Genomic DNA, 69677 nt, shown 5'->3' with positions numbered 1-69677 from the left:
TGAAAGTGAGAGGACGTTTATTTTTCTGCTGAGTATATACACTCACCTAAAGGATTATTAGGAACACCTGTTCAATTTCTCATTAATGCAATTATCTAACCAACCAATCACATGGCAGTTGCTTCAATGCATTTAGGGGTGTGGTCCTGGTCAAGACAATCTCCTGAACTTCAAACTGAATGTCTGAATGGGAAAGAAAGGTGATTTAAGCAATTTTGAGCGTGGCATGGTTGTTGGTGCCAGACGGGCCGGTCTGAGTATTTCAAAATCTGCTCAGTTACTGGGATTTTCACGCACAACCATTTCTAGGGTTTACAAAGAATGGTGTGAAAAGGGAAAAACATCCAGTATGCGGCAGTCCTGTGGGCGAAAATGACTTGTTGATGCTAGAGGTCAGAGGAGAATGGGCCGACTGATTCAAGCTGATAGAAGAGCAACTTTGACTGAAATAACCACTCATTACAACCGAGGTATGCAGCAAAGCATTTGTGAAGCCACAACACGTACAACCTTGAGGCGGATGGGCTACAACAGCAGAAGACCCCATCGGGTACCACTCATCTCCACTACAAATAGGAAAAAGAGGCTACAATTTGCACAAGCTCACCAAAATTGGACAGTTGAAGACTGGAAAAATGTTGCCTGGTCTGATGAGTCTCGATTTCTGTTGAGACATTCAGATGGTAGAGTCAGAATTTGGCGTAAACAGAATGAGAACATGGATCCATCATGCCTTGTTACCACTGTGCAGGCTGGTGGTGGTGGTGTAATGGTGTGGGGGATGTTTTCTTGGCACACTTTAGGCCCCTTAGTGCCAACTGGGCATCGTTTAAATGCCACGGCCTACCTGAGCATTGTTTCTGACCATGTCCATCCCTTTATGACCACCATGTACCCATCCTCTGATGGCTACTTCCAGCAGGATAATGCACCATGTCACAAAGGTCGAATCATTTCAAATTGGTTTGTTGAACATGACAATGAGTTCACTGTACTAAACTGGCCCCCACAGTCACCAGATCTCAACCCAATAGAGCATCTTTGGGATGTGGTGGAACGGGAGCTTCGTGCCCTGGATGTGCATCCCACAAATCTCCATCAACTGCAAGATGCTATCCTATCAATATGGGCCAATATTTCTAAAGAATGCTTTCAGCACCTTGTTGAATCAATGCCACGTAGAATTAAGGCGAAAGGGGGTCAAACACAGTATTAGTATGGTGTTCCTAATAATCCTTTAGGTGAGTGTATACTAAGAGTAGACAGACTACAAGATAAGATTGTTTCACATGCCAGTGTCACTTTTAGCTAATATTTTCGCAGTAGAAATTGGTAGTGCTCGGACACCTAACTTTGGAACCCTCACACTTTGATAAAAGAGAGTTTATTATTGAGTACAACATGGAAACATTTATGTGGAATTATGTGTGATTCAATATTTCACACAAATAAACATCACTTTGAAAACAAACCCTCCACATACCTCACTTTTCCCTTTTTGACTGTCTCCTTTCCATTACTCTCTTCCTTTAGCTTCAATTCCTCCTTCACTTGTCCACGGTGCAATCTGAGCAGTCCAGCCCAGCGGCTCATCTTCTCTTAAACACTTTCCCAATGTTACCAGCCTTTTATCTGTGTCTCATAACAGGGTTTGTATCTGATCTCCTGTTACTGTGTTTGGTGTCCTAATATGCTTCTTCTTATACTGGGCTATGGTGAACTCAACAGCAGTTTCCATGGTAGTGATCTTTCTCACCTGGCAGGCAGGTGTACCCTGGTGGCTTACAGTGCTTGGCAGCCAATCATTGGTGACATAATGAACTCCTCAGGGTTTCATTAAACCAGAAGCATGTTCCTTTGGGGCATAGATTAATGGTGCCTCGGTTGAATGAAGGTGGATTGAGTCTAAAAGGAAATGGACTACATTACTCTCTAGCTATGGTCTACGTTAAAACAACAACAGCAACAACAACAATAAAAGGAGATGAGAATAACACCCAAAGGGGGATGGGTAATTGAGCATTGCATTGGAATTCATGAACAATTTTACAGTAAAGCTGCTGATAGTCTGCTGTGCGCTGTCACTCATGTAACCTCTCCCTCTGCCTGCTTTAACTATGACAACACACAGACATCTTGTATCTTTCACAGGAACCAATAGGTGCACAAGCTACCTCGCATCCACACCCAAGAGGTGTGGGATACTGGGTAGCCAGGGGCGTTTCTGGCCAATCTGGCACCCTAGGTGAGATCTCTAAAAATCTCCTCCCCCCCAAAGACAAATACCAGCGGGGAAATAACACTTTTTAATTTTACTAATATAAACACATAAGAAATACAACTGCAACTTTTTTTTAAAAGGAGAGTCAAAATATTGTGTGCAGCTATAAAATAAAAAATAAATAAAGACAACATAAAAACACAAAATGTACTAATGTGCAATCAAATATTTAACAACAGGTGCATAAGGTAGGTAAACTGCCTGAGCACATGCTATGTATTTACTGCTACTCTAGTTCAGGTTTAGCTAGTTAGCTACATTTCAAATAGCTAAAACTAGAGACAGACAGCTTTTAAAAATGTCCATAAAAAACATACCACTATACTTATGTATTTTTTGTTCCTCATCTTTCCTCTTCTTTCTATATTGTGCCCCCGATGGCTTCGATCTTTTCATGAGAACATCGGTCAGAACGGCAGTCAGAAAATTTTCAGTGTATAAACTGTCAACTGTCGCGCACACTAGACTCACCCACCGTCCACACCTGGCCCCGCCCTCCCTCACCATCATCTCTCCAGTCAGCAACATCATTTCACTGATAAAAAATAATTAAATCTTGACTTAATGTGTTATTCGATTTTTTTTTCAGTGTTTCTTCTATGTTATATTGAGAAAATATATACTCCTAAAACTGTTTCCCGGCACTCATGGACCCGACGTCCATGAATTTAAAGCGCGACTTATAAATATCTGTTGGCTAGCTAACCAGACGCTAATCACTAGCTGGAATGCTAAAAACATAGCTGGATAGCTGAATGGCGCAGCAGCTTTGACAATGATTTGTTTTATATAGGTTTTTTTATTTTTTTTATGATGAATTCCACTGTCAACAGCCCCCCCCCCGTGAAGTTTTTTAGGGAAAACATTCTTTTTATAATAATTAAAAATACATATATATTGTTTTTTTTTGTTTATTTGTGTTTATTTGTGGTGCACAAGGAGTTGAGGCCTCAACCTGAGCACTATTGAAACAATCATTAACACTATACCAGGAGCAGGTGATACAATGCCAAGCTCAAATGGGAACTAAACAAGAATATAGAAGGGAGCGGTTAATCGAAGTGACATCTGAGGTCAACAGTCTACCAGGATGGCTGACAGGTAAAGTTAGAGAATGCCAAGGTGAGTAACTCACTACTCAACCCAAGAAGACATAATAACATAGGCCAAGAGCAGGTGCCAAGCAGGAGGACCCCCCTATTGCAGGGACAGTACCATGCAGTAGTGGCGCAGGGGCACAGGCCACCACGTGTAGCCCGTTTATCATATGAATGTGGCCCAATTAGAACTTTCATTTCACTTGTATTTTGTATTTTAGAATGAAAAAAATGCAGCCAAGGATAAGTGTATGACAATGACTCTCTCTCTCTACATGCGTCCCTTTTTGCCACCAAAACAGCCGTTTAGCCCATCGAGGCATGGACTCCACTAGACCTCTGAAGGTGTGCTGTGGTATCTGGCACCAAGACGTTAGCAGCAGATCCTTTAAGTCCTGTAAGTTGCGAGGTGGGGCCTCCATGGATCGTACTTATTTGTCCAACACATCCCACAGATGCTCGATTGGATTGAGATCTGGGGAATTTGGAGGCCAAGTTAAAACCTTGAACCCGTGATTCATCAGACCAGGCCACCTTCTTCCATTGCTCCGTGGTCCAGTTCTGATGCTCATGTGCCCATTGTAGGTGCTTTCGGCAGTGGACAGGGGTCAGCATGGGCACCCTGACTGGTCTATGGCTACGCAGCCCCATACGCAACAAACTGCGATGCACTGTGTGTTCTGACACCTTTCTATCAGAAGCAGCATTGACTTTTTCAGCAATTTGAGCTACAGTAGATCGTCTGTTGGATCGGACCACACGGACCAGCCTTCGCTCCCCACGTGCATCAATGAGCCTTGGCCGCCCATGACCCCGTCGCTGGTTCACCGCTTTTCCTTCCTTGGACCACTTTGGATAGGTACTGACCATTGCAGAATGGGAACACCCCAAAAGAGCTACAGTTTTGGAGATGCTCTGACCCAGTCATCTAGCCATCACAATTTGGCCCTTGTCAAAGTCGCTCAGATCCTTACGCTTGCCCATTTTTCCTGCTTCTAACACATCAACTTTGAGGACAAAGGACAAACCTGAATAATTGAGTGGAGCAACATAACGAATGCAGATGCCTCCAAACAGGTGTACTGCATGATACAATTAAGCAATTAACATCCTATCATGCTCTGTTGCATGTATACAAATGCTGAGCAGGCCCAGTTGACCTCGATTTTTGATCAAGATGGCAAGAGGAAAGGATCTAAATGACTTTGAAAGAGGGGTCATTATTGGGGCACGAATGTCAGGAGCTTCAGTCACAAAGACTGCTTAACTGGCTAGTGTTCTTGACAACTGGGCGAGTGCATGTGTGCATGACCCCTACAGTGAAGGGGTCCAGAGGCTCTGTTAAGATGTGGGGGACATTTTTCTGGCATAGTTTCAGTCATTACAAAGTTATTCTGAGTGATCAATCATCATCCCAGCTTGCCCTGTTAATCCTCTCCACCTGTTTCCTGTTCCTCCCGCTCATTACACACCATATATATACTCCTTTCCCCTCACTAAATGTGAAGTGTTGCCTTGCCTTTCTTGCAGCATTACTGAGCATTAGTATTGTTATCTAATTGTTATATGTCTACCCGTGTCTTAACCTTTGCCTTCTATCTGTTTCTCGTCTCCGGATTATCCCCATTATCGTTGCCATTAGCCAAAATTGCTAATGTTCAAAGTGCAGTTATAATATAGAAGAGAGCAGCATTATCTTCTGAAAATGTTAATAGACTAGTGTGTCTGATCAGTGAGAAGAATAGGTGACCTGCAGTACCATGGTTTAAGTTCCTATATTGAGCCTATGCTTTTAAAAGTCTATAATACAGTGCAGATTTTCTGTGAATTTCTTTACATTTCAGTTTAGATAAATTAATCTGGTGATTTAACTGCATTTAGAAGGGACATTTTTCAGGACAGTACATTTAAAATGAAGAAAAAAACAAACATATTTGAGCTATTAGAGAATATAATTCAGTGATTCAACATTGGTAGCCAGTTCAATGCAAACATTACTTTATGACAATCCCCTGTATGGCCATAATCCATTTTGTCTCCACATCAGAGTTCATTACTCCCTCTACTGACATGCTCAGCTAAATTTACATTTTAATGTAACAGAGGCACCTGGACCAAAAGCAGGGCACAGATTCCATCCTGGAGGGCCTTGAATGACCTAATTAAATGTATTTTGTAAGTCGCCCTGGATAAGGGCGTCTGCCAAGAAATTAAAAAATAATAAAACATTACTGGCCTTACTGGAACAATGAAACAACATTTGCAGTATGTATCCAATTTTTCATATTGTGTACTTGTAAAGATGTTTCCATATCAACACCTTTGCATATCTTCTGTGGAGGCACATTACCAAACTAGCCAATGAGTCCACTTTTTAATTTAGAAACAAACACATAGACATCCAGACGTGCTGAAATTTGTTGGTACCGCTCCACAAAAAACTTGCACAATTTCCTTTGAAATAACTCATAGAAGGCCACTTCAGATCAGTCTGATGTTTTGTTCTTATCCATTCTTGGGTGCTTTTATCTGTGTGTTTTGGGTCATTATCCTGTTGGAGGACCCATGACCTGCGACTGTGACAGAGCTTTCTGACTCTGGGCAGTACGTTTCACTCCAGAATGCCTTGATGGTCTTAAGATTTCATTGTGACCTACACAGATTCAAAGCACCCTGTGCCAGGCGCAGCAAAGCAGCATAACAGGGCCTTCTCCATGTTTCACTATAGGTATGGTGTTCTTTGCTTTGAAAGCTTCATTTTTTCATCTGCGAACATAGAGCTGATGTGACTTGCCAAAAGCTCCAGTTTTGACTCAACTGTCCAAAGGACATTCTCCCAGAAGGATTGTGGCTCGTCAATATGCATTTTAGCAAATTCCAGTATGGCTTTTTTATATTTTTCTTTCAATAGTGGATCTTCTTCCATGGAGGCCACTTTCACTCAAAAAGCAATGGATTGTGTGGTCAGAAACTGATGTACCTTCACCTTGGAGTTCAGCTTGCCTCTCTTTGGCAGTTATCCTTGGCTCTTTTTCTGCCAATCACACTATCCTTCTGTTCAATCTGAGGTCGATTTTCCTCTTGCGGCCGCACCCAGGGAGATTGGCTACAGTTCCATGGACTTTGAACTTCTTAACATTTGCAACTGTTGTCACAGGAATATCAAGCTGCTTGGAGATGGTCTTGTAGCCTTTACCTTTACCATGCTTGTCTATTATTTTCTTTCTGATCTCCTCAGACAACTCTCTCCTTTGCTTTCTCTGGTCCGTGTTCAGTGAGGTGCACACAATGATACCAAATGGCACTGTGACTACTTTCCTCCATTTAAATACGCTGAATGACTGATTACAAGATTGGAGACATGTGTGATACTAATTGAAGAAACTAATTAGTTTGGAATATCAGTATAATCCAATTATTTATTATCTTTTCTAAGGGGTACCAGAAATGTGTCCAGGCCATTTTAGAATATCTTTGTAGAATGAGCAATAATTAATCTCTTTTCACAGCTTATTTGCTTTATTCTATGACATACCAAAAGCATAAGCTTTTAATTTCATCACTTTTCAGGAGGAATGAAGCATTATTTCAATGAGCTGTAAGAGTACCAACAAATTTGAGCATGTCTGTATATATACATCTTCCACCAGGGGGATCCTTTCTACTGTCTAAATATACACACAGTCTGTAAAGTTGCATCAGGTTAATTAATAGGAGAAAGTACAAACTACAGACATGTTTGGATTTGGAATGCACTTATGTTTTTAAGTACCCTCTGCAATATTAAAATGTGTGATGTATAATGTGTTAGTTGATATCCTATGATAATTGTGGCATGGGGGTCCAATTTGTGTTATGGCTTTGATTTGCTATGGTACACATCATTTTGGAGGGTAATTTTGGTGAATTGTGCAGTGGTCAACCAGCTGGGGATCCTGCTGCTATAGCGCCACTCAGATGACATGTTTCCCAAAGCAAACTTTTGTTGCTTACACGGTGTTTGGCTTCATTTCTTGTTGGGCGATGTTGGATTCGACCAGCTGCCCACATTCTCCACCACCTTAGGAGTGTCGTAGTCAATGTCCATTCTGGGTTTGTTTTCCAAGGGGGGTTGTTAGTGAATGGTAGGTTGTGTGACATGTTATCAATAAGTCTCTTTCTCTTCTCTCCCTTCATTCAATTTGCTTTCTGTTTTCCCTGCAGGTACTTTGCATCGAATGTTGGTTGCGGTGTGCTTTTATGTGGGTGCATATTGCAGGATTAGTGTGTATAATTTCACCAGCTTGACAGGTGCGTGACGTGTCGTTTTTTCACCGACACACTTTGTGGAAAAAGATGAATGGGAGAACCGTGCAGCCCTAAATTATCTCCCCTCGTGTACCACTCCTCACAAGCTGTCATAATACGTATAGGGAGGAAAATACGGAATAATCTAGGGGGTTGGAAAGCATGAAAATGATTAATTTAAAAAGGTCCAGATTTCAGTATAAAATCAGGCTTTTAAAATCAGGAACATTGCTTTTGATTACACTTCAGATGTTCGTCTACCTGATTATCTCCTAGTCTCTGGAAGGGATGGTTTTTGAACAGATGATTTATTGGTAAAAAGTTTTTCTCATGTTAAATACTAAATTGGGGCCCTTCTATAATACATCAGCATGGTGTTTACAACGCATACATCTTGTAAATCGTGATAAAAATCTAAACTGAGGAGATTTATCTGCTTTCCTGTCATGCATGAAATGTTATTTTTTATTTCTTTGGGTTGCAGTTGTTAAACGTATGCATGCAGATATGTACTGTACTGTAGATGGATTTACGTATACACATATTTGTCTTTATCCAATATTTCCATGTTATATGTTATGCTTTATATTTCACAATATTCATATTAGCAGGAGCACCATTGCAAAGAGATAAGAACATAAGAACATAAGAAAGTTTACAAACGAGAGGAGACCATTCGACCCATCATGCTCATTTGGTGTCCATTAATAACTAAGTGATCCAAGGATCCTATCCAGTCTATTTTTAAGATAATAGAGATAAACACCAAGCACAAAACTAAGCAGACACCATCCCATGTGGGGCCTAATGCAAAAAGGCTTGCAGAACACTGCTTTGAAATACCACAGGTACGGATGTGATGTGGAAAAACTACAGTTCCAATTTGTTGGAGATTCCTTATCTTACGGCCGGTTTAAATCAATTCTGGTCTGAGTCCTCTAATGCAGATGGTTCAGGCACTGTCAATGTGTGAGACACGCTTATTGGAAAGTGGAGGGAATTGCACAGCTGCTACTGAATATTATTTGAACTTTATCTGTGTGTCTATGCAAATGTTATCAAAGTAAGGTAGCAAGCCTGAAATATCATGCACCTGGTGCTGGCTTCTATTCAAGAGCCTGCAGATCAAAAAACCTGAAATGGGTCACACTGCTATTTAATGGTACTATGTAATGTTGCCCTGGCAGAATTATACCATATTTATTTAGACATGGGCTCATTAGAAAGTAAAGATGCTCTGAGTTGGATCAGAGTTATTGTTCGTTTATGACAATATGACAGTGGTGGAACCAGCTGCCTGCGATCATCAAAATTGCACAATCTTTCATCGCCTGCTGGTGCCTCCACAAAGATTTAGATTTCACTTGTAGAGCTGCAGATCCTCTCCAATGCCTCTGAATGCCTGTGTATATGCACTGCCACCTACGCCTATACAGATTGATGTTTTCCCTGCATTGGTGGTCATTGATTTATTTTTCATTTTGTTTTTTCTATGTACTTTATTCATTGTAATCCAATATTACTCTCTGGATCCTCTTTCTTGTATATGCTCTTACATAAGCATTTATGTTATAGTATAGTGAAGTAAATAGAGTACTTACAGTAATAGAAGCATTTTGCAGTAGTATTTATAGTAATAGAGTTGTTGATTATATTGAACTCTTGTAAACCTTGTAAGTCAATTAAGATGAATGTGTCTGTAAAATAAATAAACAAGCAGACAAATAAAATAAAATAATCATACTTATAATAATGACACATGGGGATGTGACTGTCACAGATGCTTGTGTTTTGGAAACAGACATCAGTTGTACAAACTGGTCAGTTACAGGCTGGACAGTGACTATTTCCCACAGATCTTGTGCTGGTGCCACCAACATTTTTCTAGAATGTTCTGTGGTTACTCTAATTTAATTTAAATCGAATGACTGAAATATGTTGTAGTTAAGACACAATTGGCTGCCTTCTTGCATGTGCTTTTGTGCTGCATCTTATTGAAACCATTTTCATATTAAATTATCATTTGCTTTTTCCATTAAAGTCAACTTTCTTCTAGAAATATTACTTTAAATGTGGTGATGAATCTCTGCATCATGAGCTTTGTAAATGGCCAGAACACCACAGGGAAGGACTGTTTATAAAGCTGTTTTAGTATTCATTACACTTCAGTTTTATTAGTCTTTTGTATTAATAATATTGAAGTAGGTCTCAAACAGACCTACCAATTGACCTATGAGACCATAGTCAAGTATCTTACCAGTTTTATACATATGAGAAACCAGCCTATCACAGAGCAGCATTTCCAAAAATGGTTATATAGGTACCTCTTATCTTGTGTAGAAATGTCATCTCATTCATAGAATTATCTGTATTTTTTAAATGATTCTGTTACCATGACATTTCATGATGCTGGTGGTTTAGGTTTCACAGGATGTGCATTTGTTTTTAATAGTTTCATTGCGTTTAACTAGCATGAATACACAACACAGGTCAGCTAATGTAGGTCCATTACAGCGAATGCAGGAGCAAAATAGTTTTTACATGGAGAGGAAAGGGGTTGATTATTAAACTTAAACAAAAATACATGTTTTGTCACTGTAAAGACGTGTGTATCTAATCCTTATGTCTGTGGTGTATTATACATGAACAGGTCATATGAAAGATGTTTCTTATTGTATAAGATATGTCATTTCACACAGTTGTTACAGCTCAACTGCACTTTGCAGTTCTCTAGCCCAAATGGCATGGGATAAGATCTCTTATACAATAAGAGATGCCCCTTCACAGAACCTATTAACTCATAAACTATTGAAGAAAGGTATATTATCTGTTCATAAAGAGGTATACATTTCTGCATGTTTAGTGGAGATGTCCCGCAATCCTTATGTACTCCGAGATGCCAAGGTCACACACTTTTGTCCACTTAATAAAACTGAATATTTTGGCTCCTGTAGTATTTCAACAAAGTCCTTAACACAGTCTGTAGAACCTGGGACCTCAACTGAGGTGCTATGGAGAAAGAATGAGGGGAGCGTTGTGAGAGAAAGCAGCCAGATGGATTTCACTTAAATTGGTTTATTATTGTTACGAATATTAATTAAAATACAAAATTAAAATAGTTTAAATATGTAAATTCACATAGACACAGAAATAAACAGTCAAACAGTGAGTAGTGTAGGCGAGAGGATGCAGAGAGGATTTAATTATTTATTTTCTTCCATTTGTCGCCACTCACTTCCCACTCCCTTGGCTCTATGCATCCTCTCACCTGCACTGTTCCGGAGGTGGACGCCCCATCACTGTCGTCACGGGGTATACGTAGTCTAAATTTACATTACTAAATTAAACTGCTTTGCACTGCTTGTGGACTGGCGAGGGAGAACAAAATAAATAGGTGCAAAGTGAAAAGTAAGTATAAATAAAATAATCACAAGTGGGCTAGACCATAACAGGTCCCCTAAATCTCTAAATCCTAGTACGAGTAGCAGTTTATTAAATCAACTAATAAATGAATAAAGTCACCCCAATTTGATATAGCAAATGGAATTCAGACACAAAGACCGGAGGATATTAAACTGGAAATTAGATGTAAGAAGAAGAAGCTAGAATCTGAAGCGGAACAGAGACAAATGTGTGAGCTTCTGGAAGCTGGGGCACTAGGTGCCTTCAAAACAGGTTGGACAAGATATCCCAAATAATCTTAGGGTTTGCAGCCAAACACTGATGGTTTTCAGATGTCTTCCGCTTATTTGTATCCCCCACTTGTTCTTACAAAAGAAGTGTGAAATAAGAAATGCTTGACTGACCTATTAGAAAATGTATTGCTTGGCTTGACTTAATGCAGTTTAGTCAAACTTCAATTCACAAGTGGTTCTGCAATAGCCCTGTTTGCTTTGCTTTTCTCTCACTAGAAACACGTTAACTAATGTGAAAAACAGTGTGAAATCCCATTTTTTCTAAATTTATTTCACAGGCTAATAAAAACATAGGCCTATTTGTATTATAATTCTCGTATGACAAGAACAATATATCAAAAACTAGCAATAGACGTATACTACACAGATCAAGGAGGGAGAACTAAGAGGCACATTATAAATAGAAAGAGGAATATAAGAAGAAATTCAATTAGCATGACTCAAATAAACAGATGATTCACATGAATATGTTTATGTCTTTAGATTAAATCAGCAAGTCCCATACAACGCGTTATTGTAGCCTTTGAAGACTTGTTTTAATTTTATTCATGTATAACACAAGAAACGTTTTTCTCTCTCTGGCACAAGCTCAACGAGTTTAACGACGTCCATTGACGGATACAGAGCTGCGTCATGCATTATTCATGACCGCTCCCTGTTACACCCAATAAGCAGGCTCTGTGAGATGACGTCTCATGAATAATGCCCGATTCGGGAAGAGGTTGTCAATTGTAAACAGAATGGTTCCGTTTTTGTAGCGCAGCTTACTGCAGTTCTGCACAGATCTGCTGAATTTCACCAATCCGATTGGTGGAGCAGCGCAGATCCGCGCAAAACTGAGCTACTCGAACGCAACCAATTATATTACAAGTAACGCGCAGATCTGTGCAGAAGTTCGGAAAGCTGCGCTACCAGAAAGCGACCGATTTCTTTAGCGCACATTTTCATGTATATCGCATAGCGCAGAGTTCCGCAGTTCGGTGCAGATCTGCGCTGCTCCACCAATGGAATCTTTGGAATTCTGAAGATCTGCGCAGAACTGCGGAAATCTGCGCTACAAGAACGCGACCTTTGCTCTTTGATAACGTGCTTCTTTGAGGACGAGGAGTGAAGTGAAGGGGAAGGAGAAGGAGAAGGGGGCGGGGGAGACGTGCTGCGTGGAGCAGTGGTTCCCGGAGGACGTCATAACGCCCTGCGTGAGGGTGTGAGTGAGGAATTCGAGTAAGATGGCTGCGAAAAGAGAGTGATCTTGAATCAGAAACGTTAGTCGAGCAATCAAGAAAATCAGAGGGACGGGCAGCAATAACCGTTGCCCTGGTCAGTGGTTTTGGATCGGGTATTTATGGCCCTAGAGACCGGGACAGTCGGGGACACGTGACAGAGGATTGCTTTACGATACACACTGCCCACGAAAATCACAGTTGTAGAAAATAAATAGAAAATATTGCCAATGCACCAGGTGAGTACACAACCCACACTGTCATTTTCAGAGATGCATGTGTGCATGCTGTGTTTAAACGACCCTCAATACAACGGTACGACGGGGTGCACAGGAATGCACATTGTAGTGACGGACGAGTAATTGTAGATGACACGGGTTTGGAACAAGAATAGTGTTACAAAATTCACTAAGGTCAACGATGAATAAATCATTTAATTAATTATTAACCGCCATGGTGAATAGTGTAATGTAATCCATTTCAATACGGTAATTGTAATGACTTCCCTCTCGATGTATTGCTGGGAGAAAAGGCTGGTTTCTGAGAATGCAGTGTATTCCAGCTGTTTCTCGGTGCCTGTGAAATGAGAAAAGGTTGAACGACAGGCTTATTATTAATATTATTATTATGATTATGATTATGTTACGAACAATATTGTGTATTCTATCACAATATCACGACAATCCTTCTAATTATTATCGTACTTAATATATCAACCGGCTGTGTATATTGCATGGTCGGTGTTGTCAGATTTCCGAAAATTTCAGAAATCTGTGATTCCGTGTTATCTGTTAGACGCGCTTGCAACCTACCTGCCTATCCCTTGTACAGACTAGGCATAGTATCCTTGTATAACGTTACAACACTGCACTAATGCAAAACATGTATGGCGTGTGTATTTGGTAACATGAGAGCGTATAGTTCTATGGAAGGGTGTTTTTTGTCTTCAATTTCTTTACTGAATTTTGTGTAATCTGAACGTTTCAAGAAAGTGTACGGACTAATAACAAACAAACAAACAAAAAAAGAGTTTTTAAACGCCAAGGACATGACCTGACATGGATTAAAAAGATTTTGACTATTGGACAATTAAAGAATAAACACTAATAGTAATATAAATGCAATGGGCTATTGGCTTTTGAAAGAAAATGCAGTGGTTAAATGTGTTTTTTGTGAATATTTTAAGTAGACTTTGAAAGGGATCTTCGATTCTGAGAATGAGAAGGTAAACAACACAGTTGCCATCAACCCCTTGGTTACATTTCCTTGAAAATGAGCATTATCTGTTTATAGCTGTGGACCTTGTCTAGCACTAGTCTTGCACTACTCTACCTAAAATAACATGGGGTAGTCCAAGACTAGTCTACATGTCACCTGCTCTGTGAAAGTAGCCCATAGGTGTCTTTCATAACAGGTAGAGCAGACATTGGGCTCTAATGAATGTAAGACTAACTTTAAGTGTTCTGGTCTTATTACCTAGGTTTAGATGTGAATATAGATATGACCAGCATTTATCGTCATGGAATCCTTCAATTTCCATGAAATTGGTAAATGTTTTAGCTCAGCTATCTTCAAAGGTTAAAGATTATTTTGTGCATGATCATGTGTGTGCATGATTTCAAATTCTGAAGGTGTTTTGGATGGTTTTCAAATGCCAGTTGCCTTCGGCCATCAAAACCCTAGATGACAGCATCAATGATGTAAATCAGCTCGCTCTAAGAGCAAGCAAGTAAGAAGTGCCTATTGTTATCCTATGAAAATGACAACTTGAGGCTTCAAAATGGTGTGGGAGACACAAGAACATAGAATTGTAAGCCTTCTAAGATGGCTGATCTGATATAGGTCAAGTAACTTTGGAAAAATGCCCAATAAGATCCTTAATGGCTTTTCTGTGGACAGGACATTCTATCTCCGCTTCCTGCACAATACCAGAGCACTGATTCACAATTCTGATTCAGGAAGAAAAGGGCCTCTTACTTAACTTTCAAAGATAAGCAGCAAACCTGTTTGTTCCATTCAGGTTTCCTATCCAGATCCTAAGCACCATTATGAGCCTTCTTTACAGGGGCATCTCAGATCTGATAAGGTTAGGCTTCAAAGTGGCACAGCATTAGCCTAGCTGCTTCAAATGGTGCAAATTGTCCCATATGGCAGGGTTCACAAATTACTTTATGGTTGCCTTTGGTAGATTTTTCTGTCATAGGCATGAGATACAGCAGGTGGGCATAAACAAAATCCATTGGTCTGAAGTGGCAATGAAATTACAGTTAATACATTCAGCTCAGCTATGTACATTACATGTGGTCAATTTGACTCCAAACTGATATGTCAACACAAAGTATACATTAGGCTGCTTGTCTGAAAAGAGCCCCCTACTCCCTGTTTTTTTTTTTTTTGTATAATCATTCCATCAAAACCTCATCATGCAGGCTAGCTTTGTGCATCACGGCCTGCTTCAGTGGACATACTGTAATTGGATTAAGTGGATGGCATCTGCAAGGAAAGCTGTACCATTGAGGCCTGTATTAAAACATTCTTGAACTCATGTATTTCAAAAATGTTACAACTGTTAGGCGAGGCTAAATATTGAAGCATTTGCAAGGTCACCATATGGCTCTCTAGTCACAGGAACACATTCACAGGGTCCAACACTTCTTATTACTGTATTCATGACTGTAAATGATAAATAACGAAATGCATATAATTAAATATATTTACTTATTATTGCTGTTTCACTATAGGGCATTTACCCCACAACCCTCCATTAAGCAATGGTGTAATGCTTGATTTAAATGTTAGGCTAATGCCTTTCTATTTAAAGCCTGTTTAAAATCCCATCCAGTCTCAAAGTGTGTTGTTGATTATGGAGTCATATGGTCACCCTAAGTATTTGCTACCAAAATAAGTTGTATCTCACGTTGTGGAAAGATAAGTTGTGTTCCTGCTGCACCCGATCACAAAGACATTGTCCTTTGAACCACAGAGGAGATATTTCCTATAAGGAAGCATTGCTCGTGATTTATTGTGTTTGTTGCCCAAGTGGCAGGGAAGTTAACATAATTTAATCATACTACATGCGTGAAAATGGCTGAATCTCTATGAAATTTCCACACCCACTGCGTTAACAATTGTATAATGGTGCTGTCAGTAGCAATGACGGTGCAAATCGTGCACACTAACTTCTCCAAGAACAAAGAGGCTACCTTGGTTTTCTTTCAAAGGTCTTATTTTGTGTTAACTATTAACCCATTGCAGGCTAGAATTACTTTCTTCAAAGCTGTTGCAAATGTAATGTACATGCAACATAAATTTCACTAGTTACTTTGTTCATCTTCATGTTTGATATTTGCTGGTAGGTCACAGTTTTGTTTTGGTCTTAGCTATAGCTGTGTTAGAGATAATGTGAAACTTGTGTCCTGGGAATGGGTAAGATTTGGGTGACTCTGACTGGGGGGGATTAACACTTCAAACTGAAGGGACAGGTGCATGCACTTTGGATTGATGAATCAGCATTTTGACATAAATGGAAAACAGAAAGTATATTCTTCATACACACTCACATGTCAAGTTTCATTTGTTGGTGCCAATAAACCACACTATGTAGCCTATATTTTTTCAATTATAGGTCATTTTGAATTGAATGCAACATTGGATAAATCTGATAACAAATCCACAGGCAAATCTAAACTTTTCTCCCATGAAGCTCATCTCCTAGGTTACCCAGCCTGTATTATGGTTTGCAGAGTTCTATTTGCAGTTTAAATATTAGAATCAAACCATTTAATATCTTGTTTCCTACTGTTTGTGAATTGAATTTCTGTATTTAATGTCTGATTGGTAGATTTTTCTTCTGTTCCTGTTCACTTCGTTGAAGGAATAGTAAACCCTCATCATTTAATGGCTAATGGAAAAGTTTCAGTTTAAAGTGTGATGTGCACTGTATTCTTTCTTTCTTTCTTTCTTTCATTTTTTAATTTGAAGCATGCATCCCTAAACCTGAATATTGACTATCACAATTTCTAATCTCCTTTGTGTGGAGATGTTCTCTACAAAATGGTGACCACAGTTTTTAGATCATATCTGTTTTTACAGCACAGCAGAACCCAGTATTGACAGATACTGATGTCTGATGATCTCGCAACATTGTACAGTCAATATTCAGATATTTTTCGGATTGGTTCAAATTGAAAAGGTTGTACCTTCCTTTTAAATACTACAAATTACAACAAGAAATAATAATTTGTTCTTTCTGTCAAAGAACGTAGATTTAAAATAAGCATTTGTACAGTACTATCATACATTTTACATGGAAAATCACTTTACAAATAGCGTTATGGATTACCATGCATGAAGGAATACTGTTACTTAAGTGCAGGTTGTTGCTTTAAACAAAATGTGTTTTGCGGCCCACAATAACAAATAAAAAAGCAAGGAAGACATTTAAAACCCCATCTGTATTTTTTAAAGCCGCTTTCCCCTTTATGGCTGAGTCAGGTTTACAAAGGTAATCGAATTGCCTCTTAGCAATGCACACTATATGTATTTATCAATCATGTCATAGTTTATGGGATTGTTGTCTGTGGTAATGAGCTGAGTGTCTCATTTGCTGTCAACATGAAATGGCACAGGTTAATGACCCATGAGATCTGGAGGAGTAATGGCTTAATGACAGAGATGAACACATCCCGAACTCTTACATCACATTTGTTCTGATCCTGCACCTGACAAGACCTTTAGCAGCACAGAGTGATGGGAAATGCCTTGAATATTATGTAAGACAGTAGTAGTCGAAAAGCATTCGCACTCCTGATTTGACGCAGTGCTAGTCCGTGATTCATTCAGGGTTTGATTCAATCATAACCTTGACCTACGCCATAATAGCAAACTATGTGGTACTGGAAAGTGGTTCTTTTTATGAGCCAAAGAAAGAAGCATCTGACAAAAGAATTTAGCTGCCACTGAGTTCAGGTTTGTCATGGGATGTCATTTATGAGCAAGATAAGAGATCTGATCTGTGATTGGCTGGTTTCTCATACATGTTTTATCTAAAGCAAATAACATTTTTAAATAAACATCTAGGCTACTACATTTACACAACAATACAATGTATTTCTTACCTACCCGTTGCAGTGAAATGACATTAGGGCAGAAGAGAAGAAAATAATGGTCTACAGTGAGCATGACAGAATGCTAGTAATATAATTCTTATATTAGGATAATTAATATAATAAAGACTTACCACCACTATTTCTCTTGGACAGTCTAATTGTAATGGTAAAGGCAGTACAATGTTGTTTATTGTTAGTGTGTGCCATGTTTGCACACTACTTCTGGGCTTGATTGACAGGTGTGCTAATGTAGTTGTCCTTTCTTCTCTGGCACTTCCTTAATGCAAAGGCTGTCCAGTCATTTGTCTTCCCTTCATTAGTCTGTTGACCACATGGCCTTTTAAAGTGTTTTTATACTGCCTTGAGATGAACAGGTGGGGGTTGTTTGCTTTCCCTACTATTGCATTTTCTCTATTGGAAGTCCCCACAGTTTCAATGAGCAATTAGGAGACTCTGAGCTCACTTAAAGGGGAAATAACATGTTTTAAAGGTCCCTGAATGAATAGAATGGAAATCACGCATATTTTACACACACACACACACACACACACACACACACACACACACACACACACACACACACACACTCCTATGAGTACATATAAACCAATCAGTGATGGGGACTATTTTAGTTCCCCTTTATTGTGAATATGTATTACTACTGCGTATACATGGCAGCTTAAGGAAGCTTCTGTTTAGATTGGACAACACTAAAGTGCATTAATGTATTAATGATAAATGTAAGAATGTGAATATGATTAAAAGCCTTAATTGAGCTCTTTATTGGCAAAGCTATGGCACCTCCAAAGATCATTCCAAAATACAACCTAGGCCTCAACCTTTTTTAGTTGGCACAGGCCAGAAAAGTACTAAATCTCAAAATAGGTGTTAGCTGTGGTATGCTGAAATAGTTCAGATTGTGGTGGAAAATGTGTGAATGAAACGATGTGTAAGAAATAAATAAATAAGATCAGATTTGCTATCTTTCCCAGAGCTCAACAAGCTCTTGAGTTATGTAGCTATAGGATGTAGTTCAGTATGCTTCTGAGCCGTTACTCCTGTTGTACTGGCATGACAAGGCGTTGCAACTAACCTGACCGTTTTGAGACAGGCAAATTTATTTTGCATTTGTTTTTCCTAAATATGACTAATACTGTGCCTGCTCAAATAGTAACAAACTAATTGTTAAAATAGAGGTGTGAGTTTCATGATTTTCAATGTTTACAGTTTAGAAAAACTGTTATTAAAAAATTGGAAATGAACTGAAAATTGCATCAAGTTTTATTCTGGGTACGTGTTTTAAGTAACACAGTGGCATTACTTTCAGTTTCAATCGCTCATTAGGAAGTTCTCTAGTAACAAAGAAAGGCCATAAATAGCTTTCTGAGTGAAATATCTCCTAACTTAACAAAGTTGTATAACATGAAGGGGCCCTTGGTTTTATTGCTGTTTTTCAGTATTGTGTATCTTTTTATTGTGACTGTATTTTGAATGTGATGTAGTGATTTTGCAATCTCTGAATTCAGGTTTTCAAATTGTAATCTGTGTGAGCCGTTAATGGTGAATAATACCCACTCTGCTTGAGCTGTGATTGCCTGAGATGATGCATGAGGTTTTATAATAAGGAGCAATTATAGCACTGTAGGCATTGTAGCTGCTTGAGAATAATCACCATAATAAAGCTAACCATAAAAACAGTGCTAAAATAAGCAATAGAATACGTAGCAAAAATAGCTTCACCAGAACTGCTTATTTAGTGTTTTAAAGATTGCTTTCTTGAGTATAATTCCTCAGAACCTTCTGCTTACATTATTGTATCAGTTATTGGTTATATTGACTATTATTTACATAGTCATCTTATTCATATACAAATGGGAAATGGTGAACACTGGCAGAAGTGATTGTCCTTTCAAATGTGAAGCTGTGCAATATAAAAGTCTGAGAAAAATAGGCTTCAGGAAGTCCTCTATCCAAATATATTTAAGAAGAAATACACAAAGTAAAAATAAAAACCATAATATCAATAAAATAACTCTTGTAATATTAAAAACAAATTGGCATTTTCCACAAATAATATGTGTCATGTTAAGTGTCTCTTATTGGTGTATGTTATACAATCAGCCATAACATAATGACCACCTGCCTAATATTGTGTAGGTCCCCCTTTTGCCACCAAAACAGCCCTGACCCGTCGAGGCATGGACTCCACTAGACCTCTGAAGGTGTGCTGTGGTATCTGGCACCAAAATGTTAGCAGCAGATCCTGTAGGTTGCGAGGTGGGGCCTCCATGGATCGGACTTGTTTGGCCAGCACATCCCACAGATGCTCGATTGGATTGAGATCTGGGGAATTTGGAGGCCAAGTCAACACCTTGAACTCGTGATTCATCAGACCAGGCCACCTTCTTCCATTGCTCTGTGGTCCAGTTCTGATGCTCACGTACCCATTGTAGGTGCTTTCGGCAGGGGACAGGGGTCAGCATGGCAACCCTGACTGGTCTGCGGCTACGCAGCCCCATACGCAACAAACTGCAATGCACTGTGTGTTCTGACAACTTTCTACACGTGCCAGCCAGGTGCCATGATAACGAGATTATCAGTGTTATTCACTTCACCTGGCAGTGGTCATAATGTTATGGCTGATCAGATATTATCTCGTGCAGTTTGGGCAAGAGGACCATGAAGCAAAACTGTGAAATGACACATATAACGAAACACCCTTCACACAATGTGTTAACTTATTATAAATTACACAAATAAGGATTAGACCCAAATCTTTACAATGAAAACCAGTTTTATTTTAGTTAAATATAACAATCGACTATGTTCCTGTGAAACTTGCGTGTCCTGAAATGTGGTTGGTAACTGAATAATTTTTAAATTCTGATAATTATCTGCGTGGGATGACATTTTATACACCAGATAATAAGTATAGGAATTTATTGGAAATACTGCTCTGTGATTGGCTGGCTTCTCAGATTTATTTCAGATAATAGTGCTTACTATATCAAAAGCAGTGTGAAAATGACCTTGCAATGTACATCTTCCAATCCCAGCAGGAGGAAAGTATATTTACTTATTTTCTAAATGGACCAGTAACTTGAGGATAAAGAGCAAGCTTTAATATTGCCTTTCCACTACTGTACATCCTTGAGTGAAATGTTAAAAATATTCATACTGGTGGTATAAGTTGTAGATGAATGTATTCACACACTTGTTTTGAAACAATATTTTTCAATGAGCAATATGTTTTAAACTAAACACTTTCAATTACATCTGTACCCTTTTTGTTCCAAGTGTTTTCAGGCAACAACATATATATATACACCTCCGCGTGCACACGCACACACGCACACACTGAGTGAACAGGGTATGGTAGCTGGCGCCAGACACACTATTATTAGTATATCAGAAACTGCAACCCTGCGGGTGTTTTTATGTTCAACGGTGTATCGCTCATGGACCACCAACCAAAAAACATCTAGCCAACTGTGGTCCTGTGTTCGGAAACCGGTCATTGATGAAAGAGTCCGACAGAGGCTGACACGACTTGTGCAGAGTTACAGACAGTTACAGTCTGTCAATTAACAGCTGAGTACAACTTGGAATGCACAACTCATAGTATCTTGTCACATATGGGGAATGGCAGCGACGACTTAACCGTGTTCCACTCCGGTCGGCGAAAAACAAGAAACTGTGGTTGCAGTGGGCTAAGGAACACAAACGCTGGATGATGGAGAACTGGAACAACATCACCTGGTCTGTTGAATCCCAGTTCCTGCTGTTTCACGCTGTTGGGAGGACCAGGATTTTGCGAAAACGACAGGAGTCCATGGATCCATCCTGCCGTGTGTCAATAATGCAGGCTGGTGGTGGCAGTGTGATGGTGTAGGGTGTGTTTTCATGGCACACATTGGGTCCCTTGATATGAGTGGATCAACGTTTGAATGCCACAGTGTATCTGAACATTGATGCCGATCAGGTGCATCACAAATAATGCTTCTTTTCAGGCCTTTCAATTCTGTGGTTTGAACTTGTATTCATCAATCCTAGGATTTGAAAAATAATGTACATTCTATGCAATAATGGGAACACTATAGCTTTCTATTATTCATATGTGGGGATTAATGTAATAATAATCCTCTGTCAGTTTTTAACAGCATTCCCCTCAGTATAGCCTGTTCTTGTCCTTTGTTTGAAAAATAAATCATTTATTGTATAGGACCACAGCCCATAGTGAACTCCTGTGTTACTGCGCACCATCTTAATTTTTAAACACACAAACCTTTCTGTATGTAATGTAAACACGACACTGCCTTCAATTTCTTCTACAGGAGCTGACCTGGAAGGGCGGAAGTGAATCTGGTACAGAGCTTTTGTAGTCTTCAGCGGGAAACTGCTATGGAGTTAGATTTGGCTTCATGAACCCCTCTCTTCTCCCTCTTCAAAACATGAACATTGCGTTTTAAAAGGAGACTGGATTGGAATTCAGGTAAGACTTCTGAAATTCACAGGAAATTATTTATTAACTCAAAATGTGCAATTAAAGTATTCAGTTTGTCAGGGTTTTTAATGTTTTGTCATCCCCCACCACTATGCAGCTTTATTGTCATGCAGAGTAAATGCACTTAACTGTAAGACTAGTCTGTTGTCTGCTGCATTAGGGTCATCAGTGAGAAACTCTAGCATTCTGTACCATTTATTGAATATATTTTTTGCTTGTCAACATTTTCTTCCCCCCTCAGACACCCACGCGATTTTGTTTATGTTTAACTCATACCCAGCCCTCCTATGAGAAAAATAATTAGCTGTAATAAAATACCTAGCATAGAATGGAGCAAACAGTAACACATCTACACCGATCAGCCATAACATTATGACCACTTACAGGTGAAGTGAATAACACTAATAAACTCGTTATCATGTCAGTGGGTGGGATATATTAGGCAGCAAAGTGAACATTTTGTCCTCAAAGTTGATGTGTTAGAAGCAGGAAAAGTGGGCAAGCGTAAGGATCTGAGTGACTTTGACAAGGGCCAAATTGTGATGGCTAGACGACTGGGTCAGAACATCTCCAAAACTACAGCTCTTGTGGGGTGTTCCCGGTCTGCAGTGGTCAGTACCTATCCAAAGTGGTCCAAGGAAGGAAAAGCGGTGAACCGGCGGCAGGGTCATGGGCTGCCAAGGCTCATTGATGCACGTGGGGAGCGAAGGCTGGCCTGTGTGGTCCGATCCAACAGAGGAGCTACTGTAGCTCAAATTGCTGAAAAAGTGAATGCTGGTTCTGATAGAAAGGTGTCAGAACACACAGTGCATCACAGTTTGTTGCATATGGGGCTGCGTAGCCGCAGACCAGTCAGGGTGCCCATGCTGACCCCTGTCCACTGCCGAAAGCACCTACAATGGGCACGTGAGCATCAGAACTGGACCATGGAGCAATGGAAGAAGGTGGCCTGGTCTGATGAATCAGGTTTTCTTTTACATCACGTGGATGGCCGGGTGCGTGTGCATCGCTTACCTGGAGAACATATGACACCAGAATGCACTATGGGAAGAAGACAAACCGGCGGAGGCAGTGTGATGCTTTGGGCAATGTTCTGCTGGGAAACCTTGGGTCCTGCCATTCATGTGGATGTTACTTTGACACGTACCACCTACCTAAGCATTGTTGCAGACCATGTACACCCTTTCATGGAAACGGTATTCCCTGATGGCATTGGTCTCTTTCAGCAGGATAATGCGCCCTGCCACAAAGCAAAAATGTGTTCCTCAAACCATTCCTGAACCAACAACGAGTTCGATGTGTTGACTTGGCCTCCAAATTCCCCAGATCTCAATCCAATCGAGCATCTGTGGGATGTGCTGGCCAAACAAGTCCGATCCGTGGAGGCCCCACCTCGCAACTTACAGGACTTAAAGGAGCTTCTGCTAACGTCTTGGTGCCAGATACCACAGCACAGCTTCAGAGGTCTAGTGGAGTCCATGCCTCGACGGGTCAGGGCTGTTTTGGTGGCAAAAGGGGGACCTACACAATATTAGGCAGGTGGTCAAAATGTTATGGCTGATCGGTGTATATTCAGTAGTTTGAACTTCTAAGTTTATACAGGGTTTTGGACTGTCAGTTGCATAGGTGGTCTTTTTTCCATAGGAATAGAAGTGCTATAGGAGAGATTGATAAAGGTTAGATTTTAATTTGAATGTGGCAGTGCTCTGTAAGTTCATATCTCCTGTGTAAGGTGAGGCTTTTTGAGTATTTGAGAATTACTTATGATGTCAGTGTCGGTGTCTGGAGCCATGCTGTCTTCCCACAACTTAGGGCTTAATGGTTTGTAGTCAGCAACTGTTTACGAGGTTTCTGATCAAGCAGTTTCTGAGTTAAGCATCAGGTTCTCTCAAGGTATGATCTTATCCAAAGTTCAAATCCAGATAATTATCGACTTCAGTTTGATACTTGAAATGATTTGCTTAATTCCTCCCACAAGGCTGTAAAAAATTATATATTTAATATACGATATACACAAGTCTTATCATCGCTGAAGGCAGAACTCAAAGGAGGATGATAACATAGTATCTGCCCCACTTTAATATACAGAAAATATCATAGCATAATTGCAAATCTCATTTATGCTTATGTAGAGAAATATGTATCGCATATTATATTGTTCCTTGAACAATAGGAACTTGTTCAAGGTTACTCAGCAGTAAAACCTTGATTATTATTAATTCATAGTTTGCTGAACAACCATGTTTTCAAAAATTCATTGCACTGAATTATGCTGCCCTTAGTCCAGGTGAGCTACTTGGTGACACCGATTTTTTTGTACTGATTTTATCACAGATTGCTACTGTAGGTCAGTTACAGCAGATCCTGGACCAAAACATTTTTAGACTGAGAAAAAGGAGGTTGATTGTTCAGTTATTTTTCACTCTTAATTATGTCTAATCGTTATGTGTGTGAATTATAATAAGTTAATAGGTTGTGTGAAGATTGTTTAAGAGATGTCATTTCACGCAGTTTCGCTATGCAGTCGATAAAGTTTAATAGAGATCAGAGTGAGTTGTTGATGTTTAGAAACAAAAAAAAACAAAACTATCTGATGTTGTTGCAGATATGCCTTTATGCATAAAATGTAACTTGGCATCCATTCATGAAAATTATTGGAATTAATGCTTAAATTGTGGGATTGGATATAAAACCACAGGGCACACTTCAGCTTTTTCAGGTTTGTCCATGTTACAAATATCCTACCTTTCAATGTGTAGATGTCTCTCTCTCTGCATCCAGCAAGCCTTGTGGGTTTGACAAGCAGTGCTGAGGTGGGGAATCCTTGAATCATTTGCCAGTATTGTAGGAGAGGTAAAGTGCATTCCCTTTCTGTTGCTGTGTTGTATTCAAGGCTCTCTCCTTTTCTGATGTTTCACCTTCTAAAGTTTATAGTTTAATCTAAGCAGACTCTGATGTATGTTAAATGTGATAAAGTTTTGTCTATAAGCTAGGATATTATAAGTTTAGTTTGGTTACTTTTAACTGATAAGCCTTTAAATGTGTGTGTGTGTGTGTATATACACCGATCAGCCATAACATTATGACCACCTGCCTAATATTATGTAGGTCCCCCTTTTGCCACCAAAACAGCCCTGACCCGTTGAGGCATGGACTCCACTAGACCTCTGAAGGTGTGCTGTGGTATCTGGCACCAAGACCTTAGCAGCAGATCCTTTAAGTCCTGTAAGTTGCGAGATGGGGCCTCCACGGATCGGACTTGTTTGTCCAGCATAACCCACAGATCCTCAATTTCAACACCTTGAACTCGTGATTCATCAGACCAGGCCACCTTCTTCCATTGCTCCGTGGTCCAGTTCTGATGCTCACATGCCCATTGTAGGCGCTTTCGGCAGTGGATGGGGGTCAGCATGGGCACCCTGACTGCGGCTGCACAGCCCCATAAGCAACAAACTGCGATGCACTCTATCAGAACCAGCATTAGCTTTTTCAGCAATTTGAGCTACAGTAGCTCATCTGTTGGATCGGACCACATAGGCCAGCCTTCGCTCCCCACGTGCATCAATGAACCTTGGCAGCCCATGACCCATGTTATGACCCTTTCGCCGGTTCACCGCTTTTCCTTCCTTGGACCACTTTTGATAGGTACTGACCACTGCAGGCCGGGAACACCCCACAAGAGCTGCAGTTTTGGAGATGATCTGACCCAGTCGTCTAGCCATCACAATTTGGCCCTTGTCAAAGTTGCTCAGATCCTTACGCTTGCCCATTTTTCCTGCTTCTAACACATCAACTTTGAGGACAAAATGTTCACTTGCTGCCTAATATATCCCACCCACTGACAGGTGCCATGATAACGAGATTATCAGTGTTATTCACTTCACCTGTCAGTGGTCATAATGTTATGGCTGATCGGTGTATATACAGCTCTGGAAAAGTCAATGTTAAGTGGTCTCTTAATTTTTTCCAGAGCTGTATGTATATATATTAAATTAAAGGGGTGTCTTTCCTTTCAACAATTTATGAATTGCATTACTGAATCAATCAGGAGGTTTCTGAAATATTTTTCTTTTGTAAGAAAGGGGGTGCAATTTATTTTTTTCCTGACACTAATATTTTCAGAGTATGTGTATAACAGTAATCAAGACAGTTCTATCTGCATTCAGCAGGTGGAAAACTAATATGATATCACTTTCAGACTGCTACTAAAGGTTTTTTCTTTTCTTTCTCAACATGAAAAGCAATCTTTGTGTAAGATCAGCATTGCAGAGAGCTCTGTTAGGTACCAATCGCAGTCTGTAAATGTACATCATAAAATTGGTATTGCATTTTTTTGTCAAGGGATTGCTTTGCTGGTTTGTTTGTTTGCAGATTTGTATTTTATGTCTGTGTGTGTTCAGATACACCATTTTGGTCTTTTGCTATTATAATGCAGAAATTGAGAGTAACACACACACATCAAATTCTGTTAATATGTAAACAAACATTCCCTGCCTAGGGTGTATTTTCATTGTGTGCTTTTGTTCTGTTTGGGTACCACAGAATTGATAGTTTTCATTTCAATTTGATCAAAACCTGATATTGCAGTGGAAAATGTTTGTGTGAATTGGTTTGCCACAATTCTGGAAGAGGAGGCAGGTATGTCAGTGTCATTTATGGCAGTATCCTATAAACAATTATGAATCACACGGATAAACATGGAATACATATCCACACAAACACACACACAAGTTTCTTAAATGAGAGATCAAACAGAAAAAATGCCACAAGCCTTACATACACTAATTGCAATGTGTAAGATGCATAAAATCATGTAAAGCAATGTATGGATCTGCTCTAATTCCCCTTTAAGACAAGTGTACACTTTCAGCCTAACAAAAGCCATCCGAAAAACAGCCAGTTCCATAGGTAGCACCATGCATTATTCTCTGATTAATATAGTATGTTTATAATGTTAAGAATAGCAAAAGTCCATAACATACAAGAAATGGCAGTAGTCATCTGATCAGAAAGATGAGAGAAATAGAGTGCTTTTTTGCTATAATGCTCTCTGATATGCTGTTTCTTTCTTTAAAAATTTGAGTGGAAAAGGTGAACAAATAATTGGTGCTCCCCAATTTAAAAATAAGTAAGTACACCTTGAAAATCAGCTGACCTACTTCTTACACTACATACTGTGCACTGGATTCACAGTGCACATAAGTTGTGAATTAGGTGGGGACTTAGATATGGTAATGTATGCTAATGACTTGCACTAATTTTTTTTTGAGAGACGAACGAACTTCAGAAGCTCAGACTTGTGTTGCCATGTCTTCCCCTAGTTACACTGGAATACTTCTCCCTGTTCATCATCAAAAATTAATATTGCAATATAAAACACTTCCATCCCTCCAGGGTTCATGGAAATAAATTAGGTGATTTCAAAGCATTTCATCTCAGGCCTAGTGTTGTGTGAAAACTAGGCATCATTTGCAGTGTGGTATCTTCCTTTTTAATGTTTTGGGGAGGTTTTATGCAGGGCAATGAAAGCACACATCCGTTTGCTTTATTTATTTGTTCAATTATTTATTTATTTATTTTCTTCCATGTGCTTTAACCTTGGCCCAATATTATTATTATTATTATTAATTATATGGTCAGCTGTTCAGAGTGGTAGTGACGAACACTAGTAAATATGATTAGATGAATCTAAATGATTCCAAAAACATCCTTAAACAATGAATTAGAGCTGGGGCTTACTGAAATAAGTCGGTCAAAGTATTTGAAGTAAGTTTGTCGAATTAGTAGTTAACGTTGCACCCTGAAGCTGAAGCAAAACGTTTTTTGAAGAAACCGGTTTTGTTCAGGTTCCTACAGGTTTTACCTATTAGGGTTTAACTGTATTTAAAGCTGTTTGTTATTTTTTTTATTAAATTTTTGTTGTGTTCTAGGAGTATTCCTGGAATTGAGCATGCAGTGTGCTCTTCTTTATAGTGCATCCTGTTGGGCTTTCAGTATTGTATGTGTTCGAGTTGGAGGTCAAACAGACATTTAACACGGTGGTCTTCACTTGTAAACTAACTGAGCTGCAGCTGACCAATTGGTCTAGAATCAAGACAATATGGCTCTTCCTTTAATTTCCTCCTTTGCCGCTTTAAGCTTCAGATCATTTTTTGTTGTTGTTTTTGTGTGGTATTAACTTACCCATGCAATTATGAGGGGTTGTTGCATAATGAGATGGGCAGACAGGATAACTCCCTCGCGACAAGTGAAACATTCAGTGTTTCCAAAGCAAGATTATGTTGTAGTACACAGGATAAGCTGAGGCTTTAAGTTTCAGCACACCAAAATCAGTGCCATAGCAATGTTTGAAGACTAAGATAGGAGTTTAAAATGTCTCAAAAATACGTTTCTTGAAGCTGATAGGAATCCATTCAGAGGAGGTAGAATTGTTAAATGTATAGGTTTATGTGGTGAGTATGATTTAATTTGCAGAGAAACCAACACAGTTCAGAGTTTGTGCTCGTTACAAATATGCCAGTTCAAACATGCCAGTTCATTTTGCAAATAGTAATAGTCACTTGCTTTCCAAATGTTTGTTTTGCCATTGAAATAATTTAAATTATTCCAGTCTTTTGAAGTAGACCTACTCCACATTAAGGTGCACATCTGAAATGTGTTGATAAAGCAATACACTTTGTTTAATTCAGGCCCTGCAAAATTCAAGCCTGACTACCGACTGTGATTATCAGTCTGGAACTGCAAGATGTCAGTCACGTTAGTGCAAGAAAACTGGCCTAAAATTGAAGCAATTACTCAATTTAACAAAAGAAAAAAAACACTTAACTTTTACACAAAAAATCTTCTTAACATACCTTAACTCTGGGGTTTGTTTCAGTGCTCCAGCAAATACAAGTGAGTGGTTGAAGATGTATAGGTATATCGAGTTCCATAGGTATGTGAAAAATCACAGGAATTAATTAATTTTGAACTTGCCAGCATTGTGTATCTATTTTCAGTTAGGTGTTTGTGTTGTGGTTTGTGTAATTGACCTTATATATTGACGGCAAGGCTTGGTCATTGGAAGGAGGATGTGGACTAGAGAAGTTAACCCACCATTGGTAAGAATGAGTGGATTGAGGCAAGTGAACGAATAATTATGCTCACATCTGTCAAGTCAAATTTGTTCTGGCTGTCTGCTTAGTAACTGTTTATTCAAGAGTGTTTTAGTTCAGATCAGGAATTTGAAAAGCAAAGATAGCTTTCCAGATTTTTCCTTGAAGAAGGGCACAGATACACCTAATGCCTTGTGGGAAAGGAAGTTTGCTTTAGGTCAGTGGTCCTCAAGGAATGTTCTATTTGAATATGAATACTCCCTATCAAGCTTCCTGCTCCATCACTGAGTCTTTGCAGTCCATTAAGCCACCTGATCAAATGATGAAAACCATATAAAAAAATGAGGTTTACAGTGTGTTTGCATTGTGTAATAGGGACTAAAGGTAAAGTAAAGGAGTGGCCTGGAATAGGTCGGGGTTACAGTTCTGTACAATTGTAAGGATTTGCTTTGCTCAAAACAAAACATGCAAACTCAAACTGTAAGAATAAGACTGAAGGACAAATTAAATCTGAATGTTACTAATCAAGCCTTTTTTCCCGACTTGAGACGGGATAATCACTCTGTTAATTACAGTGAGGAAGACACCGGAGTAAAGATGAAAAGGGCTTTCATTTTATTAATTTTGTTTACTTTACCCTCGACAGTGCTGAAGTTAATTATTCAATGCCAAAAATCAAGATTGGGATTTGAAGTTAATAAGGACCCTGCTGGTAGGAATGATAATGAGGAGTCGCTGATTTGTGAGTGACGTTTATGATGATAAATAAGAATGTTTTGCACTCTGTGGCTCGTTTCCCGGAGCTGAGGGAGAGCTGTGGGGTAATACCAAATCTGGGAAATGGGAGGAAAGTTCAGTAATGGAAGTTCCATGGATGCCTTTGTTTTTTCCGGTTTTATTTATTCGCTGAGATGGGATCGCATTTGTTTTGCCGTCCCAGGAGGCTCCAGTCGGCCGCGGTAACAAGTATGCTACAATGAGTTTGTTTTACATTATGTCCAAGCTGACAGTGTCACAGCTTGTGGTTTTTCTGCACACTAGCATGGGATAGTATAACACAATATTGGCTTTGCTATCAAAAAGAATTAAATGAACCACCATAAAACCTGAATTCAGACTATACATAAAATACAAATTAGTGACAAATCGGGTCAAGTGCCTTTTTACGGTTTACATATTCCTAAATCACAGGAGCTGAGATTGTGCCATTATGTTGGTTTTTGTATTGAATATTACTAAATCCACTGACCATGGATACTTCCAAGAGTCTAATGTTTTATGACAATTTATAACAATGTTTTCTATCAGGAGAAAATAGATGTACAATAAAGGTGGCAAATAAACTCCTAATGAAATATTGTAAGACGGGGGGTGGGGGAGTGGTATTTTGCATGCTTGGTTGATCCATTTCTGATTTTATGACCTGCAAATGCTGGTATACATTGTACCGAATAACAGAATAGTAGACTCATTAATTTTTTTAATCCTTCAGCTCTACGTTTCTGTTGCGTTTAATCAGAATGCATTAAATAGCAAAAAGTAGCTCATACAGCAGCTGGTATTGCCAAATATTGAAGAATACAAGAATTCAATCCATTCAGCTTTTTATTTTTTTTATTTTTGGTAACGGATCAACCCAAGAATTTAGTTCAACTGTCTCTTTGGAGTCAACTCCCACCATATGGTTGGGACTTGTTCCAGACTCCCACAACTCTTGGAGTAAAGAGGCTCCTGTTTCCACTCATGTCCAAGGGAGACGGCAAACAACAAAATTTGACATCATATTAATTTTCTCTCCCCATTCAGGATTTTAAACTCTTTATTGCTTATGTCCAAGAGTAAAGAGAAGTGTTATAACCTGTTTCAGTAGGACAGTCCTAGTTGCTCTTTTTGCAATCTCTCTAGAGCAGTGATGCCTTTCTTGTAGTCTTGTGACTATTGTAAACAAGGCCCTAAGTAGTGTATCATGTTGAATAACTATAGCACTATTTATATGCTTTGGACTATATATATCTTGGCATTGTTGCCTTATATTAATGAAAGACAACATTGAATGTATGAATCTGCATACTTTCCGTAATAAGTTTCATAGGTTCCATCTTCAAGATCAACATAATACAACAGCTTGTGGTTCATATATCCTGCAGTGACTCAAGTTGCTTTTCCAATTTTCCATATATGCCTGTAATCTAAAAAAAAAACCCTACAGGATCATGGTGAATTCTGCCCAGAACTGGTGAATCACTCTGTCTCTTGTTGCTGCCCACACAGGGATTATTAATCAATACAGTTCTTTGCAGCTGTTCTTCAGTTTTAAGTGTCATCCGCATCAGTCGGTATCATTCTGTACCCCTCCCAGAAAACAGAATCCGAATGGCCTAATCATTTTCAGCAGTTCTAGTGTGGCTTGACCTACAGACATGCTCAAATTTGTTGATACCCTTACAGCTCATTGTAATAATGCTTAATTCTGCCTGAAAAGTGATGAAATTAAAAGCTTTTGTATCATGTATACTTGCATGCCTTTGGTATGTCATAGAATAAAACAAAGAAGCTGTGAAAAGAGATGAATTATTGCTCATTCTACAAAGATATTCTAAAATGGCCTGGACACATTTGTTGGTACCCCTGGTACATAATTACATTATAGTGATATTCCAAACTAATTTGTTTATTTAATTGGTATCACACAAGTCTCCAATCTTGTAATCAGTCATTCAGCCTGTTTAAATGGAGGAAAATAGTTACTGTGCCATTTGGTATCATTGTGTGCACCACACTGAAAATGGACCAGAGAAAGCAAAGGAGAGAGTTGTCTGAGGAGATCAGAAAGAAAATAATAGACAAGCATGGTAAAGTTAAAGGCTACAAGACCATCTCCAAGCAGCTTGATGTTCCTGTGACAACACCTGCAAATAATATTAAGAAGTTAAAGGTCCATGGAACTGTAGCCAACATCACTGGGCCGGCCGCAAGAGGAAAATCGACCCCAGATTGAACAGAAGGATAGTGCGAATGGCAGAAAAAGAACCAAGGATAACTGCCAAAGAGAGGCAAGCTGAACTCCAAGGTGAAGGTTTGTCAGTTTCTGATCGCACCATCCGTTGCTTTTTGAGCGAAAGTGGCCTCCATGGAAGAAGACCCATGAGGACTCCACTTTTGAAAGAAAAACATAAAAAAGCCAGACTGGAATTTGCTGACAGATGAGTCAAAACTGGAGCTTTTTGGAAAGTCACATCAGCTCTATGTTTGCAGACGAAGAAATTAAGCTTTCAAAGCAAAGAACACCATACCTACAGTGAAACATGGAGGAGGCTCCGTTATGTTTAGGGGCTGCTTTGCTGCGCCTGGCACAGGGTGCCTTGAATCTGTGCAGGGCAAAATGAAATCTCAAGACTAGTACTGATCTGAATCCATTCGAACATCTATGGAAAGAGCTGAAACTTGCAGTCTGGAGAAGGTACCCATCAAACCTGAGACAGCTGGAGCAGTTTGCTCAGGAAGAGTGGGCCAATCTACCTGTTAACAGGTGCAGAAGTCCAGTTGAGAGCTACAAAAAACGTTTGATTGCAGTTATTGCCTCAAAGGTTGTGCAACAAAATATTAGGTTGAGGGTCCTATAATTTTTGTCCATGCCATTTTCATTTGTTTTATTATTTACAATATTATGTTGAAAAACTAAATCAAAAGCAAAGTCTGATTTCTATTAAATATGGAATAAACAATGGTGGATGCCAATTACTTTTGTCAATTTCAAGTTATTACAGAGGAAATTGTGCATTCTTAGATTTTTGTGGAGGGGTACCAACAAATTTCAGCATGTCTGTATAGCATGGTTATATCCTCCTCTGAAATAAAAACTGTGAACCTTTTGAATGAATAACTTGAACAAAGTACCTGATTCCTCAAAGCTGGTAAATTATTTGTGCATGAGTCAGAGCAGTAGTTTGAAGTTTCTTCGATTTAGTAGTTTTTCAAATCCAGAAAATAAATGGCAGCGTGTTGCAACCACTGTGTGCAAGAAGATAGGTTTTGTGTATGTCACACAAACTATAATAAACTTATGTACCACCCTTAATCTTGGGTAAGACACTAACTTTTAACTTACTGACCATTTTCACATTTGTCTTGTGTGTGCAAATGTGGTCATTAGATGTTTTGGAAAATCTGGCCATAACAAACTTTTTAATCACTGTTAAAGAGTATTTATTTTGTTGGTTTGTTTTTGTTCATGTATTTATGTGGTTAGTTAGTTAAACCACCTTTATTTCAATATTTAAATGCAGGTCTAACTTTCTTCAGTTGATAAATGTAGTGAAAACTGCCCTCTAACAGAACATAAGTTCCACAGTCTTTGCTGATTTGCAGTCACTTTGTGAACACTGGGAAACCAGGCTGATAATTTCACCATCTATCTCAGCCCAGCAAGCTAGTGTTTGTGCAACTGCCTATGTATTTGTTTAGTTGGTTATTTATGAAAATCGGCTTACCGCAGGAACCTCCCAATGATAGAAATGTTATTCTGAGAAGCAGGGAGCTATTAAACTCGATGATTACAATCCGAGAGCGGAACAATTGATTTCAGTGTGTGTATCTTAGGTAGCAAAATATGTGTGTAATATTGACACAACTTTATCTTTACTAGGGAAGAAAATGCATCATGGTATTTTTATGACCGTTATCTAGGAAGTAGAAGTAAAGAAGCTGGGTTGATTTAAGAAAATGTAGTGTTTAAGAAGGAAAAGAGATGGGGTTAATCAAAGATAACCCCCATCTCTGTGAGGCTTGAGGAGACCATTGATTGTGATGATTTTGAGTCCAAAAGGGAATTTATTTTCAGGGTCAACAATGTGGTGGGTTTTGAGAGATGCCAGCAACAATCTGGCAGATTTATCAATCCTGTAAGGTGTCTGAGAGCAGGAGTTGCTTAGCAGTCAACAGGATTTTTATCTTATTTTTTCGCTGCTTGGGAAATTTTCTTGATCGCTTCAGGACATGGTGCAATTGCCTTCTGTGTAATTTGCTCTTGTCATGGTAACGCCCGGCCTACTGAAAAGTGAGTCACCTGTCTCCTCTAGTTCAAGGTGTTTTTAGTCTTATGGTATGGATTAAGAAAACCACATGGCTCCCTAGATCTTGCTGCTGTAGTGCTGACAATGTGAGCTGAAAATAAGATTTAAAATTCAAATGTAAAAATTAAACATGTAGGTTGTACTGGAACGGAGGCTTTCTTGAAAGCTGGGCGACAGGAAGGGAGTCGGTTGTGTCCGTTTTATTTGGAACGTGAAAAAGAAAAGAAAAATGCATCTTGTCACTTCAGCTGTAGAATGATTGCATTATAACTATATATGGTTAGGTAACAAAATATAACTCTGGTTTGCAAATTGTCTACAGGGGGTAATTTAGCTCGCAGTGCACCTACCAAAATAACATACAAGTATAGTACAGCTTTTTGTGCATGACAACTTTTAAACCTTTTTTGTTTTTCTTTCACTTGACCCATGAAGGTTACACCCTTGCTGAAATGTGACTTATGCACTTGCCTCTTTTCTGTTTATGGCAAAAGTCTGCCTCCTTATGGGAGTTCTGTAAAGTCTTGTGAATGTTAAATGTGCCATCTGTCCACTAGAAATGCCTCCACTTGCCGTTGAGTAAATAGCCAAAAGACTGTAATTACTGTGTTGTTTTTTGTTGCTATATTTTTTCTATTTGCTTGAGACTGATTGTGCTTGGTTCACAAGCAACAGTCAAGCTGCAGTCTTTCAAAACTACACTGGTGAAATTTGCCTTAGTGTTTTTAAAAAGCAAGCCACACCAAAGCCCTCCCAAACATTAAGAAGGAAACAAACTGCTTTTGTAAAGTCAAGCAGTTGAGGTCCAAATGTGCGTTTCATGTAACAAAAAACGTAGAGATATTACGATTATCTTTGTGTTTAATACACTTTCTGATGGATTTGTTTTTTAAGGAGCTTTTTGCATAAATCCAAAATTGTGGAGAAAAATGTCCTCATGAGGCAAAATGACTAATACATACGCACCACACCCTGTTGCTATAAGTTGTGTTTTCTCAGGGCACTTGCATTTCTCTCTCCACTACATCACTTTAATTAGTGCATGAACCTGAATCTTATGCTTGCTTTGCAGATCTGTGGTGTTAGAGGTTGGGCATGGAGCGACGCTGGCTGCAAACTGGATGACAGGCTCAACAAGAGGGCTGACTAGTCAAGACTGAAGGACGTAACTGACAACCCCCTGCAAGGAGAAAGCTTTACCGTTGGGCTTCTGAAGAAGAAGAAAAACAGACTTGTATTGCAAAGCCATAAAGACTTCTTCTTGGTTTCCATTACATTTCCCGCTCCCCTCCCCTCTTTCCCTTCCCTTCCTCCCTCCCCCAACCCTCCCACCCCACCCCCCTCGCCTCCCCTACCCCATCCCAGGGGACACTGACCTTTCATCCTTCCTCCTTTTCCATGTGCCTTTTCCCTGACCCCTGAACTTTGACCTTGGGTGGACAGGATGAGCTGGCTCAGCCGGCTGAACCCACGAGCCCCCGGGAATCGGGCCAGTCGCAATGCTGCGCCCTCAAATCCGGTCATGGCTGACCCGGAGACATGCCTGATGGTCTTTCAGAACCACTGGAGACAGGTGAGTCGGTGGCTCTTCTGAATGCAGAACTCTTTTTTACTCCCTTTGATCTTGGAAAAACTTACATTGAATTAAAATCACTTCTTCAATAAAAAACAACAACAACAACAAAAAAGTGGAACTGCTGAGATATGTCAAGGCTAAGAATTTATGTGTGTCCAGTTTGGACAGGCTTTTATAAAAATCAATCACCTGCCTTCTGACAAACAAAAAAATAATGTATCCGTTCTGATGTTAATTGCACTTTCAAACACATACGTCACACAGACATCAAGTCTCTGTTTTGGTTATGTGCTGCTTAATGTCCTAAATATACTGCAGAGTTCTGTTCAGGGTTGTCATAAATTACTTTAGCTTTTCCTGGACGATAATAAGCCCCACCCATGTTTTATCCGCCCCCTCTTTATCTATCAGTTTTTTTCCTCCTAAGGTGTCCTGGGACCTGGAGGAGCTCAAGTTCTGTGACAGGCCAGTAGTTGAGTGTCGTTATTCAATGACTTTGCTCCTTAGTACAGTGCAGTCTACCAGTCATTCTCTAATCCTTGTTTTCATTAATTTCATGTATAATTTGTACATGGGGAGGTAGCCTTTCTAGAAGTACAGACTTCTAGGGCTGGATAAATCAAAATAAAGACCCACCCACTTATTGCAAATTATAACCCAGTAGTTTGTGGTGTTTTGAAGACTCTTAAGACAGACAAACAGCCACACCCCACACCCCCTCTCAGAGTACTGATTCTTATAAAGGTTTTCAAGTTTTAATAAAATTCCATCCTCAGTCTGATTTGTTATCTTGTTTCAGGGTGACTTCATTTTCTTCCTTGATTTTTATGTGGCAGGTATGAGATTGATGGTTTACACCCCCATCCCAACCTTCTCCTCCCATCCTTACTCCTCATTTTTTTGTTTTGCCTATTAAGATGTCGTGGATCCTGGAGCAGCGCGAGAGCTCCATCACTGGTGCAGCAGACGAGCTGAGCGCCGTGCGGAACCACACCGATCAGATGCTGTGCCTGCTGGCGGAGGAGCGGCCAGGGGACCAGATGGCTATGGGACCCATTCTGGAGCTGGTGGTGTCCGAGAATATCCTGGAGCGGCTGGTGCAGTGGCACCTGCGCCGTGGCCTGGACCCCGACAGCCAGGGGGCGCTGCTCAAGCTCTTTGAGATGCTGATCGGCCAGTCCCAGCAGCCCTTGCTTCAGCACAAGCCCGTGCTGCAGCCCCTCCTCTCCTTGCTGAGCACGTGCGCCGATCCCCAGCTGGGCTCTCCTGCGGTGGAGGGGAGCCTGGTGCTGCTGCTGAACCAGGTGTGCGTCTCCATGGCCAGGGAGCCCTCCATCTTGGAGCTGCTGTTCCGTGCTGCCTCCCAGCAAGGCCCCACCAATCTGCTCATCTTCTCCCTGCTGGTGCCCTTCATCCACCGTGATGGAGCCATTGGCCAGCAGGCTCGTGACGCCCTCCTCCTTGTCATGGCGACCTCCGCCGACAGCCAGGCCGTGGCACAGTACATCGCCGAGAACTCCTACTTCTGTCCGGTGAGTGCCACTCACACACACCCTTCTCCTTCCATGTCAGGCTAGTGATTTTTTTTAGACTAGTAACTCCTAGACTGAGGTCATTATTGGGGCCCGACAGATATATCGGAGCACCGATATTTATGTGAAAGGCCATTATCGGCCGATAATATATTTTATCGGCACATATTCCAGCGATAATGCACCAATGTAATTGGCTAAATATTTTTCAAATTACCATAAAATCCTTCGTCAGACTTCAGACAATATATAAATACATGTTTATTTGGTTTTACGGTCGTTATTATAATTATTTACCATTATTTTTTAACATACTTATGGTGCTTTAGTTTTTGCTGGAAGCTTCAGACTCCACAGTGATGCTCATGCGAAGTGCGCACTTATTCGTATTGCTATACGTTTAACATACATATTAAATAAGTTATACTTTCTGGGGCATTTTTAAATACATTTTTTAAAAACCAATGCAGCTGTGCTGTGCTGCCTGTTCTAATGTATAGAACATGCACATGTTTCTATTTGTGTCAAATTGCTTCTATATCTTAGTCTTTGTTCTAATGTATAGAACATGCATATTTTAATATTTTTCCTTTATTCTACATTATTTTAATTCATTTCTACAATGTTTGATTTGTGGTTGTTATTTATGATGAAAATGAATGTTGTTTATTATGTAAAATGTAAAACTCTTGCCTTCAGTGCATATTTGACACCATTTGTCTCTGACAGGGAGAGATTTGAGGGATCCATGCTAGAAAATGTCTGTTTGCATGCTAACAAAAAAGTTAATATCGGCAGATATATCAGTAATCGTGAAATTTAGCTTCCCAATTATCGGTATCGGACCAAAAAAACCTGTATCGGTCAGGCTCTAGTACTTATCTTACCTCTGGGCAAGCTCCAAACAAACTGTCCCACTCCATACTAATTTAAAGACATGGATTGTTTACCCACAGGAAAATTCAGCCCCTTCAGAGAGTTGAATGTCTAATTTGAGATCTATGCTTAATGACCACCAGACAGACCGCTCTACAATTCAATAATCTTTTGTGAGGTGCTGCATGAAACTGGTCAACAATTCGGATTGTGTTTTCTAAGAATGGAGTACAGTATCATAGGACACTTACTAAGGTGATAAAATTAAAATGTTTGTTAGTAATTGTAAAACACAGGAAAAGCAGGGTTTTACTAGTAAACCATTTCACTTAGGCCTCTTTTAAAGATATAAGATAAGTGATGTAGAAATGTCATAATTCGCGGTAGTAATTTTGCTAACCTCATTTTATTGCTGGTACTGCACTAATAACACGAATTCTACATGTTATCCTTAGTAAACTGAAATGCACGGTATGCCAGGCTTTACGGAGATAACAGGACAATGGAGCTAACCCATTCCAGTGAAATAGTATTGCCATTCTTATCATTTTCAATCATTGCATTTTTACATTCCAAAAAACATGTGAATATTTTTATGACGAAATGCTTCTTCTAGGAGCAAGTACTATAAGATCAAAGGCTGCTACCAGAAGGAGAGATGATCTACACTTAAAATGCACTGATTTTCAGTACATTTTATTATTATGATTGTTAATTTTGTCTTTATTGTTTAAATACAATTTCAGATGCTAAAATAGCAGGGAATGAATTACAAAATGCTGGGGAGAACTATTATCTGTTATGTTTTACACATATAAGTAAAAGCAATGGGCCAAAGAGAAGAATAACAGCCTAGAGGATTTACCAGTAACTGATTGTTTTTGAAAGAGATGTGAACTGTAACATCTGCGATTGATTTTGGTTTCAGTATGAGTGATTTGTCACTGGAGGGGGCTGGTTTGGTTTGAACTATAAACTTTTATCTGTTACTTTCCACATGCACAGTTCTAGGTAATCGTGTTGTCTAGGAATATCAGTTTGTTGTTTAATGGATAGCAGTGTAGGCCTATTTGTTCATTATTGGGGAATGGGGTTGAGAGACTTTTTTTTATTTTCTCCCACATCCTTTTAAGGATTTAGCTTAAAAGTTTCAAAATAATAGTTGCAAATTTAAAATATATATTTCAGCAGTGTACTATGGGGCCTGGTTTATTTTCTGTCTAGGAGGTGACGATATGAAGTTTACAGGCAAAGGTAATTTTAATACAGTTTTTAACAAAGTGAAAGATCCTACCAACTATATTGAATAGAAAGGACTGAATGTCATTAGCGTCAGACCTCCAAATGGTGTCACAGTCCTTTCAAGGGCAGAGCAGGTCTATTCAAGCCCAAAGACAAGGAAGTACAAAAATATGACAAGAAAGAACTTGGTTGTACCCAACTACAGTTTATAAAGCTTTGGCAGAGACAATGCTCGTTTGTAGTAGAAACATGCTAATACTATTAAATATTCTGACTGATCAAAGGAAGCCTCTTTTTCTTTAGTGCCTTCATTAAAATGTGGAAGTGAAACTGGTGACATTGTACACTGCAAGCAATGTTGTAGGCTATTATTCTTTGTAGTGTCTGCGTTGTAGTGTCTGTAGTCCCTGAGCTTTGGGAATTGACTGACTAGGAAAATTTAAAAAATTTGGGACATGTGAACAACAATAATTTTCTCTCTGCTGAACTTATTCAGTACTAAGATATCTGACAGTGTATCGCTATATTACACTTTGAGATCCTATCGATTTTATAGGTAGTTAAAAAAGGGCTCGTCTATGACATGACATGTTTTGATTTTGGAAATCATAAGTGCAAGTAGCACTCTATGAGGAAATGAGGTTACAATGAATTTCACAATTGCTTTGAATAGTGACTGAAAGATCTGTTTGCTATGGTTTTGGTTTACTTGCAGTTTTGGTTCAGATCACATTATCTTAACATGGAGATACATATTTGTGTATCATCTAAAGTGTTTAAGAATTGAACAAGCAATGCTAGTCTTTCTTGAATTGAATTGTACTGGGAACTATATCAGATGTTCTGTATACACTACAGGTGGGTTATTGACTTTGGAGTTCAGTGGATGACAGAACTGATCACACTGAGATGATTACCATTACATAAGTTTGATACTCAGCATTTAGCTTTTAGAATCACATAATATCTAGCCTGTGGTTGGATCTATACAGCATTCGTTTTGTTAATCAAAGGAAAAAAGATTGGTACTTTTCAATGTGTCCGCCTGCACAGCAACCTCATGGTTCAAGGCAGGAACTGTTTATACCCTCTCGGAGTTCAGGGATTTGTCTACGGCAGGGTAATAGCCTCCAGATACCTTCCACCACAAGTGTCGATGTAATATATAGCCTCACTTTATGGCATAAATGAATGCTGAACCTAGTAAGCAATTGCCTCCTAAGCAACTGTACAGTACAAAGGTCAACAGGGCCTGGAATGTCCACAATTTACATTCGCCATACTTAACCAGGTCTGTAAACATGATCTCTTCCTGGAGTTGCCTGTTATATGATGATGACAGCAGATGCCTTTATCCAAAACAACTTACATGGTTTTATGAAGTCTAATGTACAATGTGCTACATTTACAACATTACTAGAGTTGCAACATCAACATAGACATGTATCTACTTTAAGGTTCACAACATTAAGGTAGAAGAAGAGATCAGTCATTCTACAGGTGCAACAATAAGCTTAATAGAAGATGAGAACTAAGAGTAAGTACAATGGGTGAAAACCAGAAACATCAGACAAAGACAGACTAGTACCTGTGACCAAGTTTTTAGTCAATACAATAATTTTTATTGCACAATCCACCTGTGGCAAACAAGTTCATCAACAATGCAGGTATTTTCCCATTTCATTCTGTTGAAAGATGCATGTTAAAAGCAAGGTTAATTGATGGCTGATAATAATTTTAAACTGGCTTGATTCAGTAGTCCTGCAAAAGCAAATGCAGACAATAGAAGTGCCGAATGTGTAAAAATACACAACTTCATACAGTCAAACTTCAGGCCAGGAATTGCTTCAGACTTTTAAAGGACACAGGGTGAACGGAATGGATATTTCAGTTTGGGCTTACTTCTCATTTTATATAATAGCCTATATGTAATGTGGAAATGAAGAAATAAACAACCATGTGAAGCAAAGTCATGACATATTAGAAGTGATTTTTAAATTTTATAAATATGTGAAGGCCATGGATTTTTGTTTTCCTGTCACTTGCATTGATTTGAATAGCCAACACATTTCAACCGATTACACATAATGTATCTGGAAGAGTGCTATTAAAGACTCAACAATATACAGCTCTGGAAATAATTGAGACCACTGCAAAATTATCAGTTTCTCTGGTTTTACTATGAATAGGTATGTGTTTGGGTAAAATGTGGGAGGAGCAGAGCGATTGTGGGTTTGGGTTGTGTTTCGTTTTTTAAAACAAAGACAGAAAGCAACACTACGAGCAATAGAGCCTGATGTGGAAAGGACTTTTGTGGCTATTTTATTCTTTCTGATGATGCGTTACATGATTAGAGACAGCGTAATAAATACACGTTTCTGTTAAGAGAGATTAGGAATAGCTAAACGTGTATAGACAACGTTATATTCAGACAAACATTACATTACCGTAAGAAAACGTTTCCATGTGCAACAATAAAATTAAATATTTGCTATTTATTATTATTATTATTATTATTATTATTATTATTGTAATCATCATCAAAATATGTGCTAGTAGATATGTATTTTAAATGGCACAACTTGACTCCCTTAACTTATTGCTCTTACTACAGATTTGTAACTGCAAATGACAATTTTTGCCGTAATATTTTTAATTTACTTAGCAGACGTCCTTGACCAGAGCAAGTTACAGTTGAAACAAAATACACACGTTTCACGATTAATCATACAGTAACAGAAACTACAATATTGCAGGTTATAATTTAACTAAAGTGTGCACGTTTCAGTCATAGCGTTTATGGACTTATGGACACATTTATTAAACCAGTCCTTAATGTTTAAGAGGGAAACCCAGATCTGCTGTATTCATTCATTTAATTTGAAAATGGGCACATGTTAACTAAATCGTGTTCGCCTTCATACTGATTGTCTCTGCAGGGATGTTATACAACAGACCTGCACACCATTCACAAAACAACTGGATGGTGTTTCAGGCTGTTGTTCATAAAATATTAACAATATCTGCTGCTGCTGATCCGATTATTATCCTTCAAGTTTATTTTTAGCTAGTCATGGCACTGCACCGGGGTCCTGTGAAACCTGTGTTCGCCAAGTTTTGAATACACTCGGATATTAACTGTAAGCAGTAATTGTTTCTATATGTGGTTTTCACTCCATGCTGCTAATAAAACTAATTTTTTCATGATCCCACACAGCACTTGAGATTATATATTTCGCCATAATGTAGCTGATATCTTCCCTGTCTGTCTACAAGTCAAGCACACATCTCTGCTTCTGAAAGTGAAGTATTTCCTTAGTGGGCATGACGGACACTTACGGCCATGTCTGGCAGCAGATAGTTAACCTTCCACAAAACCTGGACGTGTCCGCTAGTGGAAACGGGGCATTAGAGTGGAGAGTGTGGGAGGGTAGCGTTCCAGTCTGCAGTGACACTGTGCTCAATAAAGTTCCTGTTGTCCTGTCATGTTGAACCCTGCATCCCCTCCATTATTTCTGCCGTTAGTGACGAATTCCAATAACGAAGGCAAATGAAAAGGCCATATCATTACAATATGTAATGCAGTAACGAGTTTTTGTTTTAATCAGTAACTGTAATATTACTGCTTTTGGAACCATACCGTGTTACATTACTCGTTAATACAAAAAGTAATTACATTACTGTAATGCGTTACTTAGTAACGCTTTACCCCCACCACTGGCCTTCATCCAGCAATGTATCCATGTAGGCTGATGGTTATGGTGATTATAAAATATATTTGTTTTTATCATTTTTATTCAATGTTTGGAAACAGTTTTGTTCTAAATAGCTTGGCACACTAAATTCTTACATTGCCGATGGGCTACCTAACGCTCACAGGCAGAATTGTGCTGGGTGACCACTTTAACAATACAAACTGTAGGCCCTAAATGTCTTTTTGCTATAATGTCAGGTATTTTGTATTCTTATTATACAATTTTGGGCTTTCTTAGTCCTGCTTCCAAGTCCTTCGATCTCTACTGAGCTGTTATATGTCTGATTTAAGCCTTTGTTTGACCCTTTTTCATCTGAAGACGTTGAGTACAGTTCTCAGCGCCAGTGTTTCTGAGCTCCCCTCATGTAGACTCATTGTGCCAATGACTGTATCTGGAATCGATTCAAACGGATCCCTGCTGAACCAACAATGCCTATTCTGGGAGTGTTTGAATACAGCCTAATCCTCACCTGCGCCTCTATTGCATTAATTGGTAACCTATTATAGCTATATAGGAGAGCCACAGCTTATTAAATAAATCAAGGGCACACTGAACACAAAATAAGTGGGCAACAAACAACCTAGAGCACGATAGGCCTAATTCTACAGCCAAGGAGTGAGTATAGAAGGTAGATAATACAGCATCACAGTATTATTACAGCATCATTATTTTGAGAGAACGGATAAACCGAGTCCGATCTACTGCTCTTAATATTTAATGAGAAAGGTGAACATAATGAATTTGCAAGCACTACCAGCTGAAGTGTCATTACTCCTTTGAGACTTTTTCAAAACTTTGTTGTTGTTGTTGTTGTTGTTGTTGTTGTAGTATGTTTCTGAAAGGGAATTAAGTGTTCCAAGATACAAAAACATCAGTAATCCACAAACATAAATGAGTAAGAATGAGCAGTACACAATTTAGCATTGTAGTTGTTGCTGATCTGTCTGAGGTCATGTGGATACAAATATATGTCAGTGTTGCTTTTTTTCTATGGACTGGTGTAGTGTTGCTCCATTTTTAAAGGATGCGTAATGCGGTTACCAACAGACACGTTGGGAACTGTTCCAGTGTACAATTCCACAGCGGGTCATGTCAGCTTGATATTTAAAGCACTTTATTGTTTTCATTTATTTTCTCATTGATTTGTTTTGACACTGAGCTGCTCCATTACAACTGTCATACTGCAGAGCATATAGAGGTTCAATCCGTTTTCCTGAAGAGACCCTCCTGTAAAGGTATGGGAGGTGGGGGTGATGTTTCAACTGAAAGACCATTGTATTTGGATACAAGCTGAGAAACATCATTGCTGAATAAAGAGAAACTTGAGAGTGCTTTGTCATGTATGTAAACAATCACATTTCACACCCTACTTTAACAGTTATAGCTTTTATTGCTTTATATTTGCTCACTCATCCTAAGTCTTTAAATTTTAGCAGTCCGTTCTATAGATGCATTTATATAGTTGTTTGTGGTATGTAAAAAGAGCTTCATTACCATCATAGAAATAAATGTGTGTTACATTCTTGGTCAGCTGGTCAGTATATTCCAAACAATTTCTCCTTTGAACCGTCAGTCCCTGAAATCAGGCCGATATAAAACCAATTCCCTCAATTTAAGGAGAGAGAATTTTCAGTAATGTCAAAGTGATTTGACACATAGTCTACAATCTGCTATTCCAACCTCATCTCAAGAATGGTCCCTTTCCTGATAACATTATTTATGAGTCAGTGTCTGACCTACTTAACATGTAAGGTAGAGGTGTCATTGAGGACATTTAATGGGCACTGCAGTTTTTTCCTACCTTCCCTGTCTTTTGTCTGAGGAGGTTGGGTGTCATTTTGTTTTCTAAATTCATCCACATTGGGTGTGGTTTATTTTCCATCTATGCACTGCCAATAACTGAAAGGTTGAGCTTAAAAGCATTGATTTTCCAGATTTCGCCTGCGGGCCACCAGTTGCCGAACCCTGGTATAGAAGGTCTATTTTTGAAAAAAAATGCACACTTTATTATTACGAAGTGATACATTTTACAAAAATAACTTTCCATATTCTACATAAACACAACATTAGAAGGGTTACTATCAAATTCTGTACATTGCAGAATTGTCTGCAAGTATAACAATCAGATTAACAATTTTTTTTGCTACATTCCTCTATGACTGTGACAGTTACTGTGTATTCGTCTGTACCAATTTGTAAAGGAATTTCTCATTCTGACTGAACAGCGAAACTTGCATCACCACTAATAATAATATACTATATCCATGTCCTGTATTTAAAAAAAACTAAAACTAAATGTTTACCCGGAATCATTGTTATTCCTCTTTTTGTTCAAAGGCATGGCATTCTTTCAGCCCAGCTTGAGTCTGTAGTATTGCAGCATGTGTTGTTTGTGTGTTTATTCCTCTGACATCTCCTCTGCCACCGACAGGTACTTGCTACTGGTCTGAGCGCACTCTATTCCTCCCTGCCCCGCAAGATTGAGGTGCGAGGGGATGACTGGCATGCTTTGAGGAGAGAAGACTGGATTGGCGTCGCTTCTCTCGTCCTGTTCATGAACTCACTGGAGTTCTGCAATGCTGTCATACAGGTAAAAGCACAGTCTTGTATGTAGGGATCGCATTTGGGAAAGTACAATTGGCTACTGCTGTATAAGCCAGGTCTTTCTATTTTTAATGATAGATTTAGTTGAATAATATAAAAAAACAAAACCATGCAAAAAGAACAATGTGTGTACCTATTTAATGTGTGTGTCCGGCTGCTCAGTTTGGAAGGGCAGCCTGATCTGGGTAGTGACTGGCTGGTATGAACATTGCACTTCTTAAAGATGGTCTTCACCCTATTCAGTGACTTTGACATTTTCTTATGACCTTCTCCTTATCTGTGCTTCTCTACCATTTTTTGCCTAGAAATTCCATATTTAGCTGAGGAAACTTATAGAGACAGATTGATTTACTCTGAAATCAAGTGAAACAGCTTTGATTACACTGAGCCAGAGACCGTAACACTAATTTTGTAACCTTGCAAACAAATCTTTTGCATCTGAACTGATTTGGGTTGGGTTTGGGTTTCATGATTGAAAACTCATTGCAAACAGCAGCAAAATGTGGAAATGTTTCAGGGGAGTGAATACTTTTGCACTCTTCCATACTTTTTTCATTCAAGCACTGTACATGACATACTGTATTCCAGGCTTCTTTGTTTTCCATCTCCCCAAGTCTCTTGTACTTAAGCTCAAAATCAGCTACTGCAGAATGGCCATAAATGTAAAGGGGGATTTTATAATTAACTAGAAGTCAATATGTTAATTATTTCATTCCATTGGGGAGGTTAGACAGATTCTGTTCGTAGTCTGATTTGAGTTGGTTTGTTCTTATTAGTCTGTTTTTTCAGCAGCTTTTGCTGTAATACAGTGCCTTCCAGAGATCTCTGATAAGGAGGAAATTAAAAATTAATCTACAAATGACACTTTCTCTAATCTGGATGGGGCTGTTTAAATTAAAATGCAGCAGCAGTTGACACATCCAGGGAAAGACACTATTGGTCATAGGCAATGGCTTGATTTGATGGCCTGGATATTCCAATTTTTCTTACTTTCAATTTACCCTTTAAGTTTGACTCGTACATTTGTGTGGCAATGTTTTCTATTGGATGTTCTTCCATGCGTTGGTAATGGGAACCAGACCAAGTTTGTGAACCATGTTTTGAAGTGAGATGTTCCTCATATACTGTCTGTTTGATAGCCTTCTCTTTGTGCTTTCTCTCTCCAGGTCTCCCACCCTCTAGTTAAGAGCCAGCTTGTAGATTACGTCCACAATGGCTTCTTGGTGCCAGTGATGGGGCCTGCGCTACACAAGGTGCCTCATTTAATTTATACTCCCACTTCACATACACTTCCATAGCCAAGAATACAACAAGGGTTCCTAGTAGGGTTGGCTACCCAGTCATCCAGCCAATGGTGACACACAGCACACACCTCAGATGCTCTAATAATAGCATTGATCATGGTTTAAATACTAATTCACAACCGTTTCTAACACCTACACCAACGCTGCCAGCCTACCTGCCTAACTGCCTGCCAATGCACCCCATAATACACATTATATGAAAACTTACTTTAGAAAACTTGTTCATGTCTTCTTGCACAGAGTTCTGTAACCTGGCAGGAAATAATGTACTTGAATACATTTTTTTTTGTTTATAATGTATTTTTTCTTGTGTTACAGTACTTACCTAGAATGTTATGACATAATGCTACACTATATACCAGGCTTGTGGTGTGTGCTGGTGTTTGTGGAATGTGATAAAAATCATTTGAGTCAATATCTGAATTTCCTTCTGCTGTAGATATAATTAAAGGTACCTGATGCTTCCTGTTGCTTACAGCTACCAAACCCTAACACGTGTTTTGAAGCACTTAAACATATATTGCAAATGTGGGTGGCAGTGTGGAGTAGTGCTTAGAGCTCTGGACTTCACAGCAGAGGACAGTGGGTTCAATCCCAGTGGGGAAAGGTACTTTCAAAGTACCTGTATAAATGGGTAATTGTATGTAAAAAATAATGTGATCTATTGTAACAAGTTTAAAGTTTCCCCAGATAAGGGTGTCTGCTAAGAAATATAATAATAATATTAGGTATTGGCAGGCTTATTCCTTTGTATATTAACATTTTTTTGGTAATTGTTTTTGTTTTTGGCCACTAGAGGGAGTCGCTTCATTTATTACAAAAAGTAATAATAATGGTTTGTAATCGTGGAGAGAAAAATGTTTTCATTCATCTCTGTAGGCAAACTGACAACCTGACAGCTCCGTAAGCTTACACACAAAGAAACGTATATCAATAAAAACACAGTGCTATGTGTGCAATTTCAGATGGAGAGGCAAGATGGAAAGGCTTTTTGTTTGGTTGCCAGCAGATTATCAATTTCTGAAAGGACCTTAATCTTTCAGCATCAATTAGGTTTTATTTTTTCTTTATTATAATGTCTTTATAATATATATTACTTTTCTTCTGAGCTGATGCAAATACCACTTCTATGGGCCTGGCTTACGACTTTCCTCCTACATTTTCAACAATATAGGATATATATATATATAATATTTACACCTTTCTCGTTCTTACTAATTCAAGCAATGATTCAAAAGCGTTGCCTTTGTAGCACATAATAAAGGTCCGCCCCTAAAGTTTACAAGATTACGTCAGAGCATCAATAAAATCTTCGACAGCGTCATTCACAGGCAATCGGAGTGATGCTTTATGCTCCCGCCACTTGAAATGAAGTGAAGTGTACGTAATGTTTCGTTTAATGTATGTTTTTTTGCACTCGTATTATACAAGAGTCGCAAGTTGGTTTCCTACCGATGATCCGATCTCAAAGTTTCAGAGGTAAAAGATATGAGTGAGGCAAAGAGGAGGAAGCTTACAGACACTTCAAAAGGTAGGCTAGGTCTGCGGGGGTCACACTACACGATTATGAGCCCGATTTGGCCCTCACCACAGATCGGCGCTGATCGTCACGACAGGCGGCTGGCCGGCGCGTCCCGCTGCCGATGGTCTGTAGTGAGAGACGGGCTGCGATGCCGTCGCTACGATTTTATTAAACATGTTTAATATTTACGACTCGATCGGAGAGTGACGAGATCAGCAGCCAATCAGAGCCGAGCTGACTGAAGCAGAGAAAAGAAACAAGAATAAACATGACAGGAGAATAAGATTTTCATACGTATTTATTAAAATACTTCAAACACCAATGGTTGTTTCGGCGTAAGTTATTTAAAAATACTTTAATACAGGGAAAATAATATTTAGTATCTGTAATTGACCCAGGTCTGCGCTAAATATCGATCCTTACAATGCGCTGATCATACTGTGGGATGGATAGAGCTGTGACTGTTGTTCAGCTGCAGCTCTCACAGTGCAGCTCTCTCTCACGGCCATGTCTCCACACTCATCCTCTTTTCTCTCCGCTTTGTGTGTTTTTCCGACACGAACGAGCAGTTTGTGGTCTTGTTCTTGTTGCGCCGATTTCTGCAGTTTTGCGCAGATCTGCAGAAATCCACTGATCCCATTGGTGGAGCAGCGCAGATGTGCGCATGGCTGCGGACATCTGCACGTCCGTGTGTTGCCCTTGTCTCTGCGTGGATCGCGCGTGTTTCTGCGAGATGTGGGAGTGTGGAGGCTGCGACGCAGATGCACGACACGGATGTCCGATCAGTGCAGGGTGTGTCCTGTGCGGAAGCGCTCGGCTGTGTGCGCTCCTTCACGACGCAAAACACACAAAATCGGTGTAAAATAGTCGTCGTCAAGTGTGAGCTGCGCACTGTTCACAAAATCGGCTCGGATTGTAGAAATCGTGTAGTGACCCCAATTGGTGTGTTGTGTGTTAATCCCAGTGCGCACCTGTATGGTGTATTCAAACGATTTAATCATTTTTTTTGACGATCAAATGCCAACCTTTCTTATCCGATAACATGTTATTTCTTGATATAAAAGTGCAACACTGAATAGACAAGCTAATTCTGTTTTGTTGTTCCTCAGCATATTTTCAATCTTTCAATCATTTCAATGCAGAGTAGAGCAGAACGGGCCGGTGATGAGGGAGCAGCAGGAGAGAGGAGAGGAGGAGAGTGAACAGGAGAATATAACTCAATTCCAGTTTAATTTTCCTAATAAAAAGACTGTTCTACTCTTAATATTGTATTTATATTCTCTCCTTTAATGGTTGCATCATTCCTATATTTGATACTGACACAAAGGAGAGGGCACAGGCCTACAGAAAGATTTTATTGTCATCAGATGTGGCTTTGCACACTGCCAGCATCTAGAATGATTTTGATCAGCATTTAGGGCTCTCTCAACTTGTTATATTTTACAGTTTGTCAATTGATAAGATTTTGTAGGGTTTGCATACACATGTGCACCCCTTGAATGCCAGAAACCACAGAGCCCCCCAAAATAACAAATCCCAATTTAACCCCTGCATATGGTGTGTGGGTGTGTGTATGTATGTATGTATGTATGTATATATGTATGTATATGTATATATGTATATGTATATGTATATATATATATACACACTCACCTAAAGGATTATTAGGAACACCTGTTCAATTTCTCATTAATGCAGTTGCTTCAATGCATTTAGGGGTGTGGTCCTGGTCAAGATAATCTCCTAAACTCCAAACTGAATGTCTGAATGGGAAAGAAAGGTGATTTAAGCAATTTTGAGCGTGGCATGGTTGTTGGTGCCAGACGAGCCGGTCTGAGTATTTCACAATCTGCTCAGTTACTGGGATTTTCACGCTCAACCATTTCTAGGGTTTACAAAGAATGGTGTGAAAAGGGAAAAACATCCAGTATGCGGCAGTCCTGTGGGCGAAAATGCCTTGTTGATGCTAGAGGTCAGAGGAGAATGGGCCGACTGATTCAAGCTGATAGAAGAGCAACTTTGACTGAAATAACCACTCGTTACAACCGAGGTATGCAGCAAAGCATTTGTGAAGCCACAACACGTACAACCTTGAGGCGGATGGGCTACAACAGCAGAAGACCCCACCGGGTACCACTCATCTCCACTACAAATAGGAAAAAGAGGCTACAATTGCACAAGCTCACCAAAATTGGACAGTTGAAGACTGGAAAAATGTTGCCTGGTCTGATGAGTCTCGATTTCTGTTGAGACATTCAGATGGTAGAGTCAGAATTTGGCGTAAACAGAATGAGAACATGGATCCATCATGCCTTGTTACCACTGTGCAGGCTGGTGGTGGTGGTGGGGGATGTTTTCTTGGCACACTTTAGGCCCCTTAGTGCCAATTGGGCATTGTTTAAATGCCACGGCCTACCTGAGCATTGTTTCTGACCATGTCCATCCCTTTATGACCACCATGTACCCATCCTCTGATGGCTACTTCCAGCAGGATAATGCACCATGTCACAAAGGCCGAATCATTTCAAATTGGTTTCTTGAACATGACAATGAGTTCACTGTACTAAACTGGCCCCCACAGTCACCAGATCTCAACCCAATAGAGCATCTTTGGGATTTGGTGGAACGGGAGCTTTGTGCCCTGGATGTGCATCCCACAAATCTCCATCAACTGCAAGATGCTATCCTATCAATATGGGCCAACATTTCTAAAGAATGCTTTCAGCACCTTGTTGAATCAATGCCATGTAGAATTAAGGCAGTTCTGAAGGCGAAAGGGGGTCAAACACAGTATTAGTATGGTGTTCCTAATAATCCTTTAGGTGAGTGTATATAGTGTATAGTATCACATCTCTCTGTTTGGCACAACAGTAGGATTTCAGTTCAGAGAATACAGATACTGACCAATCAGACATTTGAAAATACATTTTAGAAGTATATTTAGAAATTGCTGGGCAAATCCTAGGTCTTAATTGGTGGTTGTGCAAGTTGTGTTTGTGTGCCACTGACAAAAACTGCTCTCTGCCCCACTTTAGACTCCAAGCCCTACATCCCAAACAACCTCTATAGTCTAGGGGTTTTGTACTAGAAAAGTAATTTGAATTAAAAAGCAACACTCTCGGCTGTGTATTCCGTTACACAACTGTAAGCAGCAGAGAAGTGGTGTTCAACCCTGGTCCTGGTAGAACCCCAAATCAGGTAGGGTTTAGGGTCCTCCTAAAACACCAAGCTGTGGTTGTTCCAGATGTTTAAATTATAATCTTTCCCAAAACACCTGTTTAAATAAACAATGAAATGTTGCTAGATCCTGTATAGATTTATAGATTGAGGGTGACCTATAAAAGACCTGATGGATTGGGTTAGAGACTCCTGCTATAGGATCATCGAGCCAAAGTCAGGGGACCCAATCCTTTTGTAATCAGACAGCTCTGATCTCACTCGCCTCCCTTCTCTCCCCACCTTGCAGTCCTCTGTGGAAGAGATGATTGCCAGCACGGCCTACCTGGACCTCTTCCTGCGCAGCATCTCAGAGACGGCCCTGCTCAAGACCTTCCTGCGCTTCATCCTGCTGCATCGGCACGACAACGACACCATCCTGGACACCCTGCTCACCAGGATCAACACCAACTCACGGGTGAGGGAGAGGGAGCACCATGGGGGGAGCTGGGGAGGAAGGCCAGGACAGACCCTCGCCATACACAGTCCTAAAGTAACCCAGTCTCGTCCAGAGTTGTTTCAGCAGAGCTCTCCTTTGGCTCATTAGACTAATTATTTATTGAATTCAATTGTTTGTGCCTCTTAAGTGGGAGCAAAATGGATGTTGCAGTAAAACGCTTATGGGTAACCGAGCATGTATCACTATTCCAGGGCTGAGAATGATTTATTTAAGCATAAGAGGTGAAGGAGAAGATGTAATGGATGCTTTAGTGTCTGCGAAATACCTGGAGCCATCTAGCTGGTCACCAGTGCCAGCTACGATATATTGAACTAGGGAGTTCACAGAGGGAGGTTGTTGTCCAAATGTCACTAGTGCAGGATGGGTAGAAGTATTCAGTTTTTTCAGTTTCATGGTTTCTAAAGTAGTTATATCATAATAGACCAAGTTATGTTTACAGCAGCTATGGAAATTGTTTTGCCTGCCTGCTTTGTATATGTATTGATTCCTATTTTGTTCCAAGAGAAAAAAATATATGCAGTACTGTGCAAAACTTTTAGGCAGATGTGAAAAAGTGCTGTAAATTAAAAATGCTTTCAAAAATAGACGTTACTAGATTATATTTATCAATTAACTAAATGCAAAGTGAGTGAACAGAAGAGAAATCTAGATCAAATCCATATTTGGTGTGACCAAAGAAAAGAAAAAAAGTAATTTGAATTAAAAAAAAAAAAAAAAAGCCGCACACTCGGCAGTGTATTCTGTTACACATTGCCTTTGAAACTGTAAGCAGTAAGTGGTGTTCAACCCTGGTCCTGCTAGAACCCTAAATCAGTTAGGGTTTTTAGGGTCCTCCTAAAACACCAAGATGTGGTTGTTCCAGATCTCTAAATTATCATCTTTCCCAAAACATCTGTTTAAATTAACAGAATGAAATGATCCTGTATAGATTTTTGGATTGAGGGTGACCTATAAAATACCTGATGGATTGGGTGAACAGAAGAGAAATCTAGATCAAATCCATATTTGGTGTGACCAAAGAAAAGAAAAAAAGTAATTTGAATTAAAAAAAAAAAAAAGCCGCACACTCGGCAGTGTATTCTGTTACACATTGCCTTTGAAACTGTAAGCAGTAAGTGGTGTTCAACCCTGGTCCTGCTAGAACCCTAAATCAGTTAGGGTTTTTAGGGTCCTCCTAAAACACCAAGATGTGGTTGTTCCAGATCTCTAAATTATCATCTTTCCCAAAACATCTGTTTAAATTAACAGAATGAAATGATCCTGTATAGATTTTTGGATTGAGGGTGACCTATAAAATACCTGATGGATTGGGTGAACAGAAGAGAAATCTAAATCAAATCCATATTTGGTGTGACCATCCTTTGCCTTCAAAACAGCATCAGTTCTTCTAGGTACACTTGTACAAAGTCAGGGATTTTGTAGGCATATAGTCAGGTGTATGATTAAACAATTATACCAGCGAGGTGCTAATGATCATCAATTCAATGTGTAGGTTGAAACACAATCATTAACTGAAACAGAAACAGCTGTGTAGGAGGAATAAAACTGGGTGAGGAACAGCCAAACACAGCTAACAAGGTGACAGTTTACTGTCAAAAGTCATTCGCCATGGCAATACTGAGCACAGCAACGAGACACAAGGTAGTTATACTGCATCAGCAAGGTTTCTCCCAGGCAGACATTTCAAGGCAGACAGGAGTTTCCAGATGTCCAAGTTCTTTTGAAGAAGCACACAGAAACGGGCAATGTTGAGGACCGTAGATGCAGTGGTCGGCCAAGGAAACTTACTGCAGCAGATGAAAGATGCATCATTCTTACTTTCCTTCGCAATCGGAAGATGTCCAGCAGTGCCATCAGCTCAGAATTGGCAGAAAATAGTGGGACCCTGGTACACCCATCTACTGTCCGGAGAAGTCGGGTCAGAAGTGGCCTTCATGGAAGACTTGTGGCCAAAAAGCCATACCTCCGACGTGGCAACAAGGCCAAGCGACTCAACTATGCATGAAAACGCAGGAACTAGGGTGCAGAAAAATGGCAGCAGGTGCTCTGGACTAATGAGTCAAAATTGGAAGTATTTGACTGTAGCAGAAGGCAGTTTGTTCACCAAAGGGCTGGAGAGCGGTACACAAATGAGTGTCTGCAGGCAACAGCGAAGCATGGTGGAGGTTCCTTGCAAGTTTGAGGCATCTGATTGGCCCCAAATGTATTCTGCAGCATGACAACGACCCCAAACATACAGCGAAAGTAATTTTAAGAACTATCTTCAGCGTAAAGAAGAACAAGGAGTCCTGGAAATGATGGTATGGCCCCCATAGAGCCCTGATCTCAACATTGAGTCTGTCTGGGATTACATGAAGAGAGAGAATCAACTGAGGCTGCCTAAATCCACAGAAGAACTGTGGTTAGTTCTCCATGATGTTTGTGCCAACCTACCTGCCGAGTTCCTTCTAAACTGTATGCAAGTGTACCTAGAAGAATTGATGCTATTTTGAAGGCAAAGGATGGTCACACCAAATACTGATTTGATGTAGATTTTTCTTCTATTCACTCACTTTGCATTTTGTTTATTGATAAGTATAATCTATTAACATGTCTATTTTTGAAAGCATTCTTACTTTACAGCATTTTTTCACACCTGCCTAAAACATTTGCACAGTACAGTACTGTACAGTACAGTATATGTATTTTCGATTGGCTTATAAAAATCCATATTATGTTTCCATCAGAAATCATTGTCTTGTCAGCCTGATGTTTAAAGTTCTTTACTTATTTTATTTTGTGTTACTTCTTATCACCATTCTTTGGCTGGCTGTTATTCGTTTATGGTTATTTGTTTATTGGTGTTCCTCTCTCCTGCCCAGCTCTGCATGGTCTCACTGAGTCTGTTCCGGACTCTGCTCTCCCTCAACTGTGAAGACCTCATGCTGCAGCTCGTTCTCAGGTACTTCCCAGAAGGACACGATAATTGTTCACATTCACCATTCTGTGTGAATGAATTTCCCCCTTTTTTCTCGGCTTCTCTTGGTATTGGTTCAAGTTTGGGCTTTGCCCTTGTGATTTATTGGGTATGCTGGGTCTCCAGGAGAATATGGCCACTGTATTTTCAAAGTGAATGGTAGGATATATAAAAGTGTATTAGGACTGAACTCCACTTGCAATCCCAGATTTGGGATTAACCCTTAAGAACCCAGTGCGATGTAGGTTACAGACGTTTAACAGTCTAGATAAAAACGTCCTTCAGGTTACCAGGCCTCTGTATATGACCAGGCATGCTGGATTCCAGAAGGGTAAATGGGGAGGGGATATGTGATTTTAAGCTGAAAGTAATTAAGTTAGTAGATGAAGTTCAGTGTGTGTCCTGTGCCCTACCCCCCTCCCCAGGTACCTGCTCCCCTGCACACACGTCATGCTGAGCCAGCGTAGGGCCGTCAGGGAGACTGACCTCTACGGCAAATCAGCTGACAAGTTCCTGACACTCATCCCCGAGTGTTGCCTCAGCGACACAGGGCTTTCCGTTGACCGGGACGAAGACTTGGCTTTCTGGCCCAAAGGTAATTTCAAAGTATCAAACAACCAATCAATCTTCATATAATATAGCTCCCTTCATGATGATCTTCCACACAGCGCTTCAGAGTGCAGAAGGAATATACAGTATTAGTCACAATGGAGAGCGAACCAGAGGAAATGCATCACTGGGGGACACACTGGGTACACCTGGGTCATTGACATTGACTTTAAGTAAACAATACTGTCTGTTTTTTTGTTTTAATAAATTGCATTTTGACCTTAGCCTTTGTCAGATGGAAAATAAGGTGGACAATTGCCTATTGCCCCTTTACTCTTGTAAACCTGTGTCTTTCCCTGTCCTGGACATTGTATTGCACTAGTAATGTTTTACTTTTCTGTGGTGCTAATCATTGTTTCCTCTCTCTGGTCTGCAGGGCCTGGGAGCCCCAGTGCGGAGTCTCCCATCTCCAAGCCCAGTACCCCATCCCGCATCGCCATGTTTATCCGGCAGCAGAGCAGCGGAGTGTCCTCCAGCTCCGAGCCACCTCAGTCTCCTCGCCACACAGCCACCAGTGGGACGCTCTCTCCGGACAGCCCCATGCACCAGGCTGCTGAGAGCCCCGATTCAGAAATGGGATACCTGGAGTACCTCCGAGACGCCCGCCGGAACATCGAACTGTGTGCCTGGGCATGTCGGGACTGGTCGGCCCCCTACGATGGGGAAGACCCCTCCCCCAGTTCCGTAGTCCCCCCTCCCCATCCAGCTGGGGGCTTGACTGTCTTCTCTGAGCACTTCTCTAGTCAAGGGGCCCCCGTTCGGTCCCGGCCAGACTGGGAAACCCCCGAGTTGAACCCCAGCCAGCAGAAGTGCCCCAAACCAGACTTTGAGAACATAGAGCGTGACAGTGGGGAGTGGGACATCACCATCAACAAGAACTGCATTAGTGTAACGCCCCGCACCAAGAAACGCAGCCTGCAGCGCGAGTTTCCTGACCCGTTGCACTCTTCCCACCATCCTGGACTGCCTCTCCTCACGGCCCACCCCCACCTCCCGGCCGGAACGGAGGGGCAGCTTTCCCTCTTCAATGGGATGGGGCAGGCGGGGTCGGAGTCGGGGCCGGGGTCCCGGTACAGGCAGGATGGGGGGATGGAGGTAAAAAAGGTGCGGAGGGACCCTGAGGGGGAGAACTGTGGGGAGCAGAACGGGGGCCAGAGCATTGCCTGCAAACCAGAGCCCAGTCGGCTGTTCCACAGTTTAGGGGAGCAGGGTCATGGGGAGGGGCAGGGTCTCACTCAGTTGTCTCAAGCTCATGGGCAGACAGCTTCCCAGACTAGTGAGGGCCAAGACTCCGGCCCCGGGCAGCCGACAGTGACTCCTCGGAACCTGGAGTCAGTGGAGAGCCTCATCGAGGAACTGCTGGACCGGGATCCCAGCGACGCCAATGGGACAGGGATTAGCATCGAAGCATTCAACCAGGAGCTGAGGGAACTAGAGGAGACAGTGTGCGAGAGGAGGGCCTACAGAGGAGCTGAGCCACCTAGCAGCGCCAAAGATGGCATCCCTCCAGCCCCCACCCACAGGAAGGAGGAAGAGAGGCCACCCTCCCCAGACTGTGACCTCACCAACCCCAAACCGGAAAGCACTGGGCCCTTGCTGTGCAGTCCAGCTCGTCCCTTGGGGCAGCCACTCAGCCAACCCTACACAGGTACAGTAGGTGACTGGGTGTGCTTTCAATATAATCTGTTTTTTATTTTGTACAATCGTACCTGTGTTCTGCGATGTGTACATGTGTGTGTGATTGTGTAAAGTGGTGGACAAAATGATTGCATTGTGTCCTCATTTAGAACATCAATGTTGCATTACTTCCATTTTAATGTCAGTATAGCTTTACATCTCTAGCTCATTTGGGGTCACCTACCCTTCAGTAAGACTAGTACAAATGCTCAACCCTATAGGGCATCTTGTGCCTAAACTCAAAAAAATGGAAATGCACCGCAAGAGATTTTAATTCAGGGCTTTCCAGATACTGAGGTTCAGAAAAAAAGAAAAAAAAGAAAGGTGTTTTCAGGTGGTGGAGGAATTGATGTAATTTATGGCTTTCAACTTCAGCATTTTTGGAATCTTGAGTTCTCGATTTGCTGAAGTTGCGGATTAACAGTTAGTTTACTTTCCAATTCCATATTTACCTCATAAATTCTATTTATCTTGAAGGGACAACTACTAGGCACAAATTAAAGCCCTAAAACCTAAAATCTTCAGTTCGGAGGCAGAAAGGTAAACGGGTACATCAATAAGGGCAACTCTTGTACGAGAGAGATAGCAGCAGGAAAGGCTTCAACAAGCTGCAGACTTTTGTACACGAGCCTAAGTATAGACTAGGTGGTTAATGTAAAGGATTTTGTTCCCTAAAAGGACCCTGAAGATCCAGCTTTGACTCTGTCATTGGTTTATTCTGTCAGCTTTATCAAGAGCGTCAGTTGTACTCTGTCCTTGAGAGTAGACTCAAAAACAAGGTCACATTGCTAGTGACTTTGCAGTAACACTTATATATGTAGTTTACCACCTTGTCGCTTTGGAATAATACACTACTTAATGTTGTTGCTGTTGTTGTTATTATTATGATTTTTATACATTAAACATCTAAAGGTTCTGTGCTAGTTGGAATGCATTAGCAATCAGTTTTGTTGTGGTTGTTATTATTATTATTATGTATTATTATTATATATTTAATGCAAAACGATCTTTTAGTACAAGCTGCCTATCATTTACACCTTATCGAAAGGTTAAAGGCTATTCTCCGCTTTCCTTAAATGAGGAATTTAATCCAAAAGAAACATTGTCATCCAGGCCTGTGGCATTTCGGCGGCATTTTTTGAGTCTGGCTTCTTGGAGTCGAGAATGTGTCTGCCAATGCCCAGGCTTCAATCCCCCCACTTGTGTCTCCCACCAGGTCCCTTCATTGCGGTGATCTTTGCCAAGCTGGAAAACATGCTGCAGAACTCTCTGTACGTCAACATCCTTCTCACTGGGATTGTAGCCCAGTTAGCCTGCTATCCCCAACCCCTGCTCCGCTCCTTCCTGCTAAACACCAACATGGTCTTTCAACCCAGTGTCAAGTCGCTTATCCAGGTACGGACCTCCCCAAAAACAGCTGTCCCACCCCTTCTTCCCTCCTCCCTATCCTCCTATTCTGCTTCTCTCTTCTTGTGTCTGTCTCTGTTTTTTCCTTAACCGCAGTCCTGACTCCCCCTTATCCTTTTTTGTTCCAATAGCATTTCATTTCACCAATCACTCTCTTGACGAGAATGCATGCTAAGCAGCCTCAGTAGAGAGTTTGTGCATTGCTTGTGGAGAGGGTCACAGTACATTGAAACTTTTACATATTTAGCCCTCTTATTCCACTTCACTGCATTTCCTTTTTTGCCACGGTTTGTGGTTTGCTCCTCTGTGACATTTGAATCGTGTGCCCTAAACCAAACACTGGCTTGACCAAAGCAAGTGGTTTATTTATTATTATTGTTTTCTTTACTATGTCAGGGATATTGTATCAATTAGTCAAAATGAATCTTTACAGTCATGTTAATCAAACCATTTCAGCAGCACGTGGGACTGCATAACACTGTGCTTTCTGGGGTCTTCTCTACTTAGCCTTTGAGTCACATGGGTCAAATTTCGATGGCTTGTCAGCTTTCTCTCCTGGCCCTAATTCTCTTGCCCACCTCTCTCTTTCCCCTTCCTAGGTTCTGGGCTCAGTCAAGAATAGGATTGAAGCTTTTGCTGCAACTCAGGAGGACTTCCCAGGGATGCTCCGCAAAGCCAGAAAGTACCTGGTGGCCCGAGGGAAGCTGGACTGGGCTGACTCGCCCATCGTTGTGCCAAACCTCCGCCGCACTGAAACACTAGGTAAGAGGGGAGCTGGAGACGCACTGTCAGTAGGCTGCTATCCAAAGCCAGTATAGCCACCCAGTCTACAACAGTTAAGAAGCGTCTGACCGAAATTGTAAGTTAAGCAAGGATATTTAACAGATACCTTTATTCACATGTCTTATCAATTTCTATTGACTTTTGTGGTTATAGTGGTTTGCTTGTTTTCGTTTTTGCACTGTGTGGCAGTTCTTTGTGAAGGGCTTGTTTGTTTCTCGTTCGCTTACCCTGGTGAGGGTCATTGATGTTGGAGTTTTTTTAAATGTATTCACAAATACAGAAATTTTCTAACACAGTCACTAACCAAATACCTTTCTTTGGCCCAGTACTGCAATGTAAGGTAATGCTTTACTCCGGCTGTAATTTTTTCTGGCATTCTTTATAAATTATATTGTTTTGCTCAGACTACTTAATACACTTCTATTACACCCATTTGCAATACTGGAAAGAGTTCAAAGAAGCAATTTGAGGCACTGAAAGAACATTTAAAATACCTTAGTGCCATTAATGTGGAACTTGGAATCCGACTATGGCATGAGTTGGCTTAGAAAGGCAGATTCCATGGATGTGTTTTTTGTAGAAACAATATACTTTTTCTGGAACTATATAGCACAGAAACAGCCTGATGTGCACCTTTAGCATTTTTGGGTCGTAACGTAACATGGAAAGTTTTTCAATTTAGGCGCTGAAAAACTGTGCACTGTGTACTGTGCAAGAATGAAATTAACCCTGTGGTTCATGAAGCGTGAATCACCGAGGTTGAATTTAAGTGCATTAATGTGCTCCTCACCGGTGCTGTGAAATGACTGTGGTGGCATTCAAAGGGTGATTCAGACCTTGTGATGTTTGTTGTTACTAGCTGAGGCGTTTTTTTTTCTTTCTTTTCTCTTAGTCTTCAAATTTAGTAGTAAGCGTGCTGCATTTAGAAGAAAGACTAATGGGTCATGAGCTATTATTGTGACATGTTGCAACAATTGTAAGTTGACCCTGGTATGGGCATCTGCTAAGAAATGTAATGTACTGATGATTGTGTAACAGTCCACGCAATTCTCACGTCAGCATTGTGCTTCTCATTTATATTAAAGCACATACACTAGCAGTTCATGCAGTTTTAGTTTAGGTTTTTCTGGGGGTGATATTTCTGAATCTTATCCCTACATTTGTTTACAATCAGAGATTAAATTAATACTGCTGGATCAGTGTCCAAAATTAAGTTTTTGGCTTACCAGCCAAGGCGGCTGGTAGATGAAAAAATTTACCAGCCAGCCAGCCAGATTTTTTACCAGCCCAAAAAATACATTGCTTTTGTATTGCAATTTGCTATTAGTAGTATTTAGTATGTCATCTTGGTCTCGTATGCGATTCTCAATTAATATTATAGTAGTGCGCAGTAATAATGATAGTAACATTAACTGTATGCAGAAATATTAATTCAACTGTTTCAACACTAAAGTGTAACGCACTAGAATTAATAAATTCAGTGGTATTCGCCTTTAAGTGCAAGAAGGATAATTTATTAATGACTTAATATATAAAATAATATAAATAAATATGAATTCAATTTTTTAAATTTCAGAGGAATTAACAATAACAAGTACAATAAATAACAGTAGTTATTACTAGTTCATAGTAATATGTTTGCTCAGTCTTCTTCAGACAGTTCCCTCTCAAAGGGGTTTTCCTCCTTGTCTCCCGCTTTGGTGGGTACTGGGTATTATTTTATACTATAAAACACAACGTTAAATCAACTTACTCGCACATCCATTTGAAGTCCGAATAGGGGCTTGCTTTCTTGGCGATGGTGTGTGCGGGTCTGAAAAGGATGGTCATCTTCTCAGCGGTAGCGTCAGACAGTTTTGTGAGGGCCTTTACTGATGGGGTAGCCTGGAGGGGCAGAGCCTGTGCCCTGGCGACTGACGTGCAATCATGGTGACATTGTGAGCTCTCATGAAATAATATATTCTCCAGTTTCATGGTTGTAGTGCCAACAACGAAGGAATTGCTTTTCCTTTGCGTTGAAACGATATGGTGACATACGAAAGTATTTAAATTGCATCTCCTCATCCATGAAACGCATTTGTGTACATACTGAGTATTTTGTCCCTCAAACTGCACATTGCGTTAATATCACTCACATTTTATCCCACGAAACGCCCCCGTATTTCGTTGTTGGCAATTTTGGATGAAAGGTAAAATGTACTTTGCTTTCCGCATACGGAATGAACAATTAGCATTCATGATCAAACAGGTGACTGATCGAGGCATTGATCCAGAGACCCGGGTTTGCAACATGATCAGGATTGAAATCCAAAGGAAAGTTAAAAACTTGCTGAGCCGATCAGATGAGCGCTATATCAAGTGCAAATCTAATACAATAAATCATGATAATAATTAATATATGATGTGTAGCAAATAGCGTGTTTCACCAATCAACATTTACACAATTACTAATTTGATTACAAAACCTATATTTATTATATTATTCAGTGGGCTATATCCTGTCAAATGAACTGCGGGTCTGGCTGTTGGAGAAGAACGTATTTATAGCTCATTAATTTTGAGGAGTTTAACAGCTGAAACACCATATATGTATTTAATTCAAATATTAAGTAACATAAAAATGGATGCAATTCACATACGCGGAGATGTGTGTATATATGTTCTAGTGTGAAGTCTCTAGCAACTATAGCAAGACAATAGAGATCTGCACATACAAGATGCAATTTGTATTTGTGTGTGTGTGCATGTAGTTTCTGTAACATGTCATTAACAGTACGCATTGATTTACATCCATTCAATCGTAGGTGCACCATAGAAAACGGGTTTTGTTTTCTGTAGATTGCGATGTGTTAACGCGACACTTCCCCCTATCCACACTTCAACCTTACGTGCAAGTATTTTGGCAGACAGCTATGCGACTGTCTGCGTATGACGCCCGCACATGTACGCAGAGACACGGACGCAGAGTATAAATCAGCCTTGACGCAATTAACGTTACGTACTACGCAGGAGCATGACACATGCAACGCAGCAGATCCAGCAGATTGAAGTGACAGCAAACAAGCAGCTTTCTCAACGCATGTAGGAAATATATTTTTTCTACCCACCAGTGTGGCGTGTAGTCTCCATAATTTACTCGCATTTGCCGACTGGCGAGTGCTAATTTTGGACCCTGTGCTGGATTTTGGCCCTCCAGGAATAGACTCGTGCCCTCGGCAATTGCATTTTTCCTTTGGTAGGAGAAACCAAATGTCAGTTAATCATTAACTCTCCACTGTGCTTTTTTCCCTTTTCTTTTTTTTTTTTTTCCATCCTCTTCCTTGCGTAGTTAAAAGCCGCAAGCCCTCTCTTGGAGACCTGATCTTGCGCCACACCAACAGCCCGACCCGCGCCCGCCAGGCTGCCCAGATGGCCTTTGCCCATGTGCGGGATGGCGGCCAGGTCCTGCACAGTGCCCTGTTCAGGAGCTCGGGGGCAGGCACCATCGAGCGGCAGAACGAGGCGCTGCGGGTGAAGAACGCCGTCTACTGCGCTGTCGTTTTCACCGAATTCCTCAAGGAGCTGGCCGCCTTGGCACAAGAGCACGCAGTGTCCTTGCCCTTCCCCCGGAGCCAAGACACAGAGGAGTGACCCTATTCTGACCCCTGCAAGGCTCCCCTGCCACCAGCCCCTTCCCTCTCCAAGGGGTGCAATATCAGAGCCAGTAGGGAGTCTGGCCTTGTTTTGGAAAAGCGGAATAGATCTAACTGGGAATAATGTAAAGCTTTCATTTGTGGAATGCTTGCTAGAATCTACTTTTAGTATACATCATAGAGTGTACCTGTGATGAGCTTGTCATGGGCTGTAAGTATCTGCTTTCCATCATATGAAAAAGGATTTAATATTTGTATCCATCTGTATGTCTGTGTATTTGTACACACACACACTTGCCAAGTACATGAGGTACATAGACTTCAGAGACTTATTTCAGTTCTGCAGTGCCTTTCAGTCCAACCCAAACTGGAAGGAGAGCTTGGGTGTTCTGGAAGTGTGTGCAGCGTGGGCCGAATGAGCGCCATTCACACTTTGCGATGCCGTCCTTTGCCTTATGCAAGGCAGCACTGTAACTAGGTGTATGTTTACATATATCTGAACGTTTAGTTTGGACAAAAGCCACCCCCCCCTCCCTAAATATTCCTCAACTGAAAGCCACATTAATCCAATTAGTGCTGTTCCAAGCTGTTATCCGGATCTTGTCCAGGGCTGCTGTTGGAGTGGATTGCTTCTTTGACACTGTAGACAGTAAACTTGTTACCGTTTCCTTCCCGTTTCTCAAAGTATCAAGCAGGAGGGATCTGGATGATTCCTGCTGGTGACTGTATATATGATTAGCCATCTCCTGAGACACTCTTCTCCACATCACTCCGGCTTCTGAAACTTCACAAGCCAAATGAGACATTAAACGTTAAGAGTGGCAGCGTTTGACCTCCTGTTGTTGGGTAAGGTCAGACCCACTGCCCATTTCTATGGGAAACCGGTATCTGGGTTGTTTTTTGTTTTTGTTTTTTGTAATTACAGGATAAATAACTTTTGAAACATATCAATAGCAAGGGACCGGCTTGCAACAAGAGCCGTGTAGTCTTCCTGCTTATAATCGTACGCACCGCTTCAATCAAATCAACTGGAGACCTGCCAATTCTTGTCTATGGGGTGTGTGTGTGTGTGTGTGTGTGTGTGTGTGTGTGTGTGTGTGTGTGTGTGTGTGTGTGTGTGTGAGACCGAAAGCTTGCGTTACTTGTTTTTCTTGAATGCTAAAATGTTCACTGACAGTGGGGGTAAGGGAAGGTTTTTCGAAAATGTCCCTGCGATTTATTGGGAAGAGGCTGACCAATGTTTTTTTTTGTTTGTTTTTTCTAGATCTTGATTTTATTTTTCTTGCTTGTGTTTCTTCAAGAATGTCTGCCTTACGTTAATCTCTACTGCCTATCCCTGTCTTTAGTTAATGAGCCACAACCTGCAGAGCGAAATGCTTCCATTGGGGTGGTGGGGCAGGGGGTCAAGTCCAAAGCGACAATGAAGAGAATTCAAGCGGTTTCTTCTGTGTATAGAATAGGGAGGCCTGTACTGCTGTGGCCACAGATATTCACACTCTTCATTTGAAACAGTGTGATTTAGTGATTGATTTAGTTAATTCAATATTGTTTTTACCTGTTCTAATCAATGCTATCTGTTGAGTTTTTTGAACACCGATCCCGACTAGAGAAAACTGTATAGATTTCAGGTGATCGAGGCGGAGCCTGTAAACATTTTTAACTTCTGACATCCCATTAATCTCTGAAGATTTCCGTTGTGGCAAGTCTGACGTTTAAGCTCCCCCTGTCCTATCTAAGGTCAGTGAAGAGGACAGCTCTCTCTAGGCCGAATCAGAGTTCCACTACCTCTCCAAAGACAACATTGATCAGTCCGTCTCACAAGCAATATTTATTCAACCAAATGAATTGCCCAATAACACGGTTTCAGAAGTAGGGTGGACTACCACTGTACATCCCAGATAGAGATGGTTCACTTGAAGGTGAACTTCATATAAAAGTTTTCTTTTATAATTTACTTCCTCATTGTTTGTTTCCTTAAGTCCCTCCGTCCAAGTGACACATTTTGTCCCAAAGGCAAATTGTGCCCAAAAATGTGTGATTTTGATAGTCTGCTAGCACTAACAATAACAGACATTCTTCCTTCCTCCAGCTATCATAGGTAGGCTTTCAAGTTTATAATCTAAAGCTGTGCCGTAATGGTTAGTTCCCCCACATGGAGAATTGTAATGATAATTCTCAAACTCCAACCAACACTATCTTTCCCCCAACAGCCGTGCTTTTCTTTATACTAAGCAACTGCTGCCCTTTTCCATTACTGTTAGTACTGAGTTAAGTAATTGCCCCAGGCTAATATCGAGCTCTCGGGTGCTAGTCTTGCAGGTGAGGCCATTTAGCACTTTAAATAAATTTTGTTCCCAGTGGGTTGAGCTTCTTCCACTGTGAACCAAAGGAAGCAGTCTGGCATAACTGGAAGGACCACTGTGACTTTAAAAAAAAAAAATATATATATATATATATATATATATATATATATATATATATATATATATATATATATATATATATATGTCCTGTGCAACTGAAATGATATTTCCTTCACTTTAATGAGCCCACATACTCCTCAAAGAAAAGCTTGATCTCAGGAGCATTGACTAGGTGGCAAGCAAGCTTTTTATGATATTATTATTATTTTTACTATAATAATAATCATGATTTATTATTATCATTCTGACTCTCTTGAGCTGGTCAACAAAATGTTTTATTGTATTCAAATTCCTGTTTTAAGAATCATTTAATCTATTTTAATTAGAATTTGACAGGGCAAAACCTGGGCTTTGTGTGCATTTCGATTTTTGTGATTTTTATTTTTATTTTATGCTACCCGGACTTTTTATACAAATAACGAAAACAATGACATCTAAATCCCCCCACCCCCTCTCTTCACACCATAACATTTTCTACTGCTAGTTAAGAGGAAATGACTGAGTGGGGAGAGGTGAAAATAATTAACTCAGATTAACCCGTCCAAAGCCAAAAGCGAAAACGCCATAGCACTGTTTTAGCATTGCATGTGACTCTTAGTTCAGCACGTTGGTGAGTGTACATGATTTTTAAGCCTAAGTTGATGTGCTACGTGTCCTTAGACCTCTAGTGGTTGCATAGTCCTTCTGCATTCAAATGAGATTGATTTATCAAAGACTTTTCAACCCCAAAAAATGTTGTTTATTCCATCTGCATGAGTAAGATAGATGTCACTGCATTGTTGCTTTTTTTTTTTTTTTTTTTTTTTTTTTTTTTTTTAAACTAGCCTTGTGAATAATCAACCAAGAGAACAACAAAAAAAAACACAATTCTGTTTACAATGGTGCTTGGTGTAGCCTTTGATAAATCTGCTCATATAAGTTTGGTATATCAGTCTCCATAGTGTTTGGGTGTAATTTTAACAATGAAACCGAGTTCCTGTTTAAGTTCTCTGTGCTGTTTGGGAAACGGTAAGGAATAACTCCTCCAGCATGATACAGTTGTTCTAAAGGTTCTGTATCCATCCGGCCTAATCCTCAGACAGAATTTGAAGTTCCATTGGGATTGCTTGATTGCCATCTCTGAAGCCTGCAAGCATGGCCTATGCTGTTCTGCAGGTATATGATCGTCAGTTTGGCCAAGACGACAGCATCCCAGAGATTGCACTGAAGGCCGCTTATGTACTGGGAGACCATAGACTCTATCCTATGATGTTGTCTCATTCTTGTTATTCCTTACTATCATGAGCTTGCACAGGAACCAGGCCGTTTGAACCCATGTAGGTACTGTCTCAAGAGTGACGGCGGTTTGTTTCTCATTGTGAAGGCGGGTTAACGCATGCACCACCTGAGTGAGGTGAGCGATGATGCAATACCTGTATATTTTAATGACCTCCAGGGTCTGCACTGCTGCCAAGAGATGGCCTGTAGTGAGACAACATTTTCCAATTCTTTATTTTTAAAATTTATTTTTACCCTCTTTTGCCATTTTCCTCTTCCCTTTACAGATGCAACTTTTTAATCCAACCAACTACCCTTTCTTTAACTCGATGTAGACATGCCCGTTTGCTTTACTTTTTTTAATCTTGTTGCCTTCAAATATGGAGAAAATCGTAATCAAATGCCTCTGGATGGTTTTGAACGGGCAGAAGTTGGATTAAAAGCTCTACTCTAGATGGGTGCGAGCAAATCAAATCATCATTGGCATATCAAACCCAAGTCATTGAAATCCTCACTTGCTTGTTACAGCCCACAATGTGCGTACTTCAAGCAGGCTTCTTTCACAAACCGTTTTGGCTGGTGCAGTGTGACCGCAAAATGTAATGCTTGCATCGCGAACCTGAAAAGTGTTAGAATTGTGAAGTTTAGTCATTTAAATATGCATTTTCATTTCACTTCCTCTCCTGTTGATGAAATGCTCAACCCTCATATGTCAGACCATGTAACCTGTTTCTAATGTATTATTTTTAGGGTTCCTGTAAATATTTAATTCCCAGCACCAGCAAGTGACTTTGGCTGAAACGCAATGAAGCAAGACAAAATGAGCGAAATATAACAGTTATATTTGGTGTAAAATCCTGAAGCTGTTTTAGACTCAATACATTGCTGTTGGTTTTTTGGGAGGGGAGGGGTGGGAGGTGTTTTTTGTTTTTTTCCTCTTGTGTTTTCTCCAAGTTTTATATCCAGTAATTATTTATGGTCGCCGATTAAAACCGCAGGAGCGCACACAGTAGAAATACTGTAACCACACATTCAGAGAATGAAAAGGTACAGATGCATTCTCTTCAGTTGTGCAGAACGGCTTAAAAATACTTAAAACTTTCTGTACTTCCTTTTTACACGGCACTCAAGAAGTCTAGAACATATTCAAATGAAAAGGTGCATTGCAGAAGGTGAAAAGTGGCAAAGGAAGTTCAAGCTCTGCAGCAGCCACTTTACTGGCTTAATCCCCAAAACATAAGGCAGAAAGCTTTTTTTTTCCCCATTGAAATTGCAATTGCTCTCCAGCTTATGTAACTAAACCTTTTCTTCACACTAAAAACAAAGCACCTTTTCCAAATCTCTGCCTCACAGTCTCTCTCCTGTATGCGTGAATCCGACCTTAGAAGATAATGACATTTGTTTTATATATATATATATATATATATATATATATATATATATATATATATATATATATATATATATATATACACATAAAATATTGAGATAGGAAATTAATTCCAGTAAGGAAATTAATGTTTTTTGTGTATGTGTATGACACTTAAAAAAGAAAATCAAAAAGACAGCTTTTTATGGTTATTTTATTTGTTTCTTGTTAAATGTTCTCCCATGTAGTTTCACTCAGGGTGCCATTTTCTGACTGGCTTCAAACAGACTGCCACCGTATCCACAAGCCGGCACAGTGATCTCACAGTGACCTTGGTGCAACACTATACTTCCTTACTGAGGTTTGCTTGGCTAATCTCATTATAGGGTCACCATGCTCGATTTCATGCCGATTTCCATTCAGTTGGACTCAATGGATATGTAAAACATAGATAAACGGCAGAAGACCAGGAAAAACAAAACGAAGCAAGGAAGGTGCAATGGATGCACTAGATTCATACAGTTCTCTTTCCTGAGCACTACTGCTCTTTAAATGTCCAAATCTAATTAGCCTGGTTGGCAAGTTGTTGAGTTGTGGTCCCCAAAAAAGCTGACTCACTCACTTTTTAGTTTCTATAGAATAGCCTGTTGCAAAGATTGAATTGAATCACCTTGTTGATTTTTGGACTGAGTTTGGTTTCACTGTCAGTGCTCAGTACCTCATCTATTGAAAGCTTTAGAATAATTGTCAGTTTGATGTGAAAGAGAACTAGTCTTCACTTTTGAAAAAAACATTAATTGCATTGCTTGTCATTTGCTTTTCCACCATTTGAGCTGCAGAGAACCAAATTATCTTGATTTTCAAGAGCTTTTATAGCCTGATGTGTTACGGCATGAAAGTGTTTTAGCTTCTAAAGCACTACTCAAATGGCCCAACCTTTAATCCTGGGAGAAACGCTGAGAATTGTTGATGAAACTGAAGCATGACTCACTGTGAGATCACGCTGCTGGATCATGCCGAATTGTCATCATTATTGATAAAAGTGTTGATTTTTTGGGGAGGGTGTAGGAAAGGGGTGGTGGTGGGGGTGGGGTCATTTGTTTGATTTGCACATTGTGT

The 69677-nt window shown here is 40.1% G+C and overlaps 1 protein-coding gene across 1 annotated transcript; it reads left to right on the top strand.

The window, feature by feature from the left end:
• The first annotated feature begins 12398 nt into the window (after positions 1-12398).
• On the top strand, positions 12399-65595 carry fhip1b (FHF complex subunit HOOK interacting protein 1B). The gene is made up of 13 exons (XM_066706977.1): positions 12399-12819; positions 22023-22180; positions 35431-35931; positions 36852-37466; positions 45771-45929; positions 47110-47196; positions 52236-52403; positions 55307-55386; positions 55827-55996; positions 56387-57658; positions 58904-59082; positions 59694-59856; positions 63206-65595. Exons 3-13 carry the CDS (start codon positions 35803-35805, stop codon positions 63505-63507), a joined length of 3324 nt encoding a protein of 1107 aa, XP_066563074.1. The 5' UTR covers positions 12399-12819; positions 22023-22180; positions 35431-35802; the 3' UTR covers positions 63508-65595.
• The last annotated feature ends 4082 nt before the right edge of the window (positions 65596-69677 follow it).

Source organism: Amia ocellicauda, chromosome 6 (genome assembly GCF_036373705.1).
Source record: "Amia ocellicauda isolate fAmiCal2 chromosome 6, fAmiCal2.hap1, whole genome shotgun sequence".
In the NCBI taxonomy this organism is placed as follows: Eukaryota; Metazoa; Chordata; class Actinopteri; order Amiiformes; family Amiidae; genus Amia; species Amia ocellicauda.
Note: the sequence above shows the minus strand (reverse complement) of the source record. Positions and strands in the feature narration are given on the sequence as shown.

What these genes read in the sequence shown, in the direction of transcription:
- fhip1b (XM_066706977.1), top strand. Translation starts at nt 35,803, where the DNA reads ATGAGCTGGCTCAGCCGGCTGAACCCACGAGCCCCCGGGAATCGGGCC. An exon ending in AGAACTCCTACTTCTGTCCG is followed by an intron (nt 37,467 to 45,770) that starts GTGAGTGCCACT and finishes TGCCACCGACAG; the next exon opens with GTACTTGCTACTGGTCTGAG. An exon ending in TGGGGCCTGCGCTACACAAG is followed by an intron (nt 47,197 to 52,235) that starts GTGCCTCATTTA and finishes CCCACCTTGCAG; the next exon opens with TCCTCTGTGGAAGAGATGAT.